This window comes from Myotis myotis, unplaced genomic scaffold, assembly GCF_014108235.1.
Source record: "Myotis myotis isolate mMyoMyo1 unplaced genomic scaffold, mMyoMyo1.p scaffold_m19_p_1, whole genome shotgun sequence".
NCBI classification, from domain to species: Eukaryota; Metazoa; Chordata; class Mammalia; order Chiroptera; family Vespertilionidae; genus Myotis; species Myotis myotis.
Window position 1 is genome coordinate 148,137,669 of NW_023416313.1, and position 67,838 is coordinate 148,205,506.

Here is a 67,838-nt window from a genome sequence, read left to right on the forward strand (position 1 = left end):
GCAGACCATAAGCTGGAAACTCACAAGTGCTGCTGCAGTCTCTAGGCAGAATTTCTACTCTGGGAAACCACAGGTTTTGTTCTTAAGCCTTCAACTGATTGGATGAGACCCACGCAGATTATCAAGTGTACTCTACCTAAAGTCAATTGATTGTAAACGTTAACCACATCTATAGAACATCTTCACTGCATTTATGTTTGATTAAATAACTAGGTATTATAAGCTAGCCAGGTTGACAAACATAAAACTAAGCCTTTCACAGGTATTCCAGTTTTCATCCAGCCCTAAACCTATTTGAAAGAAACTGAATTGGGGATATAAGTTAGGTCACTGGAGAGAAGGGCTACACTGGGCTGGAACAGGCCTGGTTGCAAACTTTCTCCATAAGACAAGAGATTTTAAACTTTACTAGGTACCGGACAGATTTGTAAGCACACTGCATGTAATAAGTCATTTAATTATCACAGCAAACTTCTGAAGTAAGTACTATTATCATCTCCATGTTACAGATACAGAAACAAAATAAGGTGTGGAAAGATGAGGTAACCTGTGCAACATCACAAATCTTTTACATTGAAGAGCCCTGGCATGACAAGCAGTCTGGCTCCAGAACCTGCTGTCCTGAGACCCTCTGATGCCCTGGGTCCAAGCATACTTCCCTCCAAGCAACATCATATTAACCGATTTCATCATCCCTGACTCTGGGAAGGATATGCCCCACACATCAGATGACAGTCCCTGCCACTGGAAACTGCTGTCCTCCGTGTACATTGGCAAGACAACATAAGTACTGGTCTGTGGTGAGTAGTGCAGGGAGTTGGAGACATTTGAGCTGGGATCAGGCCCTGAACCAGGTGACCTCACCAATGTCCTGCCACCAGTGAGACCAGCAATGTGGCCAATGGGCATCTTTCCTCTGCCACTGCCCCCATGGATTAACTCACCTTTTCATGCTTTACTGTTCTTGTTAAGATTTTATCCACTTGACAAGAACTCTTCTGCTCATAAAGTTCTATTATGCCCTGGCCGGTTTGGCTCAGTGGGTAGAGCACAGGCCTGTGGACTGAAGTGTCCCAGGTTTGATTCTGGTCAAGGGCACGTGCCTGGTTGTGGTCTTGATCCCCAGTAGGAGACGTGGAGGAGGCAGCCAATCAATGATTCTCATCATTGATGTTTCTATCACTCCCTCTCCCTTCCTATCTGAAATCAATAAAAAAAATATATATATATTTTTAAAAGTCCTATTATTTCTGAGGTCCACCTCAAGTTCTGCTTCCCCATTATCATTCCAGCTAGAAAAGGTCTCACCTATCATTTAAATCCACACAACACTTTGTTACACCTTATTCACGGCACTTGTCATGCTCATGGCTGGGCTTGAACTAGCACCACAAGATGGGAAGGTATGCTTGATCCTATGTACAGCAGCAGAAGCTCCAGGAGGGAGGCTCATAGTAAAGCAGGTGTTCTCAACCTTTTTAGACTCGGGACTCTTTTACTCTCAATGATTATTAAGGACTCCAAAGAGCTTTTGTTTACGTAAGTTTTATCTGTGATAATTCTCATATTAAAAATTAAAACTGACCCCTGGCTGGTGTGACTAAGTTGGTTGGGCATCTTAGCCATTCAGTCCCATGCACTGAAAGGTCGCTGGTTCCATTCCTGGTCAGGGCACATGCCCAGGATTTGGTCTCTATCACCTGTTCAGGTGTTTATGAGAGGCAGCCAATTGATCTTTCTCTCCCTTCCTCTCTCTCTAAAAAGCAATTTTAAGCCCTACCCAGTTTAGCTCAATGGATAGAGCATCTTCCTGCAGACTGAAGGGTTCTGGGTTGGATTCCGGTCAAGGGCACAAGGGCATGATATCTTTCTCTGTCTCTCCCCCTCCCTTCCAGTCTCTCTAAAAATCAATGGAAAAACATCCTCGGGAGAGGATTAAAAAAGAAAAAAAATCAATTTTAAAAACCTTAAAAAAAAAGATCAAAGAAGGCATATATCCTTAAAAAAAGAAAAAAAAAAGAGGGATGTAACTAAGCAGAAAGACCATGCAGAAATCACAGACTTTGTACACATTTAAAAAAATGTTTTCCCCATATAATATAAACATGATTATAAAAAATTTGGAAAATACAGATTTTTTCCCACAGACTGAGGTCATTCCGTATGTACAATTTGTAATCTGCATCACTTAATGGCATATCACGAGCATTTCTCCATGTTATTAAATTTTCTCTGACAACATTGATTTTACTGGTTGCTTAAGATTTAATTGCATGGATGATTTATTTAATTATATCCCTGTAGAATATTCGACTTGTTTTACATTTTTTTGTAATAACAAAAAAATGCTACACTAAGCATTTCCCTTAATTAATCTTTGTCCTCGTTTGTGAAGATTGTCCATGGTAGTTTTCTAAAAGGGAAATTATAGATGATATGTCTAAGGTTAAGATCAAAGTCTCTGGAGTCAGTTGACTCAGCAGGTGTGTTGACCCCATCAAATTCCTGCGTTGGGGAGGATTCAAAATGGCAGGAGAGTAGGAGGAGGATGCATGGACATGCACCCAGAACAAGCTGGAATTACAACTGAAATACAGAAAGGCTTCCTGAATAATCAACGGAAAACTCACAGGAGAGAACCCTGATACCCAAGGACCAAAGGTGGAGACCCACCTCATAGAGACTGGTAGGAGGGGCGGAGATACAAAAGGGCTGGCCCGGCACCCACAGATGGCAACTGAAGTCCCGGAGAGATATCTCAGCCTGGGGGGGAGGGGTGCCACTGAGAACCCTGGGACCTAAGCCCGAAGCTGATTAGGGGAAGCTGAGGATTGAGTCAGTGAATTAGAAGACAGAGTTGAAAATATCACTCAATTTGCCGAAACCGGTTTGGCTCAGTGGATAGAGCGTCGGTCTGTGGACTGAGAGGTCCCAAGTTCTATTCCGGTCAAGGGCATGTACCTGGGTTGCGGGCACATCCCCAGTAGGAGATGTGCAGGAGGCAGCTGATCGATGTTTCTCTCTCATCGATGTTTCTAACTCTCTATCTCTCTCCCTTCCTCTCTGTAAAAAAAAAAATCAATAAAATATATTTTAAAAAAAGAAAAAGAAAAAGAAAATATCACTCAATTAAAGAACCAAAATGAAAAAACAATTAAGAAACAGGAGTACAGCCCTAACTGGTTTGGTTCAGTGGATAGAGGGCCAGCCTGCAGATTGAAGGGTTCCAGGTTCGATTCCAGTCAAAGGCATGTACCTTGGTTGCAGGCACATGCCCAGTGGGAGGCATGCAGGAGGCAGCTGATCGATGTTTCTCTCTCATCAATGTTTCTGACTCTCTGTCCCTCTCCCTTTTTCTCTGTAAAAAATCAATAAAAAATATATTAAAAAAAAAAAAAGAAACAGGAGGACAACTTAAGGGAGCTGTGGGACAATGTGAAATGTAACAATATTAGAATAGTAGGTGTGCCAGAAGAGGCAGAAAGGAAGAAAGGAATAGAGAAGTTGTTTGAAGAAATAATGGTAGAAAACTTCCCTAACCTGGTAAAGGAAAAAGTCACACAAGTTCAGGAGGCACAGAGAATCCCAAACAAGAAGAACCCAAACAGATCCACGCCCAGACACATCATAATTAAAATGCCAAAAATTAAAGACAAAGAGAGAATCTTAAAGGCAGCAAGAGAAAAGAAAACTGTTACCCACAAAGGAGTCCCCGAAAGGCCGACACCCGATTTCTCATCAGAAACTCTACAGGCCAGAAAGGAATGGCATGAAGTACTCAAGGTAATGGAAAGCAATGATCTGAGACCAAGATTACTATATCCAGCAAAGCTATCATTCAAAATAGATGGTCAAATAAAGAGCTTCCCAGAAAGGCTAAAGGAGTTCATCACCACCAAGCCACCATTACAAGAAATGCTAAAGGGATTGCTGAGAAGACGAAACAGAGAGAGAAACCTACCATACAGAATTAAAATAGCTATCTTACCTAATAATAGACAAACATGGTAATTACCCGTCCCTCCACTATGCTCACCAGCCAATCAGGAGAGTATGCAAATTAACCCAACAAAGATGGTGGTTAATTTGCATACATAGGGGCGAAGTGGCTGAGCGAAGACTGAAGGCTCAATGTATTGGCTCAATGGACAGAGCGTCATTGTATTGAATTTTTCAGAATATTAAATACAGTGGTGAGACTAGATAGTCTTGTTTTATTTTATCTTTACATAAATTGTTGACTTCATATATAAACATACATGTATTTATATATGAAGAATATTAAGAATGTTTATAGAAAATGGAATTAACTTGCCATCTTCTATTTGATGGCTATTAAAAATGATCAGCTTGGCCCTAGCTGGTTTGGCTCAGTGGACAGAGCATCAGCCTGTGGACTGAAGGGTCCTGGTTTTGATTCTGGGCAGGGGAACATGCATGGGTTGTGGGCTCAATCCCCAGTAGGGGGTGTGCAGGAATCAGCCAATCAGTGATTCTCTCTCATCATTGATGTTTCTCTATCTCCCTCCCTCTCCCTTTCCTCTCTGAAATCAACAAACAATATAATTTTTTAAATTAGCAACATTTTTTGGTTTGGTTTATTTTTGATGTATTGCATAAATAAATTTTCTAATACCTAACCTTGTATTAATTCCTGGAATAAAACCTAATTGGTTGTTGTATATAATTATATTTTAATATACTGTTGAATTTTATGTGTTAATCTTAAATATTTTAGGATTTTGCATTTATATTCATAAGTGAGACTGATCTATAGATTTGTGTATGGGGGGTACTATTTCTGATATATTTTTAAAATTAATTAATTAATTATTTTATTGATTTCAGATAGGGAGGGAGAGATAGAAACATCAATGATGAGAGAGAATCATCAATTGGTTGCCTTCTGCACGCCCCCTACTGGGGATTGAACCCACAACCCTGGCATGTGCCCTTGACCTGAATGGAACCTGGGACCCTTCAGTCCACAGGCCGATGCTATCCACTGAACCAAACTGGCTAGGGCTGACAGGTTTTTATATTAGGTATATTCTGGCTTCATAAACAAATTGTGTAATTTTCCATCTTTTTCTGTTCTAGAACAGTTTCCACTTTCTATTTGACAGATAAATGCCATATAATAGAAGATGACAAGGAAGAGAATGCAAATCAGCACAGATTATTTTGCCTCAGTAACTCTGCCACTTTTGTGGCTGGAGGACAGCCTTGATTATGAAGCAGCAATCTGAAGCAGTAGGAGGGTCAAATGGGCCATTATTTTGATGTTGAAGAATTTAGCTGGCTGGGCAGGCACAGAGGTGAGTGAAGGTGGTCCTGGGGAGGGAGGTAAGTGCTGAGGGAGGAGGGCAGCACGAGAGAAGATGAAAGGGGGGTTTACAATGGGCTGGGCGTGTTTACATAAAAACAAGCTCAGGTAGAAGGCTTGAAGGTGAGGAATGTGGCAGGCCCATTGGAAGATGGTCTGGGAGTGGGTACTCCTTCCCTTACAGGACAGTTTCCAGTGCTCTGGCCTGTTGGTCACTGGCTCTTGTTGGAGGAAGTAACATTATTTCTCACCCAGGGTATTTGCCCTTTTGTTCTATCATTTCTCTATCTGCACCCCAGCCGAGGCCTACATCCAGTGTAGGAGTAGAACAGTGACTCCCATGCTTCTGAGCACAAGAGTTCAGCATGCAGGGCAGAGCAGACACAGCAGAGCATACGTAGACTTCACCAGCTTTGACTTTATACCTTGGAAGAGTCCTTTACAAGGTTCTCTATTTCTTCTTCAGTCCTTTCCTGCTATTACAGGCAGACCCACAGTACATGCTGGTTTGTTTGTTTTTTAAGACACAAGAAACTGCTGTAAGGAAGGTGAAGAGCAGTGTAGTATGGAATTGCTGGGAATTGTTCAGCATTATGCTTGCCATATAGCTGAGGTCATTTTGAATGAAAAAGCAAAGACATAACAGACAAATGAAATTCAGCCCATCTAAACTTACTTTAAAGGATAGTCATAAATTCTAGGCTCTTTTTACACAAATCCTTTAGAAAATTATTTTAACTGATGGCAAAGCTGACATTATTGTTTTATAGATTTTCCTCTCTTTCTCTCTCTCACCCATGGATGGATTAGTTAACAACCAACAGAGCAGCCAGCTTGACATGAAGAGGAAGATGCCAGGAGCACAGATGGTCCACAACCCAGATAATTAGCTTCTAAAGAAGAAACAACATTTACTAAGTCTTCTGTGAACGCAGTTTGGTTGGTCACAGCTGGGGCAGAGAACAAGCAAGCGTCCTCAACAACTCTTTAATACTTCCGAAAATGTCAGCGGAGCACTCACCCACTTCCTGTGGACGACCACCTACTCATAAGACCTGCCGGGAAGAATCCACATACATATTGTAGACACTCCACCCTAAAGGAGCAGGAGTGTAACTCTCCACTGCTTAAGTGTGGGACGCACATATGACTTCCTTCCAAAGAGTGGAGGATGGAAGAGGGAAGAGGGGAGTGTAATTCTGTCAAGTGATAAAGGTCAGTATCGACAGTCATAAATTATGTCCATAGTATGTACTCTTGATATGATGTGATGAAAATGGCACTTTATCTCTATGATCTTCCTCCCCTAATCCCAGTCTAATTATGATAAAACCATCAGACAAATTCCAATAGAGGAGAATATCTGACCAGTACTCCTCAAAGTCATCAAAAACAAGGAATATCTGAGAAACTGTCACAGCCCAGAGGAACCTAAGGAAACATAGCCACTATATGTACTGTGGTATCCTGGGTGGGATGGAACAGAAAGAGGACATTAGGTAAAAACTAAGGAAACCTGAATACACTATATACTTTCGCTTATAATGTTTTCGATATTGGTCCATGAGTTGTAATAAATGTACTATAGTGATGTTAAGATTTTAATAATAGAGAAAGCTTCAGTGGCAGGGTAGCTCAGTTGGTTAGAGCATCATCCCAATATGCCAAGGTTGTGAGTTTGGTCCCCAGTCAGGGCATGTAAAAACATCAACTAATGAATGCATAAATAAGTGGGATAACAAGTCAATATTTCTCCCCCTTTTCCTCTAAAGTCAGTAACAAAACAGAAAAAAAGTAGAGAAAGCTGTAGGGTGGCATATGGGAACTTGCTGTACTTTCTGCTCAATTTTTCTGTAAATCTAAAACTGTTCTAAGGAATAAAGTATAATAATAATAATAATAATAATAATAATAATAATAATAATAATACCTGCAGGAACTGAATGAAGACTTAGATGGAACAAAAGCATCTCCAACTCCCTTTGGCTTCATAGGCATCTTCTTAGCTCTTGGGCTTTTGGACTTTTGTCCTTTTGGGATACTTATATTGCACCCAGGGGTCCTTATTGCTTATCCTACCCACACCCTCCCCTTGTTTCCCAGGACTTTTTTCCCCTCGGGCGATGGTGATTTCATTTGGTCTCTTGGCTTCATTCACTACCTTTCTTCTGGCGATTTCCAAGTTTTGTCTGGTTCAGGTCACTGTTCATCCAACTATTGTACAGCGCCCCCTAGAGGTCCAATTCTGCAGTTCCAAACCCATAACCAATTCTCTCGGAACGGTTTCATTTCTTGTCTCACAGAGAGCACCGAACCCTGGGCATCACCCCTAGAATTCTCTTTCTCATGTCTCTCTGCCTGTCGGTCCCTAAGTTCTGTCCTTGACTCCCGCTTAGGGCTTTGTGTTCTCCTTTCCATCACCGCTGCCAGGCCCTCAGCACCTCTGGGCTCCCTGCCTTCAGGTATTCCCTTTCTCCTCCCTATGTCTTTCCTTTCTTCATTCCTTTCCTTCTTTTCCATCCCTCTATCAGGTATTGACAAAAGAAAATGTAGAGCTTCTCTCAGGCCTCTGCCAGGCTGTTCATGACTCCTTTCTACTGTAGTTGCTCACCGTGCATTTCTTTTTTCCATCTTCGTGTGTGTATCTGGATGTGTGTTTAGGTGTTTACTTACATTTTGTGTTTGAGATATAGAGTCACTTGCAATATCTAGTGACTGAATTGCCACAATTTGTTTACACTAACACACTAAGGCCATACAAAGCCTATTTTAAGAGCACCAACCATTAACCCAGGTTCGGATGTAAGTAATTACACATGAACCATCTTTGAATTAGGTAACGGAAAAAGCTGACATAAGATGGCCACAGAACTCAATCAATTTAAGTCCTGAAAATGAGGGAGAAGATAGTGAGGGAACATTAATATAAAAAAAAAAAAAAAAAAAAAAAAAAAAAAAGGAGACTTTAGAGCAATAAGGAATTATCGCTTAGTTGCAATAATGAACTGTTTGTCTTTCCGAGCCAGCCAGGAGTCGAACCTGGAATCTTCTGATCCGTAGTCAGACGCGTTATCCATTGCGCCACTGGCCCTAAGACAATCGAGCTGGCTTCCGTGACAGTACTTCAAGCTCATATTTCAGGGTTTCATGGGACGTGTAGTTTCTCAACGACATTCTGCGAATTCTTGAGGCATTATGGGAGGCTGAAGCTCGTCACGAACTAGACCCTGAGATTGGTCAATGTTTCGGAGCCACGCAATACGTCACTGTACAGCCCGCGGATTGGCCGGAAGGGCCGCTGGAGCTGGGGAAGATGCTCTGGTTGTTAGGGCGACTCGTCCCGCCTTCCGGGGGCTCTTCCCCCTCCCGGCTTTGTGATTGGCTGCTAGTATTAAGGAATCCCGGCGTGGACTAGGCGAGGGAAAAGATGGCGGCGATGGCGGTTGGAGCTGCCGGTGGGAGCCGCGTGTCCAGCGGCAGGGACCTGAATTGCGTCCCCGAAATAGCTGACACTCTGGGGGCTGTGGCCAAGCAGGGGTGAGGGCCCGGACCTCCGCGGGCGGAATGCGGGGTCCGAACTCGAGGGCGGGGAGAGGCAGACTAGTCATCCCCGAGAGGCAGGGGTGAAGGGGTCGGAGTGAATGAGATGGGCTGCGGGTGGGTGGGTACCAGGACACCGTGGGGAGGGAAGCCTCGGGCCTTGGAGTGTTAGGAAAAACAAAAAGGACTTACTGGGTGTGTGGTCACTGAGTCCAAAAGTCGGGGGAGTTGCCTGGTAAACTCAAAAAAGGGGCGTACAGCCCTCCAAGGGCCCTGAAGAGCGGCATTAGTGTCTGAAAGTGGGAGGAAGTGTTCAGGGGCTCGGGAGAGAAGAGGCAAACCTTGAAGGGGCGGCATGGGCAGTACCGGGATGGGCCTGGATGGGGCAGTCCTGGAAAACCAGTGGCAGGAGTAGAAAACCCACGTGGTGTGGACGCTCATCTTTTCTCCTTACTCATCTCTTCCATGGCTGTGTGTGTGGAGATGGTGAGGCGCAGTGCCCCGAGGTGGGCTGAGCTGAGTCCGCTGAGGGATGGTGGCAGCCGAAAGGGTTGTGCAGGATCCATAGCCTAATCCAGTTGCTTGGACCTCCGGGCACTGCTGCTCTTTACATGACGACGCTGGGTCTGTCACGGTTGTAGGTTTGATTTCCTCTGCATGCCTGTCTTCCACCCGCGTTTCAAGAGGGAGTTCACTCAGGAACCTGCTAAGAATCGACCGGGCCCCCAGACACGATCAGACCTACTGCTGTCAGGAAGGGGTAGGGAGCATCCCATATCACCCTTAATTCCCGGAGGCCGTTCACACCTTCTGCTCTAGCGGAGCCCTCGTTCTTCTTTCCCGGCTTAGCTATATTGAGTAGTCCCCGGGATAGAGAGAATTCTTTTTCTCCTTGCTTACCTGCTAAAAGCCCTCGTGGCCTAATCTGCATCAGGCTATCCCGTACCTGCGATAGAAAAAGCCTTTGTCTCTCATCTCTATTCCCTGTTAAGAACTAGAAATTGAATGAGTAAAGTGCCTAACCTCACTCGATCTTTGTCTCTCCTGGGTGGGGGAGTGCAGACTGGAATACCCTGATTGTGGGGAAGCTTTCTCCATGGATTCGTCCAGACTCAAAGGTGGAGAAGATCCGCAGGAACTCCGAGGCGGTAAGATTATTTGACTTCTCTGGATTTTTCTAAAGATCAGGTTTGTAACAAAGCTGGATGGGGAAAACAGTTTTTACCCCCATAACTCAGTAACTCTGGTATAATGCAGTTAAAACTGTTTGGGTTGCTAACTCTTAACCTTTTCCTCTTGATCTCCATTCCAGGCCATGTTACAGGAGCTCAATTTTGGAGCGTATTTAGGTCTTCCAGCTTTCTTGCTGCCACTAAATCAGGAAGATAACACAAACCTGGCCAGAATTTTGACCAACCACATCCACACTGGCCACCACTCCTCCATGGTATGGCTGAGGGCCTCCTTTCCTGCTGCATATTATGGTAGTCTGGGTGTGCTACGTACCTTCTTGTTCCTAGCCAGTCATTAAGGGGTACATTTGGCAAGAAATGTCAGTACTACTTGCCGCTATCTAAAAGTGGTGAGCAGAGATTGATAAAAGATAAAGAATATAAAACTATTCCCAGAAACTTATGGTTGAAATATAGGACAAGGCTGATGTTTATATAAGGATATAATATACGCAAGCTACATGTACATGTACATGTAATCACAAAGTTGGGGAAAGCATATAAATGGATTAACTTGAGGTCTGGATTAAAGGCTTTGAATTGAGAGAAGCTTTCTAGACCCAACACATTCTAAGTAGGGTACTCGTTCATGTGCAGTTCTGGATGCGAGTACCATTGGTGGCACCAGAGGACCTGAGAGATGATATAATTGAGAATGCACCAGCTGCACACACGGAGGAGTACAGTGGAGAGGAGAAGACATGGATGTGGTATGTCTCCTTTTGCTGCTGTACCAGGGCAAAGGGTCGGGTTAAGGGAAGTACAGGATGGAACCCATAGGATGGTCTCCTTGAGGTATGGTGGGCCATATTTGATGGTATTTTTCTGTGTTTGACTCTGGACAGGTGGCACAATTTCCGGACCTTATGTGACTATAGCAAGAGGATTGCGGTGGGTAAGTTCATGAAGGTCCTACGATAGGTTTCCCTTTTCTGACCTGGAATAAGAATCAGGAGTTTCATATAGACTTGGCTGCTGGGAAGTTTTGCTCTTTTTCTGTGCCTCATTGTGCCTTGCTTTTATTTTACTTATTTATTTAAATTCTCACCCAAGGATATTTTTTCCATTGATTTTTAGAGAGTGTAGGAGGGAGTGAGGAAGCGGGTGGGGGGAGAGAGAAACATTGTCGTTAGAGAGACAACATTGATTGGATGCCTCCTGCATGCGCCCAATTGGGGCTGGAGAACCTGCAACTAAGTGTATCGGACCCACGCCCCTTCATTCCAAAGGCTGACGCTCTAACCACTGAGCAACCAGCCAAGGCTGCCTTGCCTTTTTTTTGTTTTTAATGTATTTTTTATTGATTTTGGAGACAAGGGATATAGAGATGAAACATTAATGATAGAAAATCATCGATCGGCTGCCTCCTTCCTGCATGCCCCACACTGGGCGTTGAGCCTGTAACTTAGGCATGTGTCCTAATTGGGAATCGAACCATAACCTCCTGGTTCATAGGTTGATGCTCAACCACTGAGCCACACCCGTCGGGCAAGGCTTCCTTGCTTTTAAGGAGTAAAGAGATCTTGCACAAAAGAGCAAGAAAAGGCTTCTTGTCTAGCAGTAGTTCACAGGTCTTTCTTTTCCCTGTGTAGCTCTTGAAATTGGAGCTGACCTCCCATCTAATCATGTCATTGATCGTTGGCTTGGGGAGCCCATCAAAGCAGCCATTCTTCCCACCAGCATTTTCCTGACCAATAAGAAGGGATTTCCTGTTCTTTCTAAGATGCACCAGAGGCTGATCTTCCGGCTGCTCAAGGTGGGTGGTAGAATGGTTCTAAAGGTTCTCCAGCGAATCCTTTTGCCTTATTCCCATATGTGTGATGCTCTTTTTCCTGTGGGCCTGACTCCTTTCCTCTCTGGTTTCTGGAGAACGATTTCAGCAAAGTTGGGGGTTTTGAGAGGAAAAAGGCAAATGGCAGTGGAAGCCCCAGAAACATTTGAAAAGTTACCAGCTCTCAAGAGAACCTTTCAGAAGGTTTCACTTAAGAAGTTACAGCAAGGATTCATGGGGCTCTTTGAGCCAGGCTGATGCTTATATGGTATAGGAAGGCTTTATAAGTTAAGTTCATTGAAGCATTATGCTGCTTTTGTTGGTATTTGGAGAACTGCTGGGACTCATTTTATGCTAGGACTCTGGCCATAAGCCATAATAATATCCCAGAGTCTTGGTGTAAGGACTGTATCTGATGGTCTGACTTCTCTCACAGTTGGAGGTGCAGTTCATCATCACAGGCACCAACCACCATTCAGAGAAGGAGTTCTGCTCCTACCTCCAGTATTTGGAATACTTAAGCCAGAACCGCCCTCCCCCCAATGCCTATGAACTCTTTGCCAAGGGCTATGAAGACTATCTGCAGTCCCCACTCCAGGTAGGTCTGGAGGGAGGTTGGGGCTGGGGTGGGGAATGTCTCTTGAAAGTAGGTGTTTTAAAATCCTGCCAAAGCTCAGGCAACAATGGGGGGAAGGTTTTAGTAATCTGGTGCATTATTCTTGCCAGAAACTGGCTAACTTACTTTGCCTATTTCCCCTCATTCATCAGCCCCTGATGGACAATCTCGAATCTCAGACATATGAAGTATTTGAAAAGGACCCCATCAAATACTCTCAATACCAGCAGGTACAGTGTGGGTCCAAGATTGGGTCAAGCACAGGTCCGGAATGACTTAGGTGAGGATGGGATTATAGACATGAGGTCTTCTCTCCTTTCCCACCAGGCCATTTATAAATGTCTGTTAGACCGAGTGCCAGATGAAGAGAAGGACACCAATGTTCAGTGAGTAGCCTCCCCACAGTCCCGGAGATTTGTGTGCCTACTTCTCTATGTGCTGAGTCAGCTTAACTCTACCCCTTTCTTAGGGTGCTGATGGTGCTGGGAGCAGGCCGGGGTCCCCTGGTGAACGCTTCCCTGCGGGCAGCCAAGCAGGCTGACCGGCGGATAAAGCTGTATGCCGTGGAGAAGAACCCTAATGCTGTGGTGACGTGAGTAGCAACGCTCTTGCTGGGAAGTTTGTCCCCAGTGTCAGTTTTTCTTATTAGTGTCTTTACTTGTATCATCTCTGTTTTAGACTAGAAAACTGGCAATTTGAAGAATGGGGAAGCCAGGTGACAGTAGTGTCGTCGGACATGCGGGAATGGGTGGCTCCAGAGAAAGCAGACATCATTGTCAGTGAGCTTCTGGGCTCCTTTGCTGATAATGAACTGTCACCTGAGTGCCTAGATGGAGCCCAGCACTTCCTAAAAGGTGCCTCCAACCTGGGGTGTACTGAGTAAGGGGATTGGATTATCAATGGGGAAGGCTGTGGGGATGGGGGAATGGCAGGATTGGGTGAGACAGCAACCTAATAGGAGGTTACAGAGTTTAGGGGGATGAGGGGCTGGAATTGGGCCAGTGCCCTAAGGAAATGAAGTAATCTCTCTGAACCTCAGTGTTCACATCTATAAAATGAGGGCAGTAGCCCTGTCTGGTGTGGCTCAGTTGGTTGAGTGTTGTCCTGTGCATTGAAAGGTCGCTGGTTTGATTCCCAGTCAGGGCACATACCCAGGTTGCAGGATTGATCCCCGGTTGGGATCAATGTTTCTCTCTCCCTCTCCCTTCCTTTCTCTCTAAAATCAATAAAAATTAAAATGAGGCGAATAGACTAGAGCAGAGACACTTAATCTGAGGTTGTGGACTTACTGAGTTGCTGTGATATGTATCTTTGGCTTAGTTTTCATCAAGATCTCAAAGAGTTTTGTGACCTCACAAAAGTTAGCACTCATTTAGAATAAATTAGGGTCCTTCCAGGGTGGTTTTGTTGTTGTTTGTTCATTCTCACCTGAGTGTATTTTTTCCATTGGTTTTTTTTCTTCTTCTTCTCTAGAGAGTGTGAATGGGAGGGATTGGGGTGGGGGGGGGAGAGAATAACATTGATGTGAGGCATTGATTGCCTCCTGCATGTGCCATGCCCATATCAGAGCCTGGGATCGAACCTGCAACCCAGGTACATGCCCTTGACCAGGAATCAAACCTGTGACCATTCGATTGCAGGCCGATGCTCTAATCATTGAGTGGAACTGGCCAGGGCAGTTTTAACCTTGTGTGACTCTGTAAATTAACCCGGAAGTGGAATCCCCTGTGACAGGAGTTGGGAGCGGTTGGCCTGGGGATGTGACAACACTGAGCTGCCTGGGTCTGTTTGGATGTGTGAGTTTGAGCTTTCAGTTCGTACAGATATACCATTTCCATCTCTTCGGAACTAATGTAGCCCTCCTGCACTGCAGATGACGGTGTGAGCATCCCTGGGGAGTACACCTCCTTTCTGGCTCCTATCTCCTCCTCTAAGCTGTACAATGAGGTCCGAGCCTGTCGGGAAAAGGACCGTGACCCTGAGGTAAAAAAACACTCTCTTCTGGAGGACTCCTCTCTTTAGTTCTTTATTTTTCTATATTGGCACCAATTATTTTATTCCTCCGCAGAAGATGGTGAGATAGAGGAGGAGTGGGGGATGTGGGAAAGTGGTCGAAATGAAAGTTTTCATTCTTTTCCATGTCCCTCAGACTTGAGCTTCTTTCCCTGAGGAAGTAGGCATCTCTGACCTATTTTCTCCAGTTCTTGCCCTCTGTCTCTCGGGTCAGGCCCAGTTTGAGATGCCTTATGTGGTACGACTGCACAACTTTCACCAGCTGTCTGCGCCCCAGCCCTGTTTTACCTTCAGCCACCCCAACAGAGGTGGGTTCCTGTGTGTCTGTCCTCTGACTGGGTGCATAAGAGCTTGCCCTCCTAGTTTTTTCCCTTGCTGTCTGGGTCTGCCTTGTCTAAGCTTCCCTTGGTCTTGCTCTTTACCAAGTTGTCTAGGACCTCTGGCCCTTTGTCACCCACACAACTTTTCCCGGACAGATCCTATGATTGACAACAACCGCTACTGTACCTTGGAGTTTCCCGTGGAGGTGAATACAGTACTGCATGGCTTTGCAGGCTACTTTGAGACTGTGCTTTATCAGGACATCACTCTGAGTGAGTTTGGGGCAGTGGACGATGGGGTGTACCATCTGGGCAGCTCATGTACATGTTTCATTTAGAATTACGTGAGCCCAGGAGTCAGAAATGGGGTTCTTTGATTACTTGTTTCAAAGTAATTCAGAAACTTCTCAACCTAGTCAAAAAGCACTGTTATGGAGAACCTCAATTTTTCATTATTTTGTCCCCATAGGTATCCGCCCAGAGACTCACTCTCCTGGGATGTTCTCATGGTTTCCCATCTTCTTTCCCATTAAGGTAGGACTCGCCTTTAAAACTCCATAGGCTCAGGAATAGCTTCAGCTGTTGGGTATGGAGAGCATGTCCTACTGCTCTGGCGTGCTTGGGTCCCAGTTGTAGACGTTGGGATATCTGCAGTGGCCTCCGTGGCTTCCCCACGTCTCCTCTAGCTGCTCTTCTATTTTTTTACCTTAAGTAAGAATCACCTTTTAAAAACTCAGATTTGAACGTATCTCTCTCCTGCTTAAAACCCTTCCCACTGTCCTTAGGGTAACAGTCAAAATCCTGAGCATTACTTGTAAAACTTGGTGTGATTTGGTTTTAGCCTACTGTCCCCTTGCTTACATTGCTTCAGGCCAGTGGAATGGCTTTTGGTTCCTCTGATACACCATCTTCTTTCCTGCCTCAAGTTTTCATTCATTTGCCTGTAAAATTATTTGCTTACTTCTTCACCCAGCTAACTTATTTTCTAGGCTTCCTTGAGCATTCTTGTCATAACTTTCTGACCTTCTAGACTAAGTTAGCATTCCCCCTGTGCATATTCACACACTGATCACATTTTAGATTATTTGCTTAATGTCTGGTTTTTCAATTCTGATTATTCTGATAGATCTCAAATAAACTTCATGAGGGTTGGGATGTCATGTTTTATCATTTTATCTCCATACCTAGCTCAATACATTGCCACATATAACTCATTAGCTGCACCCTAAAATTCCATCTTTCTTCTTACAGCAGCCCATTACAGTACGTGAAGGCCAAACCATCTGTGTGCGTTTCTGGCGATGCAGCAATTCCAAGAAGGTGTGGTATGAGTGGGCTGTGACAGCACCAGTCTGTTCTGCTATTCACAATCCCACAGGCCGCTCATACACCATTGGTCTCTAGCCAAGCCTGCAAATGTCCGGAAGCGGCTTCAGCTTCTGCTCCTATAGCACAGAAGGTGCACTACATCTGTGGGCTGTGATTCCCCTTGCCCATCAGAGAGGAGCATTTCACTCTGTTTTCCTGCCTTACAATCAAGGTGGGCAAAGGAGAATTAATTACAAGGCTCAAGCCACCAATCTGTGACGACTTCAGGCCAAGGCATGAGGAATTAGTGCTAGATCTGAAGCTACTCCAACAGGCACTCAGCCTCAAGCGCTCCCTGGAACAGCCCTGAGAACGTGCAGATTGAACACATTTTCAGCCCTTTCCCTGATCATCTCTCTTTCTGTTTTGTGTGGGAGGAAATGCAAATAAAGTGAAGTTATGGCCTTTCCAGCTCCAACCCTGCTCTCCCTGCCTCTTCTTTCCCAACCTTACTTAAACCTAGACATATTTAGATCTGTGCCCTCATCCAAGACCCAAGAATGTCCATTTGAGAAGCTTAGTGGTGACTCTGGGACTTCTGGGTCTAGGTCTTTCTGATTAGCTACAGAGAGGTCTAGTCTATTAGGACCTGTGATTAGGCTTTTGTCTGGAGAGGAGGCATAATTTGCCACCATAGAGAAAGATGGGGTTGTATATAAAGCCAGCTTTCCTTCTACCTTCCTTAGCTACTGAACTGCCAAACACCTTTGTTACCTCTCGAGAGAGAAACAAAGCTGTCCAGGCATCTCCAGCAAGAAGCCACCCATTTTTGTTGTTGTTTTGTTAATCCTCACCAGAACATGTTATTTCATTGATTTTTTTTTTAGAGAGAATAGGAGGGGAGAAGGGTGGTGGTGGAAAAATAGTGTGTGAGAGACACATTGATTGTTTGCCTCTAGCATGTGAGATGACAGGGCCAGGGATCATACCTGCAACCAGATATGTGCTCCTGACCAGGAATCAGACCCCAGACCCTTCAATGCACAGGCTGATGCTCTAACCACTGAGAACACCAGTCAGGGCAACCTATTATGTTGGAATAAAATCATAGGGTTAAGAGTCCTAAGAGATCATCTAGTCCAATTCTTCATTTTATAGAGGAGGTATTTGAAGTTGGTACAATAATATAAAGTTAGTATTCAAGTCCAGGCTGGAACATAGGTCCCCTGACTCTGGCTCTCTGGGTGTTAGAACCAGCTACCTTTGGAAGTCTTGGGATTGGGGGGTGGGCCTAAGTCAGTTCCATCCTTTCTGGTTAGAGGGCTGACTACTGCTGCACGGAAGGAGTCACCTGAGAAACTGTCTCAAGTTCACCCTTGCAGGGTCAGGCGTGTGGGCTACTGATTGGAACTGATGTACCTGAGGTGTAGGACCAGACAAATCGGTGACAAGACCTCTTTCCCAGCTCCCAAGCACTGAGGGCAGGAGGCGGCGTTTGGGAGGGTTGTGTAGACAGTCCGTTCAGACGGGGATATGGAGTCCAGCATCTTTCCTGACATGAAGCAAACGCAGTTCACAAAGCTGTCCCTAAACGGACGTGATCCCCTTGACAAATCAGTTGAGGGAGCCAAGAACATCTATTACAAGTCCGCGTTGGCTCCGCCCACGGGGGGGTGGTCTGGTCAACCCGAGCTGGGAGCGGGGTAGGAGGTCCGTATGTCTAGTCTCCGCCTGGCTTCTCCGCCTTCCGCAAGTCATTTAGCCAATGAGAGAGACGGACGGCCGCCTGAGGCCGCACCCACTTTCCGGAAGTCTCGAGAAGCTAGCCAATCATTGGGAACTTCATGGTTGCCAGAAGCATTCGAGTTTGGCTCCACCCATGCTTAAAATTTTAACCAATGAAATTCTGAACTTCGGACTGTTGCCGCGAAACCAGTGAAGTTAGTTCCAGCGCCTAATGTTTTAGCGCCTGCGCAGATTGGGGAACGTCTGGAAGACAGTGCAACTACCGCCATTTTGCGGGGAGAGGAGCGGCTCCGGCTGCAGTGGGGCTTTTACTGCTGAGGCTCTGAACACAGCCGAGCTTCGCACCCTCCAACAAACCCGAAGGAGCAGAGAAGACCGGAGCCCCCCTACCCCCGCGGGGACCCGGAACTGGTGAGAAACCCTGAAACCTGGTTCCCTCGCGACGTCACCTATGCGTGACGTAGCCCCCCGGCGCTTGCCGCTGACGTCACAGGCAGAAAATGGCGTCAATAACAGAATGAGGCAAGCTTAAAGAAAAAAAAATTTTTTATCTTTGATTCGGAAGTGTTTGCTACCTGAGTGTAGTCCACTGGCAGGACTTCAGGGATCGGCACCCTCGTGGCTATATCTTAGCGAGGAAGACGCTGTGTCAAGGGTCCCAGTGACCCAAGGATCTCTGCCCAGGTCCCCGCAGCCCTTACTGGGGGGGAGCGTCGACCCACGGGGGCTTGAGAAAACGGAGGTTCGGTTTTCAGCCCCGAGTGCCACCACCACTCAGAGAGGAGAGAACTGAGATTTCTTCCTTGATCTTCAGTTTCACGAAGGCTCTTCAGTGTATTGGTCTCCGTGGGCTTTTCCCTCTTTCCTTGTATGACCACACTTTCCGTGGCGAAAGAGGAGTGTAGTGAGCCACGGATGAGGTTTCAGCATTGGGACACTGGCCCTCTCAGGGATGGTACTTATAGGACCATTTTTTTAAAAAGCGTAGCCTTCGTTTGTACACCTCGTGGGGAATGTTTTTATCTTCCTCATTCCTGTTCTTCATTAAGCTGCCTTAGTTTGGAGATGTTGGTGCCAGCTCAGTGGCCGGACCCAGGAGATGGCGCTCCCGTCGCCCCTGGGACTCGAGCCCTTGGTGAATTCGGCCCGAGCTGGGCTGACAGTGCCCCTCGCGCTCCGGTGCCCTGGCAGCAGGGGGCCTGAGCACTGGCTTGAGGCTTGGCTGTGCTGTGCCAGGATCTGAGCATTGCCCGTGATTGTGGGCCCCTCACGTAGGTTTCGGAGCAGGGATGGCAGAAAGTTCTGTAGTGTTTTCATGAGATGGTTTTAAATGGACTTTGACCAATAAATTAGGACCGGGAGAGAGTTTGAAAACGAACAGCCTGAATACCCATGCTATTTGGGACTGTAATGCTTTTAGGACACCCGAAAGCTGTACTAAACCCAGCGAGATGACAAGTTTCAAAATGTGCTCATGTTGTACATGTCTGTGCCTAAATCAGTTCGTTCATTTGTTTCTGAGTCAGGGTGAAAATTGTACTCCATCACTGGGGGCTCACGTATCAGCTTCAGTGAAAGATTTTGTGTGTAGGGTTACCCCTACCCTGCACTCGCACTCAACGATTCTTGAAATCCGAAGCATTTCATTTAGGGAGGAAAAAGCAGATTGTAAATGATAAAGAGGAACTTTGTGACACTTAGAAAATTTGTGTAGACTTGGCAGCCAAAATGACTGAAAGGAACAGTTTGAGGATTAAAAACTTTTCCTTTTAGAACCATTTTTCCAGAATAGATCAGATAGTATATATTATAATTAGCCTGGTTCTTGGTATTTTGAAACATATACAATAAGGTATAGCTAATGGGACTGACTCTATTGATAAACCCATTGGGACATTAATTCTCCAGATAAGTACATTTAAAAATAGACATCATGATATACTTTGTAATTTTCTTTTTTTAAATTTTCTTTTAAGTTAAAACCATGAGAGAGAGCGAACCAATATAGTGGATAGAACATTAGACTAGGGTCAGAAGACTTTACTCACAAGTCAGCTCCTCCATTTGAATTTTGTGACTTTGGACAGTTCACAAAACCTCAGATTTTCATCTGTGCATTGGAACTGATAGCTGGCTGTAGCATATATTACCTTTGATTGTTAAATAATGTAAGGTGTTGTTATTATAAGAGATTGTGTTCACTGGATTTTAGACACACCTATTTGATTTTGGTTTAATTTCCAATTTAAGCTTTAAATTTGTTTAAGAGCAATTTATTTATTTATTTATTTAAAATATATTTTATTGATTTTTTACAGAGAGGAAGGGAGAGAGATAGAGAGTTAAAACATCAATCAGCTGCCTCCTGCACATCTCCTACTGGGGATGTGCCTGCAACCCAGGTACATGCCCTTGACCGGAATCAAACCTGGGACCTTTCAGTCCACAGGCCGACGCTCTATCCACTGAGCCAAACCGGTTTTGGCTGTTTAAGAGCAATTTTTATTGTTTTACTCTTTCCAAGAATTCTGTCTCTATAACATGCCTAGCAATATTCAGTACTATAAATGATAAGTGCCATTTATATTACATCATCATTACTCTTATTTTCATATTACTTTATATTACTTTTATATTTACATATAATTTTTATATTACTCTATTAAACCATCAGATAGACTATGGGTTCTGAGGGCAACAAGGACAGCATCGTTGGATGATGCATTAGCTACTTTAAAGAAGACAACGCTCTTATGGATATGGAAAGTTTGATTATGATTAACCTTAGCATAGATTCTTAAGATTAGTTGGAGGGGGTTTTGCTTTATTGAGGTATAGTTGATATATAAAATTACACACATTAAAGCATACAGTTTGATGGGTTTTGATATGTTTCAGCCATGAAACATCACCCCAAAACTTTCCTGGGCCCTTTTGTAATCCTTTCCTCCTAGCCCCTCCCCACCTACTCTTATCCCTAGGCAACCACTGATCTGCTTTCTGTCACTACAGGTTAGTTTGCATTTTCTAGAATTTTGTATAAATGTAATCATACAGCCCTGACTGGTTTGGCTCCGTGGATAGAGCATCGGCCTGTGGACTGGGAGGGTCCCAGGTTCGATTCCGGTCGGGGGCATGTGCCTTGGTTGTGGGCACATCCCCAGTGAGGGGTGTGCAGGAGGCAGCTGGTCGATGTTTCTAACTCTCTATCCCTCTCCCTTTCTCTCTGTAAAAATCAATAAAATATATTTTTAAAAAAATTAAATGTAATCATACAATACATACTCTTTTTTGTTTGATTTCTTTCACTTACCATAATTATTTTGAGATTTATCTATGTTGTGTATATTGATAATTTCAGACTAGTAATTTTTGAATAAGTTTTCCTATTGATTTTGTTTGGTATCTTCTGTATTTCTTATTTAAGAGACCTGTGGTGGACACACTTAGGAAAGATGATTGCTAGATGTGAAAGCTTGGGGGAGCGAGAAGTCCCACCCTGCCTGCCTAGACAGAAAGGCTTCACAGTGGAATTGGTTAAGCTTGTCTTAATCATATCTTTCTGAGTTATCTAAACTAGTTTTTGTTTTATGAAAAATGCTTAATGCTCAGTTATCTAATTATTGATGTTTGGGAGGGGGATATGGGAAATAATTTAGGGCAAATCTGCATTCTGGTGTTGCTTTGTATTCTCATTTTTAGTCTTGCATCTATCTTTTTATTGGGAATATGTGCTTATTTCTATGTTTTAAAGTTAAACCAGTTATTTATTCAGAATTTTGAACAGTAGAATGGAGGCCTAGTGCTTGTTCATTGTAAAGTAAATAGTAACTTTGAATACCAACACTTTCTTTTCACAGGATAGGACACGGTCTGTATTATTTTGTCTCTACCCAGTTTCCTTGTAGACCCTTCACCTATTCTAAGTCATCAAGCAGAAATAGTTCAGATCTGTAAGGTGCAAAAATAAACCTAGGGTAAGCAAATAGCTGATACGATTCCTTTGGAGTTTATGAAACAGAACTGTGTCCTAAAGTCTGTTTCTTGGAGGGGGAAGGGAATGTGGTGTGCTGAAAGGGAAGGAAACATATTAATGAGGTTCTTGTGTATTGATATCCTCTCCTCAGATCTGCTGTGATGGCATCCGATGACTTTGATATAGTGATTGAGGCCATGCTGGAGGCTCCCTATAAAAAAGAGGAGGTAATATTCCCACCTCACTCCTGGGTTGGTAAGAAAAAGCAATTGTGGATCATTGGTCTCAACATTTTGTGAATTCTCTTTCTCTGCTTGTTTATTGTGTACAATGGCTATTCATAAAAGACATAGGCCCTAACCTCTTTGGCTCAGTGGATAGAGCATCGGCCTGCGGACTGAAGGGTCCCAGGTTTGATTCCGGTCAAGGGCATGTACCTTGGTTGCAGGCACATCCCCAGTGGGCAGCTGATCAATGTTTCTCTCTCATCGATGTTTCTAACTCTCTATCCCTCTCCCTTCCCTCTCCCTTCCCTCTCCCTTCTCTGTAAAATAATCAATAAAATATATTTAAAAAAAAAAAAAAGACATAGTCATTTAGTAAGCTATTCTGGAGATCAGTACTCAAGGGCCATGCTTTCAGAGTGGGCCCCCTAAAATGGAGGGGGGGGACAAAGGAGGTAGGAATGGGTACTTTGCTCATAGTTCTCAATGGTACGGTAGAAAGTCAGACCTATACCTCAGACCTAACTGACTTCTCATTCTCCTGAGAAATAGATGTTGAGTAGCTAAAGTTTTAACATCAAAAACTGTCCCTCTGATCTCTTCCTTTTGGGTAGTTTTCCTCCCTTTCTCTCTTCATTTATTTTGTTAGGAGGTCCAGGTGTTTAAAACTTGGCTAGATAATTGAGAGCTTTGATTTCATATGCTTTTTTCTTGTCCACTTTTGTTCTTTCTGTGCCCAATGGATTCTATGTGTCTGCCACGTTGAACCTTGTGACATTTTTCTGGTGAACCCTTCAGGGTGAGCAGCAACGGAAGGAGGTTAAAAAGGACGGCCCTAGCAACACCAGCAACAGCACCAGCAACAGTGGCAGTGGGAGCAGCACCAGTGTGGAGGCAAGCAAGTGAGTGTGGTGTGAGGAAATGGGTTGGCAACTTAGGAAGGGAAGCAATCTTGTCCATTGGAGAAACAGCAAGAACAGAGAGATACAATGGACACAGACAACGGGGGTGTGACGGCATGAGTGGGGGGAAGGGCGGGCAATGGGGGGATAAGGACACGTAATACCTTAATCAATAAAGAACTTTTTAAAAAAAGAACAGGTAGGTAATTGCTTCTAAGACAGCTTTTAGAATGGCTTCACTGGATCTTGGGCATAACGGTGACTTAGTTTAATGATGTAGTTTAAGCTTTCAGTGTAGATTTGTGGATCAGTCCCAGCATTGATATATTTCATTTGAGTAAAATAGCAAGAAGACTCCTACTTTGGAAACACCAGCTTTCGCTGCATCAGATGCCTGACAGCATCCAGGGCTGTGTATGAGTTGGTGTGCAGTTGCTGTGAGCTACTGCCAGATCATCTGGACTTTGGTCCTTTATTGCTTTCTTTTTCACCCCAGCCATACTCTCATTTCTTTTATGTGGGAGAGATCATGAAACCTTCGCAATAATAAGAATTTACACTGTCTTTCACAGGAAGAAGAGTCGGAGCCATAGTAAAAGCAGGGATAGAAAGCGCAGGTCAGTTATTCTGGGGGCTGTTGGGTTTTGAGAATTACTACAAATGGAAAGATACCAGGGAAAGCTATACATTAAAGGCCAGAAGAGGTTGGTTGGTTCTTTAACAAACTAAATAGTTGTTTCCATCTACAGTCGTAGTCGAGACCGGGATCGGCATAGACGGAGAAGTAGTCGGAGCCGAAGTCGAGATCGGCAGCATCGTCACCACAGCCAAAGCTGGGATCATCAACATAGTAGTGAGTCCAGAAGTCGGGCCCCACGTCGTGAGAATCGTGTGCACTACAGGAGTCCACCACTTGCCGCTGGGTATCACCTTTTGCTAATAAGCTCACCTTTGTATCGTAATCTGGGTAAAACGATTTTGCTGTGGTCCCTGCCTGAGGATGCTTATGCCCCTCTGTGATAGGGAGGAGATCCAGTTATTGCAGGGGTGGCACTGAGAATTCACATGTCACCCTGGCTGGGTGACTTAGTAGTTTGGAATTTTGTCCTGTATACCAAAAGGTGGATTCAATCCTGGCCCGGGTGGGTACAAGAGCCAACTACTTGATGTTTCTCTCTCCCCCTCTCTCCCTCCCTCCCTACCCGCTAACTCCCCTTTATCTTTCTCTAAAAAGAAAAAATAGCCCTGCCTGGTGTGGCTCAGTTGGTTAGAGCATTGTCCCATACACAGAAAGGTCACAGGTTCAATTCCTGATCAGGGTACATACCCAGGTTGTGGATTCCATCCCTGGTCAGAGTGCGTGTGAGACGCAGCTGATTGATGTTTCTCTCTCACATTGATTTCTCTCTCTTCCTCTTTCTCTCTCTTTAAAATCAATAAAACCGTGTCCTCAGGTTTTTAAAAATTCAATTTAAAAAAAATCCTTGGGCAAGGATTTAAAAAAAAAAAATTCGCCCTAGCTGGTTTGGCTCAGTGGAGAAAGTGTCGGCCTGTGGACTGAAGGCTCCTGGGTTTGATTCCGGTCAAGGGCACATGCCTGGGTTGCGGGCTCAATCCCCAGTGGAGGGCGTGCAGAAGGCAGCTGATTGGTGATTTTCTCTCATCATTGATCTTTCTCTCCCTCTCCCTTCCTCTCCGAAATCAATAAAAATATATATATTTTTAAAAGTAAAAAAAAAAAAATTTCATGTGTGAGAAGAGGTGATGAATGGGATCTGGTTTTCCCATGATGGCAGACTCAGCATTGGTTCAATGTGAATAAAGTTGGGTGATACAATTTACACTTTTTTTTTCTCTATTCCTTAGGCATAGGTATGGACACAGTAAGAGTCCTCATTTCAGAGAGAAGAGTCCAGTCAGGTAAGTTAATGATGAGCACTTCTTTAGGAGTTGTGTGGTATGAATAAAAAGCTCTTTGAGCCCTGACTGGTTTGCTCAGTGGATGGAGCGTCGGCCTGCAGACTGGGGGGTTCCAGGTTCGATTCCGGTCAAGGGCATGTACCTTGGTTGTGGGCACATCCCCAGTGGGGAGTGTGCAGGAGGCAGCTGATCGATGTTTCTAACTCTCTATCCCTCTCCCTTTCTCTCTGTAAAATATCAATAAAATATTTTTTAAAAAATAAAAATAAATAAAAAGCTCTTTGAGCCAAACTTTAGGAATGGGTGGTACTTGAGAGTAGCTGGAAAACAAAGACCAAGTATTGGGTGGAGGGGGGGGTCTTAGTAAATTTTACTTTTTAGGGAGTCAATTGATAATCTGAGTCCCGAGGAGCGTGATGCCCGCACAGTTTTCTGTATGCAGTTAGCCGCCCGCATTCGGCCTCGAGACCTGGAGGACTTTTTCTCTGCTATTGGCAAGGTAACATTTCCCCTTTTAGTTTCCTTCTTAGTACTCTTATCTTTTATCCATCCCCTTCTATACCTAACTTAGGATTTCCTTTTTCCCCTGGATAGGTTCGTGATGTACGTATCATCTCAGATCGGAACTCACGTCGTTCTAAGGGCATTGCCTATGTGGAATTCTGTGAAATCCAGTCTGTGCCACTGGCCATTGCGTTGACAGGGCAGCGACTGCTGGGGGTGCCTATCATTGTACAGGCCTCACAGGTGAGCAGGCTGAGAAACTGATAGGAGAAAACAGCTTTGAAGGTAGCAGGTGTGGGACTTGACCCATCATTCCCTCCTTCCTCAGGCTGAGAAAAACCGACTGGCAGCCATGGCCAACAACCTGCAGAAAGGCAGTGGTGGACCAATGCGCCTCTGTGTGGGCTCCCTGCACTGCAACATTACCGAGGACATGCTCCGGGGCATCTTTGAGCCCTTTGGCAAAGTGAGTAGAAAGTGAGGAAAACCTCTGAGGGGAATTGGAAAAAGTGGGGAGGGTGAGTGTTCCTCTTCATTCTGCCTGACCATGATTAACCCACAGCATACATAGTAATGGGCATATGGGTCCATGCTTGGACAATTAGGCTCCATCTCTGTTCAGTAGACAAATGAGTCAGCACCATGAAATCAAGGTCCAGGTTAAGTAAGATTAGTCAGAAAGGTTGTTTATGGCGGGGGAATGGCCTTTGTCTCTTTTTTAAAGGATTTGGAGAAATGTAGAAACTGGGAGATATTTAGAATAGTCTGGGTAGGAAGGGTCAAAGGTGTGACTTAGCCAAAAGATTATTAATAATTTCTCCCTATTCTACAGATTGATAATATTGTCCTGATGAAGGACTCAGATACAGGCCGCTCTAAAGGTTATGGTTTCATTACGGTAAGTCTCTAGTCTTTATTTATTTTAATTTGGGTTTGTCTACGTGTCTGATTTTGCAGTTTAGCTTCATCCTCCTCCTTTAGGAACTGTCTAAGTCAGCAGTCGCCAACCGGTGGTCCACGGACCACTGGTCTGTGAGGTCCAAAAGGTTGGTGACCACTGGTTTAAGGAAACATTTGGAACAGCAGTTGCTAACCGGTGGTCTGCAGACCACTGGTGGTCCGTGAGGTCCGAAAAGCTGTCGACTGCTGGTCTAAATGACCCATAAACCCTGGTGCTGAACCTTGGACTACTAGCCTTCTGCCCCTTGAGATGAGTGCCTTGTTTGAGATCTTGGCTTTTTTCCTATACTCTGTCAGTGTATGGGGGTGTCCAGGAGTTCTGCCACCTTCCCTGGGGCTGCAACGTGCTCTTTGGGTAATAGTTATGGTTCCAGGCTTCAACTAAAAGGTTGGGGGTATGAGGGAGGTTAGGTATGAGCTTTTATAGACATGCTTTATAGAATTGACATATTTTCACGATGGGGTGGGAATCGGAAGTTATATACTTCCCTCTTGTGCTACCCTGTTTGAAGTAGGTTTTTCCATTGAGAAGTATCTTTATATTTAAATCCCACTATAGGGAGAATAGGGAGGCCACCTAATAGTGGTCAGGTCTCATCTTTTCCTGACACTCCAACAAAATTGTTTCCAATTCCCATAACTGGTTCTTCTAGCCCCATGTGACTCCAGGCTGAGGACTGGCTGCCAGCCACAAAGTCTGATAGAAGCTGATATTTTCTGGGCTCAATCCAGGCAACATACACCCCACAGTTACCTGCAGGGCAGAGGGGAGGTAGGTTGTGTTCTATCATGGCAATTGCTTACCTCAAAAGTATCCAGTAAAGGCAGGCCACCTATACCACATGCCTAGGAACTGTCAGTACCACATGCCAGGCCCTAGGGCAGGTAATACCAGAGTAAACAAAGCCAGCTGTGGCATTCGTGGTAGCAAGTATCTTTTCTAGCTCCCTGTGTGACTCAGATTTGGAAAGGCTGCTATGGGGCCTTTTTGCCCTTTTGTTGCTGCATTTAGGTCAACACCCTTGACTCTTTAAACAGAAGACTGGGAATCCTCTTTATGCCAGGCTGCTGCTGATGAAAGGGATGAGAGAGTTGAGATCCTGTGGTCAGTGGGTTACTGAGTCAGCAGTCCTCTGGTGGAGGCTGGGTGCAGTTTTCCTTTCAATACCAGGATGTATTGCTTCCTAAGGCTGGGCTCTGGAGGCCCAGATTCCTTCTCTTAACTGAGAATTTAAACTTACTAGTCGTAAAGGCTCAAATAAAGCCTCAGGAGTCTTAGCTCTCAGTCTGTCTGTCTTCCGTTTTTATATCCCCATTTGTGAGACAGCCTGTCAGGCTAGGCTCCCTACAGATAATAGACTTTACATTATTAGATTTTTAGTGGAGCTCAGAGATTGAAATCAGTTGGAAAAGTCCCTTTCAGAGATCAATTTTAGGGGGATCTGAGGTCACATTCCCTGAGAAAGAAAAGTTTGTGCCACAGCAACCATGCAAGTTTCCTGGGATAGTAGGACTGGGAGTGTTAGTGGGGCTTTGAGGGCGTATCTCTGGCCGAGAGGTGACTGATAATGGCCTGGGTTTCTTGTAGTTCTCTGACTCTGAGTGTGCCCGACGGGCCCTGGAACAGTTGAATGGCTTTGAGCTTGCTGGTCGACCTATGAGAGTTGGCCATTTGACTGAGCGACTGGATGGTGGCACAGACATCACTTTTCCTGATGGAGACCAGGAGCTGAATCTGGGATCAGCGGGTGGACGTTTGCAGCTCATGGCCAAATTGGCAGAAGGTAGTTACTCTTCAGAGTGAAAAACATGGGGTTGAATTGTAGATTGAGGGTTGGGACTTAACCCCACTTTTTCTTTACCTTTTAGGCTCTGGAATCCAGCTGCCAACCACAGCCGCTGCTGCCGCCGCCGTTGCCCAAGCTGCTGCTTTGCAGCTGAATGGAGCAGTTCACTTGGGGGCCCTAAACCCAGCAGCTCTGACTGGTAGACGTGGACTTGGGAAAGGGATAGATGGGCTGGGCCTGGGAAGAAGGAATGCTCTGTGCTCACTGACTCACTTTGCCTCTTCTCTCTGTTCTAGCTCTGAGTCCAGCCCTGAACCTTGCCTCTCAGGCAATTGCCTCCCAGTGCTTCCAGCTTTCCAGCCTTTTTACCCCCCAGACCATGTGAGTCGCAGGACCTCATTCATTTTAGACTCTGGTTGTTTTCTTTCGTTTTACTTCCATTTATCTCTTCTCTTTGCCCCAAGTAAATCAGTGGCATAGTGCATTGCCTCCCTATGCCTCTGGGTCCTGCCACTCCCTTCATATCTGCCATTCTACGGCCCCTTCTATCCATTTTGTGGATCAAGCCATCCTGAAGCCATGGACATTAACTCGGGGGGAGTTGGGGTCACCCGTAGACACCAAGAAGAGCTCCTGCCCATGGACCCACTGGGAATGGACTCTGCTGAGCAACCACTAGTTGAAGAGAAGAGAATTATTGAACACCTGTTTGTCCGTGTATACCATCTCCTGGGATGGTCTTCATTGCCCTTTCCAACCACCTCTCAGTGATTCCTCCATTCCTCCTCTGTTGAGAAGGCTTTAGGGCATTAACTGAAGGGACTGATTTCTTTTTGTCCCCTATACCTGTACCCTACAATTTTGTCAAGGAAAAACCCTTAAGCCCTCTGGTCCAAGAGGATTTTTCAGTTTGGGGTCTGAACCTTGAAGGTGCTGGCTTGATGCTACAAGGGCCCTGGAAGATAGCTTGGACATGTATGTGCATTGTAAAGCCTGCCTTAGACCTCAGTTTGGGGCCAGAACTACTGTGGGCTCTGCAGTTTGCTGGGAGCTATAGAAATGATCTATCCTGCCAGGTATTTTGGATGTCTTAGGGGCATTCAAGAGTTTAGTGAAAGATGGGGTACCTTTCCAGTATCTTCCATCTTCTTTTGTATAGTTAGTTGTCCTTCCTCCGGTCCAGGAAGGGAGGATGGTGGAGAGGCTGCTACTCTCCACTACTTCCGACGTGCCTCTACTGTGGGCTCCACCCCAGTGCTAAAGCCACTCCTGTCCCCTACTTGGGCACATGTGAGCCCTTCCCACCGGACTTTATATCCTTGAGTCTGTGTACATAAACAATATATATATATAAACTTTGTACAAAAGGCAAGCCTTGCTGTTGTGGCTGCTGCCCATGTGTGTAGTCTCAGTTGTGTCTGATGTTAACTTCTAATGAGCCAAAACCATGAGTGGTTGTAGGAATATAAAACAATGCCATTGTGTTTTCTTTATTTTAATGGTATCTAACCTTTAGAAATAAACAGTACAAAAGGTGCATACCTGTATTCAGATACACTGTCTGTATCTGCATTATACTTTCTGCCCCTCGGTCTCCTATCTGCCTTCATGTTAACTATCTCCAAACCTGCCTGCCAACTGGACAGACTGCCAGGCTCTGTCTCTGCCCAAGGACAGATCTTGTCTTTCCACCAGATGGCAGTGTGACATCCTGCACCTTTCTTTAGTGTTGTATGATCTGGAGCAGCGGGAGCCAACCTTTTGGGCGCCAACCTTTCGGACCTCACGGACCACCAGTGGTCCACGGACTACTGGTTGGCGACCGCTGATCTGGAGGACTTAAATATCAGAGAAGTCTTCCAAGCTCAACATTCTTACCATTGGCCTCCATACTGCCTTTAGCCCTTTTTGTAGTAGGAATCCCAGTCCAATATCCAAAGGGATTTGGGCATCATACATCAGCACTCTTCAGGCCATAAGCCTTCTATTCTCCCAGTCACCTCAACTCTTGCTTTTCAGATATATAGCTCTGCCTGGGACAACACTGGCCTGGGACCAGTGACTTCCAGGGAGCTGAGTATTCCAGGAATGGCCCTGCCAAAAGGGTGGTTCCCCTTCCTCTGCCCCCTTTATAAGGCTTGTAACAGACAACTGAGTCAGAGCCTGGCTTACCAGCTAGAAATCAGCCAAGAGGAGGAGGTCTGAGGTTCAGGGGCAGGGCTGTGGGGCTCCTTCATTCTTTACTGGTCTCTATGGCAACAGAGTGTTAAGACTTTATTATCTTGCTAAAAATATGGATAATTGCTGTTAAGTTTTAATTTGTCAGCTCTCAGACTTCTAAAGCAGAGTGATGGTTTTCTGGTGATGTTTACTTCTGGGGTTGCTTTTAACACAAGTATTAAGTACTTGAAGCCTGTTTGTGGTATAAAAGACCAGTGGGACCCAGGACTAGCTCTTGGTTCTTCTAGGCTGCTGCAGTCTTTCTGCTTCTGTTTTGCTGCCACCCCCACCCCTTCCCTAGTTTGCTTTCTGAACCTGGGGGAAGGGAAGGAGGATGCATTATTTTTAGGTAGGAGCAGCTGGCTATGGCCCAGTCCCCCTATAGTTATTGATTTGCTGCTAATGCATCCTGAGAAGCACAGCGCAGACCATTTTTGTTCGTCATCCTGAAGCTATGGACCAGGCCTCCTCATGGCAGTCTCTAACTCCTGCAGAACTATAAATACCCACAGGCCTCACCTCCCTGCCCTCCTCAGATGGACCCCCATCTGCTTGTTGTTTTTTGCTGTTGGTTTTGTTGTTAATCCTCACCTGAGGATATTTTTCCATTGATTTTTTTTAATTGTCTGAGTTTTATTGAAGACTGTCCAGTTGTGAGGCAGAAGGAAAACTGAACACAAGTTAGTTTTGTTGCTGTTTTTAAATCCTTTGATTCTTTGTAAAGGGCCTCTGTGATGCCACTGTTCCAGAATCAGTGGCTCCTCTGTCTTTACTTGTGCTGCTCCCTCAGCCTGAAATGCCTGTCCCCTTCCTCCCCATCGGTCAGACATCCTTCTGACTCAGCTTAGAATGTGACTCTTCCAAGAAGCCTCCAGCTTCCTGCAAGTTCATCTCATCTTTGTCCTACTCACCCTTGTCTTTTTCTCCATTGATGTTTAGGGAGAATGGAAGGGGGGAGGGGGGGGGGAGAAACATTGATTGGTTGCCTCCTGCCTGCACCTGACCAGGACTGAGGATCGAGCCTGCAACCGAGGTACATGCTCCTGACCAGAATCAAATCTGGGGCCCTTCAGTCTGCAGGCCGACACTAGTCACTGAGCCAGTTGGCTAGTGTTTCTTTATATTCCTATTCCTAACAACTTTGGGCTTCCTGCACGTTGGCTCCTTTAGTTCAGTTCTTCCTGGCCTCCTGGTCTTGCCTCATACATCCTCCTGCTGGGAGAGAGACAATGGTGGAAGTGAAGAAACACTGCTTCTCTAGTCTTAACCTATGTAAGGTGACGAGTGGGTGACAGCCGTGTCACTGTGTGTGACTCAGTGCCTAGTCATTCCTCTGTTGGGAGTGGTTGGAGTGGAGAAAAGGGGGCAGTAAACAGCCTCTCTGGGCCCAGCGAAAGGTAAACGAAACCTCCCTCAACCTCTCCTGCCCGAGCATGGTGGCCAGGATGAGGGGAGAGGGGACACTGACCAGGAGTCTTTCCCAGCATAGTTGGAATTTCCCCCACCAGTTCTCAATTCATAATGTGATTTTCACCTGACTTTTGGCTTATCCAGCCTATGCTTTTGTCTTCTCTAAGGCAGTGGCATTTCTTCCTCCTCCTTTAAATTGCTGTGTTCTTGACATTGGGATTCAGGAAGTAATACTTGGACAGTTAGAAGAGTGTACCTTGGCTCTGAAAAGAGGTGGTAGGAGGTGATAAGGTAACATTTATGCAGGATTTGTTTTGGGTTAGGCAATGTACCCACTATGTATATTGAATCATTTCATCCTCTAGTGACCCTCTGAGGTAGATTCTTTTATCTTTATGTTGTAAATAAGGAAACTGATACCCAAAGAGGTTAAATAATTTGCCCCACAATTACAAAGTTACCAAGTTTAGGATTTCGGTCCAGGCAGTCTAGCTTCAGATCCCTTGATCTTCATCCTAACCTGCTTCAGCACCACTGTGGAAGCCAAGGCCTTGGAGTCATGGGGAAGTCTCACCTTTTCTGTCTCTATACCTAGTTCGCAGTATATCCTGAAAATTTCCACTCCATGTCTGCTCATTTTCTTTCTTCCTGCCCTTCTGCTTGTCAAAATCTAGTCCTTTAAGACTCTGAAACTTTCCTAGATGGAACTGAATTCCCTTTTTAGTATTCTTTGTCCCATTACAGGTCTTATTCTGCCTTAATTTACAGTTCTTTGTATACTCTTATTAATAGATGGTTATGGCTGAATGAGACCAGTCATAGACGTGTCCTTTTCATTAGTGCTTTGCCTGCACATATTACACATCTGTTGAATTAAGTCCCTCCCTGCTCATGTGGGAGCCAGGCTTTCTAAAGGCTGTCCCTTCCAGCCTGCCTTCCTGGCAGCTTCATCTATTCCTTCCTCACCCCTTCAAGTGAGGAGGCAACTTTACTCTCTTTAGTGTTACCATGGTAGCCTGTGATGCTTTCTGTCTAAAATGCTCTTGCCATACACCAGAGACTGATATTTCCATGGCAACCAGGTGAAATCTATAGTTATGAGCTGGATGGAGGAAAGGAATTCTGAAGTCTGAGAAACTGTGGGTCTGAATCTTCTAACTTCAAACATCATCCTCCCTCCCAACTTTTGCACTCTGTGTCCAGAACTGATTTGCTCTGCTCTTGGTCGAGAGAGCTTTGTGTGAGGTGAAGCAGATCAGCCAGCTTAGGTCATGTGGGAAGGGGGAGACAAGGAAAGAGCTGATCAAAGATCACTTTAAAAGTTGGATGACCCAGTGGGGAGTGTGCAGAAGGCAGCTGATCGAAGCTTCTCTCTCATCGATGTTTCTAACTCTCTATCCCTCTCCCTTCCTCTCTGTAAAAAATCAAAAAAAAAAAAAAAAAAAAAAAAAGTTGGATGAGTTCTGTTAGTTCCCTCAGATGATCTGCTTTCAAGAGACCTTATGGAGTTGACTGGAGTTACTGGAGAGTCATTAAGCAGTTATTTTTGAGGGCAATGGATAGATATGGATGAGGTGCCTGAAACTGGAAAGGAGCCAGTCAGTGCTGGATTGTAGAGGTGGAAACGATGATGGAAATCAGAGACTTATCAAACTCGTGCCAGTGTTCCAGAAAGGATGGGAGTTTCAATTAACTTTCAAGCATCATGGTGCCTATGTGTTTAGAATATGTGGTACTGAGAATTAGCCTCCTTCTCTCAATTCTTGGGCCAAACCAACCCAGGGGACCTCCAACCTGTAACAAATTGGTCACACTCTGGAGCAACACTGCCTGATCTCTTGTGTCTCAAACCAGCTGAGTGAGCTTGGATGTTACTTTACTTCTCTAACTCCAACTCTACATAATCAGATTATGGCCAGATGGCTTTGAAAACTCATTTGCAATATATTAATAACAACAGTACCTATTTTAGGGTTGTGAGGATTAAATGAAATGATCTCTGTAGGGGGCTTAGAACTTGTTAGCTTGTCATTACTACTGCCATCATTTTCCCCATTCATCTGTATGCCTACACACTTGACTTCCTGCCTGACCTCACTCTCCTCCCCAACTTCAGAGAATGCTCAAGATTTACAGAGAGGAGAGAAGAGGAAGGGACCATGATGAAAATAAACCTTAATTGTTCCTGTGCTAAAAGTCCCAGGCTTACAAGGTCCTGGGTCACATGCAGCCAGCCTAACTTTCAGGAAAACAGATCCCACTGTCCAATCTTTTTTATGCCTGAAACTGTCTAATCAGATTAGGGCAGATGGCTTTGAAAAATCAAGATGAGCCCCCCCCCCATCCCTCCCTCCCCCTCACCCCAGGTGCCTTCAGGGTACCTAGTGCTCTTTGCTTTTTCTGGCAGTAACTGTTAGAGCCCTAACCTCCCAAGCATTCCTGTAGCACCTGCTGTTAGTCTCCAGAACCTAGCCCTGCTATGGCAATTTCCTTTCAGAATAAGTATTTTATTTTTTAAATATATTTTATTGATTTTTTACAGAGAGGAAGGGAGAGAGAGAGCCAGAAACATCGACGAGAGAGAAACATCGATCAGCTGCCTCCTGCACACTCCCCATTGGAGATGTGCCCACAACCAAGGCACATGCCCCTAACCGGAATAGAACCTGGGACCCCTCAGTCCACAGGCCGACGCTCTATCCACTGAGCCAAACCGGTTATGGCCAGAATAAGTATTTTAAATCACAGGTTCTCTGCCTAAAGACCAGTTGTCATTTGAACAAAAAATGGAAAACTGTGTAGTATAACACCATCACGTAGGCTTTAGATGTCAATCTTTTCCCCAGTCCTCCCTAAAATAACAAGTCCAATAATGGCTCACCTGTGAGTCCTGTATGAGGTATGTTGGACCTTGCAGACCACAACTTAAATTTGTATTTCCAGAGTGGTGGTGTGCTTTGAGAGGCTAGTAAATTGCCAAATGCCTGAATAAGGGACCAGGACACACATGTTAAAAAACATTACTTTTCACTGCTCATTTGTATAATGCTTGACAAATTACAAAGATATTGGTATTTTATTTAGTCCTCATAACTATTCTACAAGGGTAGGTGCTATCTTCGTTGCATAGTTGGGAGAGCTGAGGTTTAGAAGGACAGAGTTTACGAACGACTTTTCACCCTGGCCAGTGGTTCAATGGTTAGCACATTGGCCTGTGCACCAAAGGATCACAGGTTCAATTCCCAGTCAAGGGCATGTATCTGGGTTGCAGCAAGTTTGATCCCCAGCCCCATTTGGGGAGCATGCAGGAGGTAACCAATCAATGTGTGTCTCTCAAATCAATGTCTCTCCCTCTCTCCCTTCTATACAACGGAAAAAATATCCTAGGGTGAGGATTAATAAATAAATAAATAGTGACTTTTCTCCCTAGACCTCCATCCAAAAAGTAGTGGGCCTGAGTGCTAATAAAATGCCTGCAAGGCCCCACTGAATTTGAATTCACTTTCTATTTTTTTATTTTTTTAAAATATATTTCATTGATTTTTTACAGAGAGGAAGGGAGAGGGATAGAGAGTTAGAAACATCGATGAGAGAGACACATCAACCAGCTGCCTCCTGCACACCCCCCCACTGGGGATATGCCCGCAACCAAGGTACATGCCCTTGACCGGAATCAAACCCGGACCCTTCAGTCCACAGGCCGACGCTCTATCCACCGAGCCAAACCGGTTACGGCTGAATTCACTTTTTTAAAAAAAAGTATTTTTATTTATTTCAGAGAGGAAGGGGGAGAGAGAGAAACATTAGTGATGAGAGAGAATCTGATTGGCTGCCTCCTTCATGCTCCACACTGGGTATCAAGCCTGCAACCCAGGCATGTGTCCTGATTGGGAATCGAACCGTGACCTCCTGGTTCATAGGTCGACACTCAACCACTGAGCCACGCCTGCCCAGCTGTATTCACAACTTGAGTTTACAAGGCCACCAAGCTATGGAGGCATGACAGCAAGATTCAATAGATGAAAAGGTACCTTGACCATGTGTGCATTAGAAAGCCACCAAGATGATAAAGGATTAAGAAGCAGGATGCTGTTATCCTTTTGTGGCCCCTTAACAACTTGGCTGCACCATCCACCCAAATGTTGCCTTTTGTATAGGGAAGGTCTTTATCTATCATGGGGCGGGCTGCCCACCATTTCTCCTGTGCGTTTGCTCATGTAGTTTCACAAGGGGTGGTTTTCCTTCTTTCCTCCATCTATCTACACTCTTCAGCATACATCCTTCAAGCCCCAGTTGCTAAAATATGTCTTCTAAATTTTGTTTCTTCCTTTCATAGAAAATTTAAAGTGCAGGCGGTTACCCCCAATTAGATGGAATGTGGTATAGTATGCTGCCGTTTGTCCATAGTAGTGCTGTCACCACCTTGTTTCATTTCTCCTGGTCAATTGTAAGTTACTTGAGGGCAGGGATAGATTCTTATCTGTATTTGTTTTCCTCAGAGGGCCCAGCACAGTGATCGCCATAGTGTAATATCTGAGAGGAACAATAAGCATTTGTATATGAGAGATAATAATATCCAGGATAATTTTACTTGGACTGATGTGGATTGGAACTATCTAAATATATAAAAGCCTAAGTGACTGAACGACCGGTCGTTATGATGCGCACTGACCATCAGGGGGCAGATGCTCAACACAGGAGCTGCCCCTTGTGGTCCGTATGCTCCCACATGGGAATGTCACTCAGCTGACCCACCTGGCCCAGCGGCCCACCAGCCAGGCAGCAGCCACTCACTCCCTCAGTAGTCCTGCAGGTCCAATCTCTGGAGAACAGGCCAGGCACCAAACAATCCTGACAGTGCTGCTGGCCTCCTGGAAGTTGGCCTCCGGCACTGCGGCTGCTTCCCCTCCCTAGACACTCCGCAAGGAAGAAACAATATAAAAGTGGCCGTCAGGTGGCTCCTAACAACCAGCTTGAATGTCAGCAGGACGGGGATCCCAGGCTGCAAGGGTGTCCCACCGCCTGCCCAGGGGGCTAATTGTGTCCCGGCCCCACCCCCACCTCCCTTGGGGCCCCACTGTGCATGAATTTGTGCACCAGGCCTCTAGTGTTAATTTAATAAAAGATGTACATATGAGTGGACTTTCTGGGAGTGAGTGTTTAACCCATGCAGTGAAGTTGTCATTGCATGACTGGCAGCCTTTCAGAAGACAAGAGACCCTGGTCCAGTCTCTGTAGAAACTATTAGATGCCGCAGGGCCTAATGACCTAACTTTAAGCAGAGGAAGGAATACCTTCCAAGACACAGGACTGGCCTCTCTCCTGTCCCCTTAGGGGAGGGCACAGCCTATGCTCTGGGCCAGTGAGAAGGCCTTATGTGCTAGGGGGATGGGGATAAGGGGTGGGCTGGTAAGAGCACAGACCCCATGACAAAATCACAGTGGTTAAGGGAGCACAAGAGCAGAGGAGGTCTTCCTGGCACAGCCAGCTCGGGTCCCAGGGCCCTTGGCTATCTCTCACGCCAGTCCAGATCAGCAGCCAGGCTGTACTTTGCCTTGATCAAGGGAGGAAGAAAAATGGCCTGGCTCTTAGAGAAGACCCCACTTCTCCCAAGTCTGGCAGGAGCGTGACTTCAGTTTCCTTCTGTTCTGAGCTCTTCCCTGTAGGCGTCTGGAGGGAACACACAGATGGGTCGGCTGATAGACTGGCTGAGTTGGGGGAGGGAAGCCTGTGGTGTATGTGGTTCCCCGTCCAGCCATCATCATCTTCAGAATTCTGCCACATGAAAGGCACTGGACTTTCTGTCTTTTTTTAAAATATATTTTTATTGATTTCAGAGAGGAAGGAAGAGGGAGAAAGGGATAGAAACATCAATGATAAGAGAGAATCATTGATCGGCTGTCTACTGCATGCCCCACACTGGGGATTGAGTCCGCAACCCAGGCATGTGCCCTGACTGGGAATCAAACCATGACTTCCTGGTTCATAGGTCAATGCTCAACCACTAAGCCACCTTGGCTGGGCAAGGCACTGGGCTTTCTTGTTTCTCATTCCCCCCCCACTGCCACCTTTGACCATTGGTGGTACTCTTCCTCTAGAAAAGCCCTCCTCCCTGGGCAGTAGCCTCTGGTGACTGTATTTCCACCTTCTTTTTTAAAAAATTTATTTTAGCCCTAACCAGTTTGGTCCAGTGGATAGAGCGTCCGCCTGCAGACTCAGGGGTCCCAGGTTCGATTCCGGTCAAGGACATGTACCTTGATTGTGGGCACATCCCCAGTAGGGGGTGTGCAGGAGGCAGCTGATCGATGTTTCTCTCTCATCGATGTTTCTAACTCTCCCTCTCTCTTCCTCTCTGTAAAAAATCAATAAAATATATTTTAAAAAAATTATTTTAGAGAGAAGAAAGGAGAGAGACTGTACCCACTCCAACCAGGGATTGAGCCTGCAACCCAGGCATGTGCCCCTACTGAGAATTGAACCAATGACCTCTTGGTTCATGGGTTGATGCTCAACCACTGAGCAACACTGGCTGAACCCTTTTAAAAAAAAATGTTTTTTTTTAATTTCAGAGAGGGGAAGGGAGGGGGAGAGAGAGATAGAAACATTGATGAAAGAGAAACATCAATCAACTGCCTCCTGCATGCCCCCTACTGGGGATCGAGCCCACAATCCAGGCATGTGCCCTGACCAGGCATTCAGCTGGTGACCTACTGGTGCATGGGATGACACTCAACCAACTGGGCCATACCAGCTGAGCTAACCCTAACTCTTAATGCCTTAGCATCCTCCCACAACCTGCAACTCCTCCCTCTTTATACCCAGCCACTCAGTTGCCAAGTCCCATCTATTCTGACTCTCATACCCAGGCTGTCTCTACTTTCCCACTGCTATCTGTCTCAGGATGGTCCTTCACTGCCCTTCAGATGTAACACTTGTGATTGGTTCCTACAGTCAGGTCCTCAGGCCTTGCCTCTGCTGCTCTAATCCATATACACCTCTCCCAGCTTCTTTTTCCCAAAGACCATCTTTTTTTTTTTTAAGTATATATTATTGATTTTTTACAGAGAGGAAGGGAGAGGGATAGAGAGTTAGGAAGGGAGAATAGAGAGCTAGAAACATCGATGAGAGAGAAGCATCGATCAGCTGCCTCCTGCACACCCCCTCCTGGGTATGTGCCCACAACCAAGGTACATGTCCTTGACTGGAATCGAACCTGGGACCCCTGAGTCTGCAGGCCGACGCTCTATCCACTGAGCCAAATTGGTCAGGGTAAGACCATCCATCTTATTGCCTACAGCACTAACTCCTTTGCCAGCATTTAAGGTCCTTTGTAATAGGGCTTCAAACCTTTTCCATGTTCCTCTCTTACCCTCCCCTTCATGTCTCTGAAGTTTCAATTAAACTGCAGAACCATCTGGTCTCTTAATGGGCCCAGTGTGTTTTCCTGCATTTTAACATTTGAACTGTCTTTGTTCATGGTCCCCAGAGATTAGAGCTGGCTTACTCTACTATAGCCATGTCATTTCTCTGGCCCTGTCACCACAGCCACTGCCCACGGCCCTGCTCATTGTGTTGCCTGCATTTCTTCTACTGTTCCTCTTCCTCTCCCTGCCCCCCCCCCCCCCCATCCTTACTGGAAAGGGAACCTCAGATGCAAAGGTTGATAAAATCATTAAATATCAAGCAGACATGAGTGGAATCCCAGCTCTGCTTACTGAACTCTCAGACAGGTTACTTAAACTGTTTCTTCCACAGTAAAAACAGGTAGTAACACCTTATATAGTCATTAAAGAATTAACAGATAAAGTGAATAAAGTCCTAAGGATAGTGTCCCTATCATATCTCATGCTGGGCTGGTCTCACTTGGCCCTCTGCAGCTGTAAGGACTAAGAAGACAGACATCTCCTTCCTCTTTCCATCAAGTTCTGGGAACCTGAGTGGGGTGAGGCGGAGGCCTGGCCCCTGGGTGCTCAGGTAACTGCACTGCATGTGTAAGTGTGAGGGGAGCTGCTGCCTCTGTTCCCTTTGTTCAAACTCGTGGCTCAGGCAGCAGCAGGCGTGGGCGTCAGCAGGGAAGGCACTGACAGCTTCAGTTCTCACCCGGGCTTCGCAGGTGACAGCTGGGGTGGTGGAGCCGTCAAGGGAGGTGCAGGCTGACCCCGTCCTGACCCAGCTGGTGGGCCTCTCCGGTGGGTGTGGGCCTCACCTGGAGCCAGTCCAGGGCATAGCTGAACGTAGCTCTGGGAGCTAACTGTAGCCTCCAGCCCGCTTCTTGCAGTATAAGGTAGGGTCAAGAGATGGGTACTGGGTACTACGTGTCACTAAGGTACTAAATTACTTCTGGCAGATAAATTACTTCTAGCTCCTCTCCAGGCCTGTTTCTTCAACGGCAAGGCAACGGCACGAGTTAGACCCAATCATCTCCAAGGGGCTGTGGTCACCGGTCACGGACTACATCAGGACTAAGTCAGTTCCGAGGCCTCCCTAGAGAGTTAGGTTCCTTGCTCCTTCGGGCCTGAGTTTTCTTGTCTGTAACAGACAAGTGTTTCCCACATCCATCCCTTCTGTGGGGGCGTTGAAAATAAAGTCAAAGTGAACAGGTGCAGTAGAAAAATTCTTTATTCAAAAGGGAAGGGTGGACCCTTGCTGGTACTTCCTGGGCCCTGGCCAAAGGGGAGTTACCACCCCGCTCAGCTCCTCACGCTGGCATCTGAAGGCAAAAGTCTGTCCACACCTTACCTTTAAGAGCCTTAAAGGGGAAGTGCCGTGGTGTAGTGATAAATCACAAAATCAGTTCTCAAAAAATAGCACTACCAGGCCCTTGCCTTTAAGAACTTCTTAAAGGCAAAGTGGACAAGTGCAGCAGATAAGAGCCAGAACATTGTAGGAAAAGTCTCCAAGAAGGGTCTCCGTGTCTTTACCTTTAAGAATCTCTTAAAGGTGAGGCATATTCGTGCACAGTACAAAGGTGGAAAACCCTGTAAAAGAGTCTCCCAAGCACTTTTCCAGTTCTCGGTTTTAGGGTCTCTACCGGAGAGGTGGTAAAGCGCGAAGTAATGAACAAAATACCGTACCTTGCAGAACGATTTTCCTTCCTGCCCGCCGGCGCGCCCGCCCTCGGGTCTGAGCACTGCCTCCTGCGCCCAGGGGCGGAGGGGTATTTCAGAGACCGCCCCTCCCCCCTCTAACCGTGGTCACACCAGGGCGTCCTGGGAGTTTTTGGTTTCCTAGTCTACATCCCCCCCCCCCCCCCCCCTCCAGCCTTGGCTGTCTTCACAAAGGAAGTCGGACAGGGCGTGGCGGGGCGAGCGGGCGAGCCGAGAGTGGTGACCATGGCGACCGCGGTGACCATGGCGACCGCGGTGACCATGGCGACCGCGGCTCAGAGCACGGAGAGGTCGTGACACGACCTAGAGCGCTGCTTGAAGAACTTGGCGTTGCGGGGCACCAGGTTGGCAAGGAAGCGCTTGGCCTTCTTGGTGAGGCTCTCGCGCCGCGCGGGTGGCGCGGGGCCCTCGGGGCTGCCCCCCTCTGGCCGCTGGCCCCCCGCGTGGCCCCGGCCCCGCCTCAGCCGGATCTGGCGGACGGCGCCCTCGAAGAGCTCCCGCGTGTTGTGGTGCAGCGCGGCCGACGTCTCGATGTGCTTGCAACTCAGTGTTCCTGCCAGGTGGCGGCCCTCTGCGGGGAGGGACGGGATCAGGCGCCTGCGGGTGCACTGGGCCTGGGGCAGGGTGCGCCCTGGAAAGGGGCTGAGGCGAAGACGGCAAAGCAGGGATCGAGGGGAGGGAAAAGGGAGCAGTGAGAAGACGTGACGGGGAGTGGAGAGAGGAGCTGCTCAGGGCCCTAGGCATGGGCACTGGGAGACTGCGCTTAGCCTGGGGCTAAATGTCCTTAAGTTTGTGCAGCTGGCGGTAAAAACGCCTTATGCAAAAGAGGTGACTTGGAAGGGAGAAGATACCTTAGGATGGCAAGTATGGACGCGGTTCAGGATACCCACCCTCCAGTGAGACCTCCCGGGAGCGGGCCAGGTCACTCTTGTTTCCAACGAGGATGACGGGCAGGTCATGGTGGGGCCTCCCAGCGCGGAGTCGAAGTAGAGTCTCTGGAACTTTGGAGAAGCTTCGTCGGTCAGTGACTGAGAAGACGATGAGAAAGGCATCCCCGGTCTGAAGGCAGTGGTCCTGCAGCCACCCCGCGCCATCCCCCTGCAGATGGGCGGGAAGTCACAGAATGTCAGGGCGGGGAAGCGAGGGAAAATCTGCCCAGCACCTACGATCTCGAGGACGAGGAATCAGGATGTGAGGGAGAAACCACCTGTGTGGAACAGCAGAGCTAGTGAATGGCAGAATCTCCATGTCCAGGGTGTGTTTGTGGGGGAGGCGCAAGTTAGTAATGTGAGCCCACACTGGGGAACTGGAGACACAGGATCCCAGGCTAGGGTAGCCCGTCCTATTTTCTGATACATAAGCTCAAGAAAGTTTAAGAAATGACTGCTATTCAAGTGTTATGTAACCTGGTCTCTTGTTTCTATATAGTAACCATTTACATCCAAACGTTCACAAGTCCTCACTTTCTCTTTTTCTTTCCCTGACATGCCAGAGCCCTGAACTCTTGAGGGGTCAGACTCTTCCAGGCTGAAAAAAAGTATGGATAGGGTCAGTTTCAGAATGTTTAGCCTGGCTTGCAGCTGCAGGGTTCGCCAAATTCAAATCCTAACTTTCCTCTGGGTCAGAAGACCCTGGAGAGAAGTGGATCTTGAGGCCATGACATGCGCACTATTGGGGGCCTTTGCTAAGATGATAACACGTGTTGAAACCAGCGCCTGCAGTCCCACCAGCCTTCACCCAGGCTTTGCCCTTCCCCAGTTCTCCCAGGGGTCATCACCAGCTTGCAGCCGCATGTTAGTTCTCACCTGTTCCCAGATGTCATAAACAACTAAGGTGACTTCCTCCTTATCCACCATGATGCGTCTCTCATAGGTGTCCTCTGTTGGGAATAAGGACAGGGAATAGTGCCCATTAGGAAGCTCCCAACACTTGTGAGACCTGGTAGCCAGGGATGCCTCAGATCCCAGAACCAGGGACCGTCCTCCAGGGAGGTTGCCACAAAAAGCATTGGAGAAACTTCTCTGAGGTTCTGGCTCCCAGGGGCTGCTCATGCCTTGAGCTCTCCCATCCCTGACTAGCTCTGGAGGCACCCTCAACCCTTGCAGGGCTCCCCGAAATACCTGGATTCTCCGGCTCATGAGTACTGTCTCCCTGGAGACCGCCAAAAGTGCCCGCTAAGGAGCTCTTGCCCACGCCACTCTCCCCCACAAGCATGACCTTGAAGATGCCATCCTTTTGGGTGGTGGCTGCCTCCCCTGAGCCCAAGGAGTCAGAAGAGCCAGAGGATGAGGCTTGAGGTGGCCAGTCAAGTTCATCTACAGCCTGGGCCCGCCGCAGCTGGTGCTTGTAGGGGACAGGCATGCTGCCTCTTCGTCTGGGGACCCCGGGGGCAGAGGGTGGCCCGCTCCGGTCCAACCCTGCCAACAGTTTCTCTGACTTCTTCAGCAGGGTGGCATTTGCTTCTGGGGGGCAAAGAGAAAGAAGGTATGAGCGGGGTGTGCCTAGCCATCTGCACAGGGCTCAATCCTGGTTGCTCCAGCTTTAGAGGCCCAGTTGATGACCATGACCCAGAAGGAGCTGAGAATCTTTGGTCTGACCCCTTACACCAAAACTCTCCCAGAAGCCTGAACTGGTGGGGCGCTAAGGAGCTGACCTGATGGCTTGTCCAAAGTGGCTCCAGCCACAACCTATTCAAAACTGCCCCATGCAGGGGAGGCGCCTGTGTGCAGCCTTGCACACCCACTCACACTTCACACTGACACACAGGCACACCCTCTGGCCGGGGGCTGCTCTTCCTTCGGCCAAGAGGCCTTGCCCCTGCTGCTTCCTGCACTGGCAACCCCCTGGCTTGCTGGCTCCGGGATGAGAAACTGAAGCTGCTGCCCATGTTCTGTGGGGGTGGGTAGTGGTAGTCAAAAAACTTTGCGGGGAGCCCGATCTCAGGGAAGGTCCTTTGCTCTTTGAGATGTGTGCTTTGTGTCTCTGGGTGTGTGCATGAGAGGGGCTGCCTCTTCCTGTGGCCTTGTAGGTGAGTATCCCCCAGTGCGTGAGAATCCTGCACCCCTGGCTGTTTCCGTGAGTTGGAGAAAATATTGTGTTCATGGTGAGGAAGAGGGAGGGTGGGAGAGGGAGACAGTGAAAGAGCAGGAGCATAAGAGCGTGACAATGCATGGGTCAGGGTAACAGGAGGAAGATGGACAGACACAACAAAGGGGGATGGAGAGAGGCTGGAAATAGCCCAGGATCAATACCTGGCTAGCAGCCAGGGCCTCCAGGAGCCAGAAGAAACCCTTACAACAGGTCCCCAGGGCAGCCCCTTGCCCGTGATTCCCAGGCTTGGGGGCCGCCCCTTCCCTTTCCCGTTCCTTTCCTCCTGCCTCTTGGGAATGAGTCGGACCTAGGGGGCCAAGTACAAATTTCCCCAGCGTAGCCCTGAGAGTGAGGGGGAGGGGGGTATTTAAGCAGCTCTTCCCCCCCACCCCCCAGTTCAGCCCCATTCCTAGTGTGAGTGGGCGGCTTCCCCCCTTTCCAACTTGCTCTACCCTTCTTGCTGTTTGGGTTCAAGCTCCTTTAACCCCCTAGTTCTGACCTCCCCACAAAGCTTCGGCTCCCACCCCCATGGTTCCAGCCAAAATCTGCCCCGCTCTGCCTCACCTGGTGTGGGCGTCCCTGGTGGGGAATTCTGGTGGCTGCCGGAGGGGCAGAGTGCTGTGGTTTCTGTGTCCGTGTCCATGTCGGCGTCCAGGTCCGAATGCATCGGTGTGCGTGTGTGTGCAGCCCGGGCGACCAGCAGCACCGCTATCTCATTTAGCAGCACTGTCAGCTTTTCCCTTTAAATACCACCCCCCCACCACGTGTCCTCCCCCCTAGACACCTGGGGAAATTGTCCCGCCCCTGATGAGGTCACACATGCTAATGAACAGTGATGTCAGCGGGATTCCCTCCTTTCTGCCCTCCCCCCTTTGTGTCGCTTCCCTCTGGGAGCACACACACTGCAGAGTCCGGGTAAGACATAACAGAACAAAGTCAGACAGCAGAAGAGACAGGGTCTCAGAGAAGTGGGGCGAGGGTTTGGTGGGTAAGGAAGGCAGGAGGCAGGGACACAGGACCGAGAGGTCTTTCTCCAGGAGCCAGGATTATGCATGATTTATCTCCGTGTTCCCAGCCCCCTAGCCCAAAGTCTAGCCCAGAGTAGGTGCTCTGTGGCTAAATGGAGGGCTAGAGGTAGAAACCAAAAGAATTGCAGAGACAGGAGGCACCCACCTTGCCACCAAGCTTCCCTGCCATTCTCTCCTTCCCCACACCACCCCTTCTGGGCTAAGGCCCAGAGAAGTACCCGTTTCCCAGCCTGGTCCCTAGGTAGATGGGGCTTTGAGGAAGGAGAGATGGTTGCTTTGTTTGTGCTGCTTCCTTTCATCACCAAGTTCAGGTGCTGCAAACCATTGTGGGGACTTCCTTTTTCTCCCTCCCTGCCAGGCCCACCAGCCTAGTGTTAATCGGAGCAGGAAAGAAGGGTGGGGTACAGAGTGCTAGCCCCTCCCCTTGAGTCCCTCTCTGGGACAGCCACCAGGGCTTCTGGGCTACACAAGGCAGACCCAGTGTCTACCGCCTTCTGTAAAGCCAGGATGGGTGTCTCATTTACTGTTCGTTTCCTGCCCAATTACTCTTGGTCTTCCTTCCTGACACCTGCAAGCACCCAAACATTCTGATTTCCTGGCCCCTGCTGACCCCATTTTTGTCAGGTCTTCCTACAATATCTTTCATCCTCATGGCTGTAAGGCTCAGAGTGGTAGGCGGATGGCCTGCCTCCAAATCAATCATGCAGCTGGAAAAAAAGTAGGGACACCAGGACTCTCACCCACATTTTTCCAATGCCAAAGATGCTTCTTCATCTCTACCCTATGCTGCCTTCCTTGTCTTAAGTATTCCAACTGTCTCCTATTATTGGGAACAATCCATATTGCAATCTTTGGTGGGCTTTTCCAATCGAAGAGGCAAATGGTAATCGGATTAACATGCAGTAACAGTTCATTTATCTAGAGACCAACTACAGGGCAACATTGTGGGGTCTAGTGGGAGCAGAAAGGATTCCTGAGCAGGTACAATATTCATGCGCTTTACTCATAGGATAGACTCTCCAGTCTTCAATTATGGACTATTTATCTGTTATTCACAATTTTAATGTGTCCATGTGTGTTCGTGTACACATAGATCAGAAGCACATTTAGAGCAGCAAGTGACCCCTGATAGCCTGGTAGTAGGGAAGCAACACCACAGAAACCTTTTAAAGCAGTCATAAGCATTTAAAGGCGCTCTAATACCATTTGGCATAAAGGCAAACAGCCCCCTGACACTGTTGTAACTTCTGAAAACATAGCTTAGCAGGAGCCATTGGTTTCTGTGTGATCCTCAGCATCCCGGCAAGATTTCTATTAGGTTCTGGCTCCCAGGGGCTGCTCCCACCCCCGACTTCCACCGCTGAGCGCTGTCTGGAGACCACCAATGAGCTACATATGAGTGTAATGTTTTAGAATGATTTCCTTCCAAAAGGAGTTTTTAGAGAAGTTTTAAAGTATAAAGGTGTGAGCTTGATGTAGCTGGAAAACTCAATGAGGTGGTTGGATTCATTTTTCTGGTATCAGATGAGTGAGTCAGGGGCTGCTGAACCCAGCAAGGATTCCTGGCTATGACTTCTGCCTGCCCTCAAACCAGCCTTAGGCCACAGGAACAGGTTGGGTTTCACCTTGAACCACCATCTCTCTTCCTCACGGGTAAGAGGCTGTATACTTGCTCATCCATCTCCAAGCTCCCTCAGGAATGGGAGAGCCTATGGAATAGTGGGAAAGGGTGAGATTTGGAAGCGAACCAGCCCAGGTTTAAACCTGCCTCTCGGTAGAGACTAGGCTAGTCTCCTAATTCCTTGGGTGCTGCTCTGAACCTGTGACCTGGCTCGTGTGGTTGTGATGCCCATGGCACTGCCTTGTCATGAGGGTTGGCCACATGGGGTAATGGATCTGACCCTTAGCAGGGAGCCCAATTATTGGTGCTCCGCGGCCTCTTCTGTGTGGCAGGGGGACCCCCTTCCTTCCCAGCAGGGACCGGAACTTGGTTCAGGCCCAGATTCTGCTCCTTAAGGACTGAATTCTGTTGTTCTCACATTTCCAGCCGATCCCCCTCTTAAGCTGAGAACACCACCACCTCCTCTTTCAGCCCTGATATTGGGCACCACAGATAGTGGTATCTATCCTGATAGTATTTGAAGTTGCCTCCTCTTTTTCCTTGGGCCATGGTTAAAATAAACTTGGGTGAATGTTCCCCAATGTCCCACCCTCTCCTGGGTAGGACCCTCTGTTTTACTAGATTTCTCTTACTGCCTGTATGAGGCCAATTCCTTCTCCCCATCAACCTGGAGCTTCACTGTGGCTGCTAATGGTGTTACTGCTTGCATCTCCCAGAGCACACACCCAGCACCCAGAGAAGCTTCTTTTAGGCTCATGAATCTATACACACAGGCATTCCTAGTGAACTCTACCTTCAAGTCCTCCCTCCAGCATTCTGAGGAGTTCCATCACGGGGAGCGTTCTTTTACCTTGAATCTCTGTCCACTTTCATTACAAAAAAAGGTCTCGAGTAGGACAAGGGGTGAAGATACCAGGTTGAAGGTTTTTGAGATGGCTGCAGGGAAGACAGGAGCAGGAAGAAGGTAGAGACCAGGTGACGGAAGAATGGGAGGGGAAATCAACATTCCCTGTGTCACTGGGCCGGACACTGGTGGGACCCAGGGATTGCTGCACTGGGGAAGGAAGGCCCGAAGGAAGAACAGTAAGCAAGAAGGGAGATCTCTGGAGAGGATCTGCAGTGAAAGGAACTCGGGTCTTTCCCGAGCCAAGACGCCAGGGTCCCAGGACTGCACCATATACCCTTTTTGCCATTCCTTAGGCTCTTGCTCACTGGGAAGGAGGAAACATTATGCAATCCGCACTGCATGTAAGGTTGACAGGGTATAATCAACAGGGCCCTCCACCAGAGGGTGGGGATAGGCCAGGCCAGGCAGGAAAGGCGAGGACGAGGCTGGGGGTTTCCCTGGGGATGGGGGAGCGTGTTCGGTCAGGGATGCCTCAGCTCTGCCTCTGGGCATAAGGCTCACCCCCATAGTTCCTTCTAAATCCTTTGTCCCGATTTTCACGTCAAACTCTGGGACAGCTCTATCACCTTGCTTACCAGAGGCTGCGTTCCAACATTTTCACAGATCATTCCCTCCTCCATCACCCTCTCCAGCTCTTTGGCTCTGGCTACTGCTTGCGTTCCTGCACCTTTTCTGAGGTTCAGGGTCCAGCTTATTAGAGCCTTCACTCTCAAGTCTGCTTAGTTTGCTTCTCCGGTGGACACTCACCATGCCTGAATTCACAACTCTATTCCAACTACTGACAGTGTTCTTTAATCTAGTTGGGCCTTCTTCCAGGAATACCTCTTAGATTTGGCCAAGTAGATGCCAGCATCTTCACATTCTGAATGTTTGATTTTTCTCTCAATTCACCTTTGCCTGCTTTGAAGCAGCCTGTTAAAAGCTCATCTGCCTAGTACAGACTGTAATTGTCTGGTGGGGGTAGAGGGTGGAGGGCAGGAGTCACCGCTCCCATATTCTACCAGGGACAATCTGCTCCTGTGATCTGTACTCTGCAAGTACTCCATAAATGGAAACCTTTCCAGCTACAGGGCCCAGCAGGCTCACCAGGCTCTGGTCTGGCAGTGAATAAAGAGGTGTGGTGCTCACCCTGGTGTCAATCACTGTAGAGTTGGGCCCCAGGTGGTGAGTGGAGGTGGAAAGGGTTGGTTCTTAGGATCCTTAGGATTTTCTTACCCACTGTGTGGTAAAAAAATCAAGAGTGTGTGATTAGATCAATAGGAAGAGGGGAGAGCAAAGGCCTACACAGACAGGAAGGAGCAAAGTGAGGTGAGTATAAGCGGAGATGGGTAGAGACGCAGGGCTCAGGCTCACAGCTCATGTACAAAAATCTTAAATTTCTGATTCCTTTATTTTCAACCTTGACTTCTGGGCAATGACCTAGCTATTGGACAAAAGCATTTGTTGTGCTTTTTTTTTTTTTTGAGCCAGGCCCTATAGGAAGGATCACAGTTGGCAAAACCACAGGCCCTGCCTAAATCTTCCCCTTGGGGGCTAGAGGTCTCCAGCCAATTGGCACGCTGGTGCTTAAGGCCACTTTTGGTGGGGGATTGGTAAGGATGGAGTGTTCAGGCCTATGACCTCTTAAGAACTTTACTCTTTAAAAGGAGCCACCCAAATGGTGGTGGTGTGAGGAGAGGGTGGTGGTGAAGAGACTGTGATCTCTGGCCAGGTGCAGCGGGAGCTCTGCATGAGCCCTCTCTCTGCCTGAGGGACACCTAACTTGACAGCAGCTACACAGGGCAAAGGGAGGCTCACCAAGTCCCCTCAGATATAGGGTCAGGGAGGGAAGTAGTGGGAGTGAAGCTGGGCTGTTTCTAAAGGGTGGTTGTCACTGTGACTAGAGCCCCCAGGAGAGCCCAGGTCCCCTCAGGCAAGCAGTGGCTCATCCTCTGCTTCAACTACCCAGACTCCCGGCTCAGCCAGTGGCACCAGCAGTACATCGTCTTCATCCTCTGGGGACAGGACTATCGTGTGGGGTTCAGGTGGGGTTTGGGTTGGTCCTGGGGGCCGGACTGGTCCTGGCGGCCGAAGGCTGGGCAAGAGGCGGCCTCGTAGGGCCTGCACCACTCCAGACAGCAGTGATGGTTCTAGGGGCACTGAAGGCAGTGGCCCTGGGGCCTCCAGGACAGTAGGGAGGGCTGGAGGTATGCTAGCAGATGGGAGGGGAGCCTTGACAGGCAGTGGTGGTGCCTGTTCCCCATCCTGCCCACCTACTGCCCCAATCTCACGGGCTGGACCTGTGCTGCCATCTAGGGCTTCAAGGGGAGCATCCGAAGGTGTGACTTGGGGTCTGGTTTCAGGGGTTCGGGCTGGAGGGTTGGTTCGAGGAAGCAGGCCCCAGCGGCGGAGACGGCGCACCAGGCGGCGGACAGTACGGCCCCGCTGGCGGCGGCGGGCACCTGAGGCACCCCCTGGAGTCATATCCTGGCGCAAGATCTGTAGCAGAGAACGCAGGTTGCCCAGCACTGAGTTCTGCAAGGAGAGGAGGAGACATCAGTCGGAGGGATGAGGGCCAGAAGCCTGAAAGGAGGAAGGGACAGTGGCAGGGCCACAGTGGAGTTGGGGGCAGCATGAGCTAGGGTTGGGGGTAGTGACTTACATCATTAGGATTCTCTGTAGGGAAGTCCTCCACAGGTGGGATGGCGCCCTGGGCAATGAGCTGTCCATAAGACGGGGGTGCCTGCTGCTGCACAATCTCAGCCTCCATTCGGGAGAGGGGGGCAAAAATGCTGGAAGGAATGAGGGCTGCTCAGTCACAGGTGGCCCAGCTACAGTAGCCTGTCCCGACCTGGACAGGCCTCTTCCCTCCACACCCAGGATAGGACAACTGAAGCTATACCATGGTTTTCCCAAAAGTCATCTGAGGTCCCCTCCTTCCTTGCGATGGCTTTCAGAAGATAGACCTGTTCTTTCCTCAAAGAAGAACCTCTTTCCCGAAGCTGGATAACCCCGAGCCAACCCATAGGCTGGTCACTGAGCCTATCCCCCACATGGGCACCCTCCTGGTCTCCTGTGGCAGCACGGGCTCCGTCTCACCCTCAGTCCCCACTCCTCTAAAGCCAGCTGACCTGTACTCCTGGGTGCGAATGGCATAGAGCTTGCAGGTGCAGCCCAGAGCAATGACCAGCAGCAAGCCGCACACAAGGCTGCCAATCACTGCAGCTGTAATGACCTTGCGGGGCAGGGCATAGGAGCAGTCCCACTCATCACTGCCGTCAGCACAGTCTGGCTGCCCGTCGCACACCCATGTCTCATACACGCACTTCTCGTCCCGACATCGGAAGTTGCCAGGCTGGCAGTGCCGGCAACGTCTCTCATCTGCTCCGTCAGCACAGAAGGTCTGGTAGTTACAGCGGTCAGCAGGCAGGTAGCAGGCTGTGGCACTGGGGGTGCCAAAAGCCCCACAGGGATAGTGTCCAGGTGGGCAGCTGGGGCAGTTCTCCTCATCTGTGCCATCGGCACAGTCCCATGAGCCGTCACAGCGCTGTGCCTCACTGTAGCAGCGCTCACCTAGGCCCTCACTGGCCCCCAGGCCAGAGCCTAAGCCGCAAGGTTGGTCCCAAGGTAAGCAATAGCCCTGCACGTGGTAGGTGGCATTGAAGCCCCGCCCACTGCTCCAAGGAACTGTGTGGTAGGCCACAATGGCTTGGCCAGACAGCGTCTCCACGGTGACAGCCTTGCCATTGTTGAAGTGGGTGAGCCTGCGCAGCCGCCGGGAGGTCTCAGGGGGCCCAGAGCCATCGTACACATGCACTGCATCTTCATAGCCCAGATCCAGGGCTGTGAAGCGCACTGCGAGGCGCCGGCCGTCGTGGGGGTCCAGCAGCCAGAGGCAGGACTGGGGGTGGGAGACTGACGCCAGGTGTGAGTATCCAGGGGAGGAGAAGACCCCATAGAAGTCTTCCAAGGTGTGATTGCAGGGTGGGGCGGGGGCAGAGGCTGGGATCAGGTCAGGGAAGGGATCTGAACTGCAACCTGCCTCATCCGAGCCATCTCCACAGCTATCGACCCCGTCGCAGTGCTGGGCTGAGGGCACACAGCGGTGGTTCAGGCACTGGAACTCTTCCTGCAGGCATATCAGCCAATCTGCAGAGGCACCATGGAGAAGGGCTCTGAAGCGCCGGAGCTGGTGGGGCCCTCCCCTCCTCCCTGGGGCTTCCACTGCCTGTGTTAACAACCCCAGGGACACCCAGTCCAGCCTACCTTGGCTGTAGGAGAGGAGAAAGCCCTGGCCCATGGGTGCTCTGGCCCCGGCATAGCTGTAGGTGATGGTGACATTGCCCCCAGGTAGCTGCAGAGGGCTGGCAGGTGCCTCGCACAGGGAGACCTGTGGCTGGAGAGGGGAGCGCAGGATTAAGCGCTCTGAGCCACAGGCCAAGTGCAGTTTTTGGAACCTACAGGGGTAGAGAGCAGGATGTGAGATATTCTTTTTTTGTTAATCCTCACCCGAGGATACTTTATTGATTTTAGAGACAGGAATGGAGAGAGAAAGAGACAAAAACATCAATGTGAGAGAGAAATATCAATTGCTTTGCCTCCTGTATGAGCCGTGACTGGGGATCAAACTCGAAACTTGGGTATGTGCCCTGACCTGGAACAGAACCCATAAACTTTTTTGTATATGGGATGATGGTGCAACTAACAGCCACACCGTCCAGGGCTGTGAGATATTCTTGATTACTACCACTGGCTTCTTCCTCCCCAGGACTTTTCTACCCCCAAAAGCACAAGCATCTACTTATCCACAATTCAAATAGCTAAGTGAAAATTCAGTCAGCTAAATTCCTTAGTAGTCAATGGCACTAGTCCTACCAGAGGCCAGTGGCACCTTGAGATTATGTGATATATCCTAGATTCCCATGGAAAAACAGACTTATCTTCTGAGACTGCAATATGAACAGGGGTATTGCTTTCCAGTTGTTGCAGCACTGTCACTCAAGTACAGTGTTAGCAGTAACTGGCAGCTACCACACAGCTAGATTAGCCAGAACTTGCCATCCCCTCCAAATGCCTGGCAGTGAGACTTGGGATCACCATGGCACTTTGATCCCTTTGCTCCAAAGCCTCTCCACAGATTGCCCTCTCCCTTCACCTCCCCCTTTCTGGGTAAATTCATGAAAAGTGAACTGTGTGAAGCAAACAGCCAGGTACTTAATTAACATGGGCACAACCCCATGGCCCAAGGTTGGAGGAGCCTGGGAGACCTGGATTACTCAAGAGATCTGGGGAGGCTGAGGAAGGTTCTAGCTGATTAAAGGACTAGCTCTGAATCCTAGGCAAAGATATTCAAGGATTAAGGACTTCCTCAGAGCAGCCATACAGAAAGCCAAGGATGTTTCTAGAATGACTGCTGACCTTCAGAGATGACCAGGACCTAAGTTAGATGTCCATCCCCACCCAGATCCAATTCACTGTGTCTGGTTCAGAACAAGGCAGGCTTTTAGGACAGATGAGGCCAGTGGTTCCCAATGTGGGGCGCAATTTGATTTTTAAGGAGGGCAATTCGAGAATAAGTTAACTGAATTTTTTGCATTTCTTATGGTTCTAGGGGCCTCAGATACAGTATATAAGTATAAATTGTGACATATTTATGCATTTCACTTCTCTATTATATGTTTTGAAACTCTATTTTCTATTTTCTCATATCAATTTATATTATTATTATCATTTAAACAATGATTAAATGATTACTGATTGCTTCCTCAGTACTTCAACTGTCCTGTTTATTTTCTCTTTCATGGATGCCATGCTCTCTGGAAGCTTGTTTAGACCAAGTGAATGGCCTTTAGGCTTCCTCCACGTGAATAGGAGCTCACTTTTTGGGTAATAAGAATTATATGTCATGGTGGGCGGGCATCAGGATTTTAGAGATGCTTAGGTGGGGCATGGCCAAAAAAGGGTTGGGAACCGCTGGACGAGGCCAAATCAAATTCTACTCTTCCCCCTGTTGGCAGGGATGGGAACTCCACAAAGAAGGCTTTCCCTGAAGGCTTTCCCATGATAAAGCTGGGAGGAGCCGGGGAGAGGAACAGGGTCTTGCCCCGCTTCTCACCTGACCATTACAGTCTGATCCTTGCTGCCAGGGATGAGCCAGGTGCAGTTGGCAGGGGAGCTGTGGCTGTCCCGGCTCAAGGGCCTCTGTAAGGTGCCCTGTACTTCCAAGAGCACTGCCGGAGGGTCTTCACAGGCTGGGGAGAGAGGCAGAGACGCTGGTTGAGAGTCTGTTACCATCCCATCCCTCCCCAGACTTGAGGCCCCCAAGGGCCTGGGCTCTTGAAGAAGGAGCACACAAACGTCCCCTCCCGCCCAGACTTGATGTCATCATAGTCTTCAGTGGGCCCCCTTCCTCCCACAAGCGTCACAGCTTCACCTTAGGTATCAACAGTATATACAATCTGATGTCTGCTCTGTGCCAGCCCTTGGACCAGGAGGAACCGGACATACTGTCTCTAGCCTCAGGGAGACTACGTTCTGGCTAGGGAGATCAAGCATGGCGACTGGGGGGAAAACAAAATAGGAGGTAAGTTCCAGGTGAGGGTTCACACTGGGTCTCAGTTTCCCCATCTGTAAAATGAAGGGTGGACAATCGCCACTCAAAAACTATGTCGGCACCATAAGAATGCAGGGAAGAGAGACTCCCTCTGCGGTGCTGCCCTCCTGTCACCGAGCCCCGAGCCCCCAGAGGCGGCATCCACTCACCAGGATTTGGGAAAAGGATCCGGTCTGGGTGGGCCAGCGCGCCCCCTAGAGGAAGAGCGGGGAAGGGCAGAGAGGGAGTCGCTCAGAAGTTTGCTCCACCTGCACAACTCCGGGGGGAAGAGCGGCCACCGGGACTTCCGGGTAGTTTCTGGGGAGGGGCGCGGGGCAGGGGTGGCTGCGGGAGGCGACCCCGGGCAGCACGGCCCGAGGGGCGGGGCGGGGCGGGGGTCTGGGGAGGCCCGAGGGAGGCTGAGGGCTGCGGGCGGCGGCTGAAGGCTCCCCGGGCTGGGCCGGCGGCGCCGGGGGCAGCCGGAGGCGGGGGGCTCGGGCTGGCCGGGGCGGTCGGGGGTCCGCGGGGGCGGGCGGGCGCGGGAGCGTCTGGGGGTGACGGCCCGGGGCGGGGCGGGGGCGGAGAGGAGTTTCGTTTCTGTTTCTCACCCAGGAGGAGGAAGAGGAGGGTGACGGGCGGCATCCTGAGCGGCCCGGCGGGGCACAGGTCCGGCAGCTTCCGTCGCCTACCCAGCGGGGAGGAGGCGCCGCTCCGCGCGCCCGGGCCCCGCAGGGCCGCCTCCCCGAGCGGGGTCCATGGCTCGGGCCGCTCGGCCGGGGCTCGGGGTGCCAGGGCTGGGGGCGGGGCGGCGGCCCGGGGCAGGGGCGGTGCCTCTCGCCAACTTCGGAGTTGTCTTCCGGGCGCCGCGCGCGCGCTCTCCCCTCTCCCGCTCGAAGCCGGCTCCGCCGCCCGGCGGTCAGCTCCAGGCCCCGTCCGGGCGCACCCTCGCCCGGAGCCCCCCCGCAGGCCGCGAGCGCCGGGGTCCAGGCCCGGCCGCCACCTGCCGGAGCGGGAGGCCACTTCCTCTTCCAGCAGAACTTTGCGGCCCGTCGCCTGCACGGCCGGCCCGGGGGCGGCTCACCTTCCCCCGCGCGTCGGGTCTGCGGGACGCGGCGGGAGAGCGCGGACGGGGACGGGGACGGGGACGGGGACGCGCCGCGGCCCAACTCCCGGCCCTCGCCCGGGCGGCACCCCAGCCCGCCCCGGGGTTGGAGGAGCCGCGGCCGGGGCGGAGGCAGGGGGCGGGCCGAGCAGGGCCCCACCTCTGCCCCCGCGCGCGCCCCGCCCCCGGCGCGCCTTAACCCGTCTCGGCCCTGCCCCGCCGGTCAGACCGGCTTCGGACCGAGCGCTCGGGCTCGGACCTCGACGCGGCTTGGTTTACCCCGTTGGGTGTGACTCGCTCGTTTCAGGACGCGTTTCTCCACAGACAACTGCTGATTCCGGAGCTGCCGCGCCCTTCTTTCCTTTGGGCCCTTCAGTCTGAGGACTTGCCTCGTCCGAGGGTCCGGGCCCGCGGCCCTGGGGGAGTGCGCCTCTATTACAGACATTACCGCGCGGCGCGGTGACTATCTGGTTACTCGCCGCCCCCGCCCCCGCCCCGCCTCTTCTCTGGAAACGGAAACTTCCTGTTTACCTTTGTCCCACGGGGCTTCTGTCCTGCTTCGACACCGTGAGGACTCAATAAATGGTAAATAAAGGAATAAACGTGCCTTTCCCACTTGCTGGCCTGGTGCTCTGGAGAAAATTACTTAACCTCCCGGTTGAAAATGGGGATAATAATAGTGCATCTCCCTCATGAGGATGTTGTCAATCCTTTAGGGAGATAATGCGAGGTGAGCATAGAGGAAGTGTTCCGTACCTGGTAATAATATTATTATTATTAGTCACAGGAGGTATTTCTAATTTATGTGGGCTTGAGGCTACCGATGTTCTGTGGCACTGTTGGTAGTATTAATAAACAATACCAATAGCAAATACCTTTTGAGCTTTTTTTTTTTTCACATTTCAGGTACAAATCTAAGCACTTTTCAAATGTTTGCTCTTTTTATTTCTCTCAACAATCTTGTGAGGTATGATACTATTGTTACTCCCATTTTACACATAAGGAAACTCCGGGTACACAAGGTTAAGTTTTTGCCCAACATCATGGACCTAGGAAATACCGAAACAAAGGTTTGGACCTAGGTGATCTGCTTTTGGATAGAACATACACTTGGGTCCTTACTACTCCCACCCCTTTACAAATGATACAAAACAGTTAAATGTTGATGTGTTCAAAACTGGGACCTCAGCAAGGCCTGAAGCCATAGCGTTGGTCATAAAAAGGCCCTTCCACTTGATCCCATGCCCTTGGTCCCATGCCCTATCTCTCCCTGGCCGCTACTGCAGCCCTTGGGATTAATGAGGGGTGAAACAGAATCCTGAATGTGGGAGCAGGATGTTGAGCAAAGGGAAGAAGGGCAAAGAGGTTGGGGAAATTTAAATTATTTAGTCCTAAAAGTGATTATGGAGCTTTTAGTAGATAGCTTGCCTGTGTTCTCTATGCTGGATACTTGGCATATGCCTGGAACTCTTAAAGACTTCACTTTAGCTTCAAGGAGATTTCAGTCTAGTTGGAAAGAGAGGTCAATAAAATAAAAAGAAAGAGAGGTCAGATGCCTAAATTAAAAAGCCAGCACTAGCTCGTTTTGCTCAGTGGTTAGACTGTCGGCCCATAGACCTAAAGGTCACGGGTCCTGTTCCCAGTCAAGGGCACATACTTTGGTTGCAGGCTCCATCCCCGTCAGGGTCAGGGCTTGTAAGGGAGGCAACTAATGGATCTTTGTCTGTCTCTCTCTCTTCCCCTCCTCTCTCCCTTCCTTTCTTTCTATAAATCAATGGAAAAATATCCTGGGGTGGCCCGGCTGGTGTGGCTCAGAGGCTGAGTGTCAACCCAGGAACCAAAAGGTCGCGGGTCAGGACACAGGCCTGGGTTTCAGGCTTGATCCCCAGTTAGGGATGGGGGGTGGGGAGGGGGGCGTGCAGGAGGCAGCTGATCTATCGATGATGTTCCTCTCTCATCAGTGTTTCTGTCTCTCTATCCCTTGCCCTTCCTTCCTCTAAAAATAAATAAATAAAACATATTAAAAAAATATCCTGGGGTGAAGATTAAAAAAATAAGCAAAAAGCCAGAGAGCCATGGGGAATACCCATGGGAGCCAGTATGTGGGTGGTTGAAAAATGTGGAAAGGAAGCAGGACAGATGGTGGTGAGACTGGAAGAGTTGTTGGGGGCAGGGGAAGAAGGAAGAGAGCCCATGGTCTGAGGTGCTGAATAAACAGAAACTTTCAGAAAATAAAATCAAGATCTATGCTGTTAAGAGCAATCATCATCATTACCGCCACCACCATCATCAAGAAACTGCACCAGGGTAGAACAAACTTTCATTCTATAAATATTTACTAGACTAACTTACAAGTGCAAGACACGGTGCTAGACATTTTTAAGAGTGAATTAAAAAAAAATGGCAGCAGAGTAGGAGGAGGATGCATGGACATGCTCCCAGGAACAAGCTGGAATTACAACTGAAATATGGAAAGGCTTCCTAAATAACGGAAAACTCACAGGAGAGAACCCTGATACCCAAGGACCAAAGGTGGAGAACGCATAGAGACTGGTAGGAGGAGCGGAGGTGTGAAAGGGCTGGCCGAGCACCCACAGACGGCAACTGAAGTCCTGGAGAGATATCTCAGCTTGGGGGGAGGGGTGCCACTGAGAACCCTGGGACCTAATCCCGAAGCTGGACTCCCCAGCAGAGAGCACCAAACTGAGGAGGATACCATCATAACATCTAGCTGTGAAAAGCAGTGGGGTGCTGTTTGCCAGGGGTGGCAGCTGGAAGTTCAGGCACCCTCTTAAAGGGCCAACACACAAAAATTCCCTGTGGAGCATGGGCTACTAAGTTTCAATCGCACTGTACATGTGCACCTGCACGTGGTATTTTGTGGAAGAGCCACACTCAAGGGGCCAAAGAGCCGCATGTGGCTCGTGAGCCGCAGTTTGGCAACCACTGACTTAAGAAATTAAAAGTAACAATTAGCCTCCAGGCAGAAGCAACTGCACCATCCTGTTGAAAAACTCTCTCCATACCTGAGGACGATTGCCTGGGGGCAATTCAAGTTGGAATCCTATTAATCTGTAGACAGAGGCCATCTCTGGAGGCTTTGAGTCTTTGCCTGATCCAATTAGTCAGAAACAGCCTTTAACACTGTTCTGCACTAGAGATTGAGAGGTGTAGAGGATCTACCTAATACAGTCACAAACCCAAACAGACAACCAAACTGGGGAAACAAAGAAACAACCCCCAAATGAAAGAACTAGTGAATTCTCCAGAAGAAGAGAGAAATGAAGCAGAGATAAGAAATTTATCTGAAACAGAGTTCAGAGTAATGATGTTAAAAATACTCAGCAGTAGGAAAAAAGATATAGTAACTATGAAAAAAGAACAGTCTGAGATAAAGAGTGACATAACACAAATAAAGAACACATTGGAAGGAATACACAGCAGATTAGGGGAAGCTGAGGATCAAATCAGTGAATTAGAAGACAGAGTTGAAAATATCACTCAATTAGAGAACCAAAATGAAAAAACAATTAAGAAACAGAAGAAAGCTTAAGGGAGCCGTGGGACAATGTGAAATGTAACAATATTAGAATAGTAGGTGTTCCAGAAGAGGCAGAAAGGGAAAAAGGAACAGAGAAGGTGTTTGAAGAAATATGGTAGAAAACTTCCCAAACCTGGTAAAAGAAAAAGTCACACAAGTTCATGAGGCACAGAGAACCCCAAACAAGAAGAACCCTAAACAGACCCTTGCCCAGACACATCATAGTTAAAATGCCAAAAATTAAAGACAGAGAATCTTAAAGGCAGCAAGAGAAAAGAAAACTGTTACCTACAAAGGAGTCCCCATAAGGCTGACACCTGATTTCTCATCAGAAACTCTACAGGCCAGAAGGGAATGGCATGAAGTACTCAAGGTAATGGAAAGCAAGGATCTGAGACCAAGATTACTATATCTAGCAAGGCTATCATTCAAAATAGACAGTCAAATAAAGAGCTTCCCAGACAAAAAAAAAAGACTAAAGAAGTTCATTACCACCAAGCCCGCATTACAAGAAATGATAAAGGGATTGCTGTAAGGGATTGCTGAGAAGACGAAACAGAGAGAGAAAAACCTAGCCAAACAGAATTAAAATGGCTATAAATAAGTACTTCTCAATAATAACCCTAAATGTAAATATATTAAATGTTCCAATCAAAAGGTGTAGGGTAGCTGAATGGATACAAAAACATGACCCAATTATATACAAGAGCTCCACCTCAAAACAAAAGACCCACAGAGGATGAAAGTGAAGGGATGGGAAAAAATTTTTTTCCATGCAAATGGAAAAGAAAAAAAGCTGGAGTAGCAATACTCATATCCAACAAAATAGACCTTAAAAGCCTCATGCTAAGCAAAATAAGTCAATTGGAGAAAGATAAATATCATACAAGCTCACTCATTTGTGGAATATAATGAACAATGTAAACTGATGAACAAAAATAGAGCCAGAGAGCCCTAACTGGTTTGGCTCAGTGGATAGAGCATAGACCTTCGGATTGAAGGTTCCCAGGTTCGATTCCAGTCAAGGGCATGTACCTTGGTTGCCAGCACATCCCCAGTAGGGGGTGTGCAGGAGGCAGCTGATCAATGTTTCTTTCTCATCAATGTTTCTAACTCTCTATTCTTCTCCCTTCCTCTCTGTAAAAAAAATCAATAAAATATATTTTAAATAATAGAACGGGGGGGGGGATGTTCTAGAATATCATAGAAGTAATCCTGTTATTTGCAGAATTTTAATATTTCCTACAACTTTTGTGGTATCATACGATGTGAGTACAGTTTTGATAATATTATTATACTTAAAATCCTTTTATTCTTGAAATATTAATGTTTATTGCATGTAATATTATTATATATAAGATAATTTTTCTTGAATAATTGATGTTTATTGCATGTAACACTATCATACTTAGTGCAGGAGCCAAGGTTCTATGGTCTGAATGTTTGTCTCCCCAAAGTACTTTAAAAAAATATGTTTTGTTGATTCTTTTAGAGAGGAGGAAGGGAGAGGGATAGTGAAATAGAAACATTCATCAACTGCCTCCTGCATGCCCCTTATTGGGGATTGAGTTTGAAACCCCAGGCATGTGCCCCAGCCAGGAATCAAACCAGTGACATTTTGGTTCATGGGTCAATGCTCAACCACTGAGCCACACCGGGTAGGCTCTTTAAGAAAAAACCAACTATATCAATAAAAATACCAGGTTTAGGCCCTGGTCAGGTGGCTCAGTTGGTTGGAGCAGCATCCTGATGTGCCAAGGTTGTGGATTTGATCCCATCCCTAGTCAAGGCACATACAAGAATCAACCAATGCTGGTAGTCGTGGCGGGAAGCAGGCTACCGGAGGGTCAGGCCTCCGCACAGGTGAATCCAGCGGGAATCAGAGCCATCAGACCACCACCATGACTGTGGGCAAGAGCAGCAAGATGCTTCAGCACATCGACTACAGGATGAGGTGCATCCTGCAAGATGGTCGTATCTTCATTGTCACCTTCAAGGCTTTCGACAAGCATATGAATTTGATCCTATGTGATTGTGATGAATTCAGGAAGATCAAGCCAAAAAACTCAAAACAAGCTGAAAGAGAACAGAAGTGAGTCCTCAGGCTGGTGCTACTTCAAGAGGAGAACCTAGTCTCAATGACAGTAGAGGGACCTCCTCCCAAAGATACTGGCATTGCCCTGAGTGCCACTTGCTGGAGCTGCTGGAGGCCCTGATCGGCAGGGCTGCTGGCAGAGGAATCCCAGCTGGTGTTTCCATGCCCCAGGCCCCTGCAGGACTTGCTGGGCCAGTTCATGGGGTTGGTGGACCATCTCAACAGGTGATGACCCCACAAGCAAGAGGCACTGTTGCAGGTGCTGCAGCTGCTGCCACAGCTAGTATTGCAGGGGCCCCAATCCAGTACCCACCTATGGGCCCCCACCTATGGGCCAAGGGGCACCCCCTCCAGGCATGATGGGCCCACCTCCTGGTATGAGGCCTCCCATGGGTCCACCAATAGGGATCCCCCCGGATGAGGAACTCTAGTGGGCATGTCCCTTCCAGGAATGCGGCCCCCTCCATTAGGAATGCACCCACCAAGGCCCTATCTTGACCCTCCTCAGCTCCATGCTTGTTTCCTGAAAGCCCGTCCATAGTCCTTTTATTTCTGTATGGCCTGTGAAACAAAATTTCTTAATAAACTCTTAATAGGATATAAAAAAAGAATGAACAATAAATGCATAAATAAGTGGAACAACAAATCGATGTGTCCCTCTACTCAAAATCAGTTAAAAAACACACACCAGGTTTAACATGCACGAAGCTATGAAAACCAATGATGCCAGATACTGAATTGATATTGCACTGTCCTTTGAACACTGTCCCTCCAAATTCTTTTTTTTTAAATCTTTATTGTTGAGATTATTACAGATGTTCCTCTTTTTTACCCCCAATGCCCCCTCCACCCAGTTTCCTCCCTGCCCCAGGCCTTCGCCTCCCTATTGTCAGTGTCCATAGGTAATGCATATATGCATATAAAATCTTTGTTTAATCTCTTCCCCCCTCCCCCCACCCCCTTCCAGCTGAGAATCATCAGTCTGTTCCATTTCCATGCCTCTGATTCTATGTTATTCACCAGTTTATTCTGTTCATTAGATTTCTTATTCTTTTATTTTGATTTTTAGATTCAGTTGTTTTTTTTGTTTTTTTTTTTTAAATATATTTTATTGATTTTTTACAGAGAGGAAGGGAGAGAGATAGAGAGTTAGAAACATCGATGAGAGAGAAACATCAATCAGCTGCCCCCTGCACATCTCCCACTGGGGATGTGCCCGCAACCCAGGTACATGCCCTTGACCGGAATCGAACCCGGGACCCTTCAGTCCGCAGGCCGACGCTCTATCCACTGAGCCAAACCGGTTCCGGCTAGATTCAGTTGTTGATAGGTATGTAATTGTTGCCATTTTGTTGTTCACATATTTTTTTTAATATATTTTATTGATTTTTTACAGAGAGGAAGGGAGAGGGATAGAGAGTTAGAAAAATCGATGAGAGAGAAACATCGATCAGCTGCCTCCTGCACACCCCCTACTGGAGATGTGCCCGCAACCAAGGTACATGCCCTTGACCGGAGTCGAACCTGGGACCCTTGAGTCTGCAGGCTGATGCTCTATCCACTGAGCCAAACCGGTTAGGGCCAAATAGGTTTTCAATATCTTGCTCTCTTTCTCTACTCTGGCACCCCCATAATGTGAATGTTTGTATGCTTGAAGTTGTCCCAGAGGCTCCTTACACTATCTTCATATTTTTGGATTCTTTTTTCTTTTTGCTCTTCTGGTTGGGTAGTTTTTGCTTCCTCGTATTTCAAATCGTTGATTTGATTCTGAGACTCCTCTAATATACTGTTGAATCCCTGTATGATATTCTTTATTTCAGTCAGTGTATGCATAATTTCTTGGTCCTTTTCCGTTTTTTTGGAGGTTTCTAGAAGATTCTTTTTTTTTTTTAGAAGATTCTTGACTAACCTTATAACTGTGGTTTTGAACTCTATATCCAGTAGTTTGCTTTCTTCCATTTATTTCATTTGTAGCATGTTTCTTTGTCTCTGCATTTTGGCTGCTTCCCTGTGTTTGTTTCTATATGCTGGGTAGAGCTGCTATGTCTCCTTGAGTTGGTAGAGTGGCCTTGTGTAGTGGGTGTTCTATAGGGCCCAGTGGTTTAGCCTCCCCAGTCACCTGAGTTGGGAGCTCTATGTGCGCCCCTGTGTGGACTGTGTGCACAGTCTTGTAGTTGAGACTTGATCGCTGTTGGTGTCACTGGGAGAAATTGAGCCCTAGGCCAATTGGCTGTGAGGACCAGCTGCAAGTACAGTGGGAGAGCTGCTGTGCAGGAGACACCTTTATGGAGCAGGACTTGCTTCAGTGGGGCTTTAGTGCTCACTGAGTCTGCCCCTTGAGTGTGTCACTTGTGGATAGGTAGAATTGTAATCTGGTCTTGTCTGACACTGACCACTGGGTACACTGGCTCTTGGGTCTCCAGAGAGGTGCAAAGTCAGCTACTGCCTGGGGCCACCTAGCAGGAGCTACAGAGAGACCTGCAGATTCCTCCTCTTTGTATAAAGTTTGAAAGTACCCAGATGAGGCCCAGCTATGAAGCAAGGCAGGCTGGTGCTGGTGCCGGGTCTTGGGCCTTTTATTGATAGGTTTGGGGCTCCCTGACCCAGCTAAAGCTTGTTTGAGAGATTTTAGCCTGAGCAAGGACAGGCCATTCATATGCAAAAGCTGCTGCACACAGCTTGGGTGGTGTTGTAAATTGGGTGAGGTGGGGTCTTAGGGAATAACCAGGGCAGAGCAAACAGAAATGGCTGCCAGTCAGCCCTGTGACCGGGGAGGTCCGAGCATAGGAACAATGATCCATCCCTTTGAGCACTTCTGTCTGGGAGAAAGCTGCCCCTGAATTCCTGCCCCAATGCCAGACTATCTAGTTTCTCCTCCTATGTGTCTGTGTTCCCCAGAGCCTCGCCCTGGTGCTAGAGCTCAGAGGAAGTAGGACCTTGTAAGTTCAGTTTGTGGTGTCGGCTTTTTAACACATTGTTTGCGGTAGTTTTTATAGCGCGCTAACAGGAGGCGTGGACCATTTTTGCTAATTTTTTGCACAAATGGCAATGTTAAGTAAAATTACGATAACTTTAGTTTACGTATTTATACGTTACCCGCATTCTACCGCTAGTCTATAAAAAACGTATTAATACGTGTCCCGTGCTCTACTACCAGTCAATGTAAAACGTATAAGTAAAACGTATAAATACGTTTCCCGCATACAATGTGTTAAGAGGAACAGCTGGGTCTCTAGCATCCTCTGTGTCACTGACCCCAATCCACACTGGTTTTTACAGCCCATAGTTCTTTCTTTAAAAAAATATATTTTTATTGATTTCAGAGAGGAAGGGAGAGGGAGAGAGAGATAGAAACATCAATGATGAGTGAGAATCATTGATCGGCTGTCTCCTGCACGCCCCCTACTGGGGATCAAGTCTGAAACCCAGGAATGTGCCCTTGACCGGAATCGGAGTCCAGCCTGGGACTCTTCAGTATTCAGGCCAACACTCTATCCACTGAGCCAAACCGGCTAGGGCTGTTGTTTTCAGTCCTCCACCCAAGGATATGTTTTTATTGATTTTTAGAGAGAAAGGAAGGGCATAGAGAGAGATAGAAACATCGGGTTGACTATTCACAATTAGGTAAGTGCCCTAACTGGGAAGAGAACCCACAACATTTTGCATGGGACAATGCTCCAACCAACTGAGCCCCCTCCCAGGGCTGGAGGATACAGTTTTCATTATAAAAAATGGTGCAGGTAACTCTTTCAAAAAATATTACAGCAGGTCACATTCCTGTAAGTTTGAAAGTATTACTTTCCTATTATTCTCACCAGCATTGGCTATTACTGCCTTCATATTCTTTGATACTCTAAATAAACAAATTATGATTGTTTTCTTTAATTCCCATATCCCAGACTACAGTGGGGTTGATCATCCTATATTTATTAGCCATGTGACTTGCCTAGTAACTAATATCCTTTAGGCATTCTCCTTCTGGGTTATGTTTTTCTTATCAATTTGTAGCCTCCCTTCTTGTTTTCTTTTAGATGTTTGCTCTTCAGTTTACAAACATAATCTATGTCTTTTCAAATTTATTATCTTTTTCCATTAAAATTTCAAATTTTATATAAAAAATAAAGAAAGTGAAAGGAAGAAAAAGGCCTGGGGCTTTTTCGCAATGGATTTGCCGCCAGAACACAAGTATCATGAAAACCACCATTAACTCAAACCCAAGATGGTAAAGGAAAAGACTCACATCAACATCTTTGTCATTGGACATGTAGATTCCGGCAAGTCTACCACTACTGGCCACCTGATCTACAAATGTGGTGGGGTCAACAAAAGAACCATCGAGAAATTTGAGAAGGAGGCTGCTGAGATGGGGAAGGGCTCCTTCAAGTATGCCTGGGTCTTGGATAAACTGAAAGCTGAACGGGAGTGAGGTATCACCACTGACATCTCCCTGTGGAAATTCGAGACCAGCAAGTATTGTGTGACCATTACTGATGCCCCAGGGCACAGAGACTTCATAAAAAACATGATTACAGGCACATCTCAGGCTGATTGTGCTGTCCTGATTGTTGCTGCTGGTGTTGGTGAATTTGAAGCAGGTATCCCCAAGAATGGACAGGTATCTCCTTCTGGCCTACACACTGGGTGTGAAACAGCTGATTGTTGGTGTTAGCAAAATGGATTCCACTGAGCCACGCTACAGCCAGAAAAGATACGAGGAAATTGTGAAAGAAGTCAGCACCTACATTAAGAAAATTGGCTACAACCCTGACACAGTAGCATTTGTGCCAATTTCTGGTTGGAATGGTGACAACATGCCGGAGCCAAGTGCTAATATGCCTTGGTTCAAGGGATGGAAGGTCACCCGTAAAGATGGCAATGCCAGTGGAACCATACTGCTTGAAGCTCTGGATTGCATCCTGCCACCACCTCGTCCAACTGACAAGCCCCTGCGTCTGCCCCTCCAGGATGTCTACAAAATTGTTGGCATTGGGACTGTCCCTGTGGGCCGAGTGGAGACGGGTGTTCTCAAGCCCGGCATGGTGGTCACCTTTGCTCCAGTCAATGTTACAACTGAAATAAAGTCTGTTAATGCACCATGAAGCTTTGAGTGAAGCTCTTCCTGGGGACAGTGTGGGCTTCAATGTCAAGACCGTGTCTGTTAAAGATGTTCGCCATGGCAGTGTGGCTGGTGACAGCAAAAATGATCCACCAATGGAAGCAGCTGGCTTCACAGCTCAGGTGATTATTCTGAACCACCCAGGCCAGATCAGTGCTGGATATGCACCTGTGCTGGATGGTCACACAGCTCACATTGCTGGTAGATTTGCTGAGCTGAAGGAGATTGATCGTCGTTCTGGGAAAAAGCTGGAAGATGGCCCTAAGTTTTTGAAATCTAGTGATGCTGCTATTGTCGATATGATTTCGGGCAAGCCCATGTGTGTTGAGAGCTTCTCTGACTACCCTCCTCTGGGCCATTTCGCTGTTCATGACATGAGACAAACAAACAGTTGCTGTGGGTGTCATCAAAGCCGTGGACAAGAAGGCAGCTGGAGATGGCAAAGTCACCAGGTCTGCCCAGAAAGCTAAATGAATATTATTCCCAACACCTGCCACCCCCATCTTAATCAGTGGTGGAAGAACGGTCTCAGAACTGTGTCTCAATTGGCCATTTAAGTTTAATAGTAAAGGACTGGTTCATGATTACAATGCATCGCAAAACCTTCAGAAGGAAAGGAGGATGTTTTGTGGACCATTTGGTTCTTTTGTGTGTGTGGCACTTTTTAAGTTATTAGTTTTTAAAATCAGTACTTTTTAATGGAAACAACATGACCAAAAATCTGTCACAGAATTTTGAGACCCATTAAAATAACAAAGTTTAATGAGAAACCTGTGTGTTCTTTTGGTCGACACTGTAACTTTCTGTTATACTACTTAGGTAAAAGACTTCAGAGTTGCCCATGACCTATTTCCAGTGTTATATCTGCTGATACTTTACAATTGGATAGTTCTGTTAACATTTTCTTTCTGGGTGGGAACTTTTTTGTGAGTGTGTGCGGTTTTTTTTCCTACTTAAAGGGAGGAATCACCTGTCTCTTCATGATAAAAGCTATGGGAAAGGGAGTCTGTTGGCGTAACACTAAATAGGTTAGGACAGGTAAGCAAAGAATAACTTTGTGTTGTAAGCTAGTTTCTAAAGGCCCAAATCTGTAAAGGTGACGTGTTAACATATAAAATTTTGTAGTTACATCAATATTGAGTAAATTTGTTGGTATGTCGAATTTTGGTTTCCCAGTTTTACTGGAATGTGAATTCACATTTACAAATGCTGAGGTAGTTTAAGAACCTAAAGTGAGGTTTGAATAGTATTGAGCACTGTCCTGCTGCAGCTATTGTATCCAAATTCTAGGAAAAATAAATTGATGCTGGGGAAAAAAAGAAAGGAAAAGTCCTGGGGTGGGAAGAAAAAGGGTCAGGAAGGCCTTTTAAGGAGCAGTTTCAGTAAATTTCTGAATATCCTGGGTTGGGATACAGATGTTGATTGGATTAAAAAGAGCTGACTGGAAAAGGAATGCAGACAGCTTTTGAATATCCTTGGCTTGAGAGAAAAGGGGGAAATTGGGGAAATCATTCAAGACTGCAGCAGTATCCAGGAGAGAGCTTTTCAAGATGGGGAAACCTCTATGCTTGAAGGGAATGGGGGAGTTGAAGACTCTACCATATGGTTGCCTTGTGCTTTGGAAGAGAATGAGATGTGAGGCTGGGGACACCCCTTGGAGGGTTGAGAGCCACCTCAGTCATGTCCATTGTTGGAGCCCCTGGTATATTACAAAATTAATACTAAGGTGGTTTTGAAAATACTTGGTATATTTTAAATGTTTACATTTAACAAATGAAACTTTTAGCACGGAGCAATAATATAGATGTTATTATTGGAGAATCTTTTAATCCCATCTTCATAGAATACCTACAGGCATTTTTTAAAATATATTTTATTGATTTTT

The 67,838-nt window shown here is 47.6% G+C and overlaps 4 protein-coding genes, 1 non-coding gene and 3 pseudogenes across 15 annotated transcripts; 4 read left to right on the forward strand and 4 right to left on the reverse strand.

Moving 5' to 3' along the window:
- Positions 1–8,344: 8,344 nt before the first annotated feature.
- Positions 8,345–8,417, reverse strand: TRNAR-ACG. Its single transcript has one exon. It is a non-coding gene; the product is annotated as a tRNA-Arg (tRNA).
- Positions 8,418–8,713: 296 nt separating this feature from the next.
- Positions 8,714–16,604, forward strand: PRMT5 (protein arginine methyltransferase 5). Of its 2 annotated transcripts, XM_036355858.1 has the most exons (17): positions 8,714–8,863; positions 9,508–9,626; positions 9,929–10,014; positions 10,179–10,313; positions 10,696–10,808; positions 10,944–10,993; positions 11,691–11,854; positions 12,306–12,467; positions 12,638–12,715; positions 12,813–12,871; positions 12,955–13,077; positions 13,164–13,339; positions 14,359–14,468; positions 14,713–14,806; positions 14,975–15,091; positions 15,288–15,352; positions 16,070–16,604. In XM_036355858.1, the coding sequence occupies exons 1-17, from the start codon at positions 8,754–8,756 to the stop codon at positions 16,220–16,222; spliced, it is 1,914 nt and encodes a 637-aa protein (XP_036211751.1). In that variant the 5' UTR covers positions 8,714–8,753; the 3' UTR covers positions 16,223–16,604. The 2 variants fall into 2 exon arrangements, with proteins under 2 accessions (XP_036211751.1, XP_036211760.1); XM_036355867.1 differs by lacking the exon at positions 9,508–9,626 and having other exon boundaries at positions 8,735–8,863.
- A 1,488-nt stretch (positions 16,605–18,092) lies between these two features.
- On the forward strand, positions 18,093–29,700 carry RBM23 (RNA binding motif protein 23). Of its 5 annotated transcripts, none has more exons than XM_036355875.1 (13): positions 18,093–18,283; positions 21,733–21,849; positions 22,000–22,075; positions 22,871–22,974; positions 23,547–23,591; positions 23,724–23,897; positions 24,841–24,894; positions 25,276–25,393; positions 25,489–25,641; positions 25,727–25,864; positions 26,231–26,296; positions 27,947–28,142; positions 28,228–29,700. In XM_036355875.1, the coding sequence occupies exons 3-13, from the start codon at positions 22,010–22,012 to the stop codon at positions 28,623–28,625; spliced, it is 1,512 nt and encodes a 503-aa protein (XP_036211768.1). In that variant the 5' UTR covers positions 18,093–18,283; positions 21,733–21,849; positions 22,000–22,009; the 3' UTR covers positions 28,626–29,700. The 5 variants fall into 5 exon arrangements, with proteins under 5 accessions (XP_036211768.1, XP_036211764.1, XP_036211779.1 ...); XM_036355894.1 differs by lacking the exon at positions 21,733–21,849 and having other exon boundaries at positions 18,094–18,283; positions 28,228–28,344; positions 28,442–29,700; XM_036355871.1 differs by lacking the exon at positions 21,733–21,849.
- A 10,676-nt stretch (positions 29,701–40,376) lies between these two features.
- On the reverse strand, positions 40,377–48,796 carry REM2 (RRAD and GEM like GTPase 2). Of its 4 annotated transcripts, none has more exons than XM_036355973.1 (6): positions 48,657–48,790; positions 47,415–47,557; positions 43,003–43,344; positions 42,688–42,761; positions 41,773–41,980; positions 40,377–41,453 (listed from the first exon to the last, which is right to left on the reverse strand). In XM_036355973.1, the coding sequence occupies exons 2-6, from the start codon at positions 47,449–47,451 to the stop codon at positions 41,158–41,160; spliced, it is 957 nt and encodes a 318-aa protein (XP_036211866.1). In that variant the 5' UTR covers positions 47,452–47,557; positions 48,657–48,790; the 3' UTR covers positions 40,377–41,157. The 4 variants fall into 4 exon arrangements, with proteins under 4 accessions (XP_036211866.1, XP_036211858.1, XP_036211874.1 ...); XM_036355965.1 differs by having other exon boundaries at positions 48,615–48,754; XM_036355981.1 differs by lacking the exon at positions 47,415–47,557 and having other exon boundaries at positions 48,657–48,796.
- Positions 48,797–48,954: 158 nt separating this feature from the next.
- On the reverse strand, positions 48,955–55,634 carry LRP10 (LDL receptor related protein 10). Of its 3 annotated transcripts, XM_036355909.1 has the most exons (7): positions 54,708–55,634; positions 54,270–54,314; positions 53,623–53,758; positions 51,774–51,964; positions 50,639–51,656; positions 50,170–50,299; positions 48,955–50,042 (listed from the first exon to the last, which is right to left on the reverse strand). In XM_036355909.1, exons 1-7 carry the CDS (start codon positions 54,739–54,741, stop codon positions 49,437–49,439), a joined length of 2,160 nt encoding a protein of 719 aa, XP_036211802.1. In that variant the 5' UTR covers positions 54,742–55,634; the 3' UTR covers positions 48,955–49,436. The 3 variants fall into 3 exon arrangements, with proteins under 3 accessions (XP_036211802.1, XP_036211812.1, XP_036211821.1); XM_036355919.1 differs by lacking the exon at positions 54,270–54,314; XM_036355928.1 differs by lacking the exons at positions 54,270–54,314; positions 54,708–55,634 and adding an exon at positions 53,941–54,067.
- Positions 55,635–60,596: 4,962 nt separating this feature from the next.
- On the forward strand, positions 60,597–61,610 carry LOC118679351 (annotated as a pseudogene).
- LOC118661838 lies at positions 61,506–61,657 on the reverse strand (annotated as a pseudogene).
- Positions 61,658–64,970: 3,313 nt separating this feature from the next.
- LOC118679331 lies at positions 64,971–66,859 on the forward strand (annotated as a pseudogene).
- Positions 66,860–67,838: the final 979 nt, after the last annotated feature.

Excerpts from the sequence above, each read along its gene's own strand:
- PRMT5 (XM_036355858.1), top strand. The coding sequence starts at position 8,754 with ATGGCGGCGATGGCGGTTGGAGCTGCCGGTGGGAGCCGCGTGTCCAGC. Across the intron at positions 10,809-10,943 it reads GAGGAGAAGACATGGATGTG|GTGGCACAATTTCCGGACCT; the intron begins GTATGTCTCCTT and ends GACTCTGGACAG. Across the intron at positions 14,807-14,974 it reads CTTCAGCCACCCCAACAGAG|ATCCTATGATTGACAACAAC; the intron begins GTGGGTTCCTGT and ends TTTCCCGGACAG.
- RBM23 (XM_036355875.1), top strand. The coding sequence starts at position 22,010 with ATGGCATCCGATGACTTTGATATAGTGATTGAGGCCATGCTGGAGGCT. Across the intron at positions 25,642-25,726 it reads TCATTGTACAGGCCTCACAG|GCTGAGAAAAACCGACTGGC; the intron begins GTGAGCAGGCTG and ends CTCCTTCCTCAG. Across the intron at positions 28,143-28,227 it reads CATGGCCAAATTGGCAGAAG|GCTCTGGAATCCAGCTGCCA; the intron begins GTAGTTACTCTT and ends TTTACCTTTTAG.
- REM2 (XM_036355955.1), bottom strand. The coding sequence starts at position 44,639 with ATGCATTCGGACCTGGACGCCGACATGGACACGGACACAGAAACCACA. Across the intron at positions 42,762-43,002 it reads TCATGAGCCGGAGAATCCAG|AGGACACCTATGAGAGACGC; the intron begins GTATTTCGGGGA and ends TATTCCCAACAG. Across the intron at positions 41,454-41,772 it reads CCGGGAGGTCTCACTGGAGG|AGGGCCGCCACCTGGCAGGA; the intron begins GTGGGTATCCTG and ends CCCTCCCCGCAG.
- LRP10 (XM_036355909.1), bottom strand. The coding sequence starts at position 54,741 with ATGCCGCCCGTCACCCTCCTCTTCCTCCTCCTGG. Across the intron at positions 51,965-53,622 it reads GATCAGACTGTAATGGTCAG|GTTCCAAAAACTGCACTTGG; the intron begins GTGAGAAGCGGG and ends CTACCCCTGTAG. Across the intron at positions 50,300-50,638 it reads ATTCGCACCCAGGAGTACAG|CATTTTTGCCCCCCTCTCCC; the intron begins GTCAGCTGGCTT and ends CATTCCTTCCAG.